The sequence below is a fragment of the Ceratotherium simum genome, chromosome 25 (genome assembly GCF_057802395.1).
Source record: "Ceratotherium simum simum isolate JZ-2026a chromosome 25, ASM5780239v1, whole genome shotgun sequence".
NCBI lineage: Eukaryota > Metazoa > Chordata > Mammalia > Perissodactyla > Rhinocerotidae > Ceratotherium > Ceratotherium simum.
Genome location: NC_141924.1, coordinates 22119748 through 22191836, shown reverse-complemented (window position 1 = coordinate 22191836; position 72089 = coordinate 22119748). Strand labels below are relative to the sequence as shown.

General features: G+C 36.7%; 1 protein-coding gene across 1 annotated transcript; it reads right to left on the bottom strand.

The window, feature by feature from the left end:
* Positions 1-15224: 15224 nt before the first annotated feature.
* SLC5A8 (solute carrier family 5 member 8) lies at positions 15225-71835 on the bottom strand. The gene is made up of 15 exons (XM_004418018.3): positions 71472-71835; positions 65968-66033; positions 63938-63989; positions 49832-49899; positions 48655-48809; positions 45860-46000; positions 42732-42861; positions 40186-40274; positions 39184-39296; positions 36378-36445; positions 27332-27418; positions 24457-24662; positions 20478-20581; positions 16854-16933; positions 15225-16583 (listed from the first exon to the last, which is right to left on the bottom strand). Exons 1-15 carry the CDS (start codon positions 71823-71825, stop codon positions 16458-16460), a joined length of 1839 nt encoding a protein of 612 aa, XP_004418075.1. The 5' UTR covers positions 71826-71835; the 3' UTR covers positions 15225-16457.
* Positions 71836-72089: the final 254 nt, after the last annotated feature.

Genomic DNA, 72089 nt, shown 5'->3' with positions numbered 1-72089 from the left:
ACTAACTTCCTAAAAGGATTTAAGATGGAAGGCCTGTCCCCAAGACAGGCCATCACCATAGATAACTCTGGGTATGGATAGCCTGGGAGGGTCCTTGCTAAACCCATTCTTTTCAAAGTTCTGTTTACCAAACATTTACATTTGTAAGGGAAATCTCCATGTGTAAAGGTATCTCCGTCTCTGTACCAGGAAGAAGAGGGGATGACCTCATCTCTAGAAACTTATAAATGTGGAAGGTGAGGCCTTAAATCTGCATAATAACCTTACTCTTGTTTACTGTGCTTTTCTGGTAATCTCCCATAACTGACTCCTCCCACCTCCAACATCCTCCTTTGTCTTTAGATGAAGATAGTATTTAAGATGAGAACCTCTGCCATTTTGTTAAGTTACCTAGTTTTTCTGGGTCTCTCCCATGTATACATGTTATAAAGCTTTGTTTGATTTTCTCCTGTTATTCTGTGTTATGTCAATTTAATTCATACACCAGCCAGAAAGGACCCAGAGTGGGTAGAGGATAGTCTTCCTCCCCTTCAGTTTGGCAATGAGGATTGTGTAAAAAATTCACTGGTTGGATGCTCTTCATTCCTGGACTACTGCAGCTGAGAGGTCCTGGACCCCTGACAAGAGCTGGCAGGAGATAAGAGTTCTTACCATGTCGGTCTCCCGGATCTCTGCCTACAGGGTCCAGTGGAAGTGAGAGGGGTGAGTTTTTTTTAATTTTATAAATTTGGATTCGCAGGAGAAAATACTGGTGAAGCTAGCTTCTTGGACTCTGAGACTCTAGGATTTGGTTGAGAACTCATTGGTTAAGTAGATCCTTTTCCTCCCAGAGATAGTATTTTTCCTTTTCTCTGTCTTTTTTTGTCATTTGTCATAAGACACAGGCATCTCTACATGCCTGTTATCTGGGGCTTGGCTTTGTGATCTCATTGGTCGCCACCGTCTGGAGGATACATGTACTGCCATGCATCTTGGTGGCTAGTTGAGTAGACTGGGGTTCTGGGAAATGCTTTTTGTCCAGCTGTGTCTACTCTCGGGTGTTTGTCATAAGGGGTCCCATTTGCTCTCACAAGGGGCCTTTGTTGTCTCAACCTTTGTTACTTGTTGTGCTTTCTTATTTGGGGGAGTTAATTCTCTGGATCTCTTTTGGGGATGCCTCTTGCATCCATGATTAGGCTTTGGTATGAGTCACTATTGAGATTAAGATCCTACTTATCAATGTGGCCAAACAATGGATCATTTAAATTGGGAAAACTTCTAAATTGGGGGAAAAACTTATAAGAGCTCTCATCATAATTGTTTTATTGGTACCTATGAAGAGGCCAAATTAAAAAAAAAGAAAAAAATAACTAGCCTTAAGACACTGACGCAGGTTACAATTAAATTGAGAAAATGTAAAAGTGTGAGTGTTGATAAGATTATAAAGGTTGGAATGTTTGAGCTAATTTTATATAAAAAGGTTATATCAACTTTGCCTGAGTATTTTTTAAAATGTCAGGCTGGCAATGCCTCCCCTGTCCAAAATTATAAGACCAAGACCTATTGATAAAGTCCTAATGAAAACTGTAATTAGAGGTATATGAGGTGATGGAATTCAGATGAAATTTTGTAGAAAAACTGATATATTTATGGGCTTTATGTGAAGTGATTGTATCTCTTTTTTGCCTGACTGTATTACAGACTGTATTGTGGGGATAGACAATATGTCTCACTAGGGAACATTTTCCCTGCCTGATTGTAAGACAGCATATAAATCTGCCGTTAAGATAGTGGTAATTAAACTTACAAAAGGGGGAGTCAATAGGGTTGCCTGAGCCCACCTGTATGAGATAAAAACTAGAGGCTAATAACAGGTGCTAATAAAGAAGATAATGGGAGCTTCCCCCCACCAAGTTCTTGGGTTAAATTGTACACTTAGAAAGGTGTAGACTTTTAAAGGTGTGACATATTGTCCTGAAAGTTTTAAAGCATACAAATCTTCGATTCACCTCTTAAGTTAAATTTTTCCCTGATATAAAAATAAAAAACAATTGGAAAAAAAATGTAGCTGGAAGGGTGGGTCAACTTCTTTGTCATTCAAACTGTAATCCAGTTCTTTGGGGACCTGGAAGCAAATGTCTTTGTCTTACAAATCACTGCAAGCCTGGAGTTATGGCTCCAAAAGGCAGTTCAAAGTTCATTGACCAATCCAAAGCATCCCCTCTGAACTCCAGAGACTTGCACAAGTGCTTAACAAAAGCGGAGATTCCTAAGATTGAAAGAAAAAAAAAATGGAAAAAGAAGCTTTTGCAGATGCAAACTGCTAAAATTTTTAACAGAGGCTATAAAATCTTTGTTGCATCTGTCTGTTGTTTATGTGTGTGTCTCTATGTATGTTGCATGTGTGTGATATTTTACCTCTGTATGATATAGCCAAAATTAAGAGCTCTGTTTAGTTGACTTAAAGTAAGTGCTTACATGTCTATCAAGTTAATGTGATATGAAACAATCTTTGGTGAATAAAAGCTGGTTTAAGTTTGTTGGTTTGATTAAAATAGACGTATCCTTAGAGTTATCAGCATTGGATATGATGCAGACTTGCAGCCTGGGTTTACTAGTTAAATAAGCTCACCTTGTCCCCGTTACAAATTTGTCAGCATAACTTAAAATGATGGCTAATTTTATCCAATGTCTTGCTAAGTTTCTTGGGTAATCTAAACATAATTGTGGGCAACAAATGATTTAGATGTGAGTGATTTAGAGTTTATAGATAAACTTTTAGCAATAATTATAGGTTGTCACATGTGTACTTAAAATAATTTCCAAAATCTCTTTGGTAACTTGAAACTTGAAAGTTTGCTAGGTTAATTTAAATGATAAAAATTCATTAAGTATTTAGGTCATTTTCAAATAAGATAAGATATTAGACATTGATTGCTAAATATAGGTTTATCTACTTTTGGCTTCTTATTACAGAAAACCTGAAAGGTATTTTGGGTCTATTGGTAATATGTCTTGTGTTTTATTAAAAGATTGTACCATAAAGTAACGTGTTTCTAGAAATTATGAAAAGTGTTTATAAATTTTCCAAGCCACAGAATGCTAATGTGAAAGAAAGTTTATAACTGTTTACTTAGTTTTTTAAAAATTAAGGTTTCTAAGGGTAAAAATTCTAATATGTGATTAAAACTAGTAAAAATTAAGGAAAATATGTTTGTATTCAAGGAAAGTAAGATATGTTTTCAGTAAAGAAGGTATAAAGAATGAATATATTTTTGTTTGTTTTGCTAAGAAAGATAAATTTGTCCTAAAATACTAGAAAGGAAGAAAGGAAGTCATGGGACGAATTCTGAGTATAAAAAGTAAGTGACAGAAAGTTTGTGAAAGTAAAACCCTGAGGAATTTTATGCATGATCAAGTTGGCTAAGATTAAACTAAATCCAATTAAGTAAATGAGTTTTAATATCAAAAGTAAGCTGGTGCAAAATTAAAATTTGGTCTTCTTTTTCTTAAAAGGATAATTTTCTTGAACTTTTTGTCTGAGAGGTTATAAAAGGTTTTTCTTTACCTTTGAGTAAGTCTACCTAAAAGACAGAAAAACTATGTTAAAATAACTTCCTATGTTCAAAAGGACTGAGGTCTCTCTATCAAGGTTTTTTTTGACCATTTTAACTCTCTGTTTGCTCTTGACTCTTTTTGTTGTCACTTTGATTTAAAGGATAACTGAGCATTGTTTCACAGTGAGCATTGTATCCTACTTGATCAAGAGTTTTAAAACATTTTGATATTTTTGACAAGCTTCCACCCCAACCCCCCCAAAAAATATTCAAATCCTGAATGAAGTCTTTCTTTTGACCTGGAAAAAGAAAAAAAATTTTTTTTTACTTTGAGAATTTTCAGAGGGCCCCTGGGACTTCTCAAAGAAATTTGCTCTCTTCCTTTAAGGAGGAAGATACTAAACTTATTAGGCTTATTTGGTATGTAAAATTACATGGGAAACATTGTCAAATAAGTGATGATAAACCTTCTTAGGTGGTATTATGTGGGTAAATGTTATTGATATAAGTGTTTTAAAAATTATATACCATTCCTAGAATTCTGATCTGTCCTGGTTATCAGTCATAATTCTGATTATTATTTTGAAGTGTTTATGTCACAGAAATAACCAAGTTTTGTTTGTCAATTGTTATTTTTAAATCTTTTTGTGTTTACAGACAGTTATTGTTTTACTCTGATGCTTTCACAAATATTTTCATCTTCAGAGAGATTCATGGAAAGGACTCTGAAATTTACTCTGGAATACAGGTTTCTGACAAACTTTCAGATTATAAAGCTGAACTGGGTAAGAAATTACAGAACTCTAATGGAAAAACTTACTTCATGAAATTGCTAACAAAATTAAGTTCAAGAGTCGATTACACAGGACTGAATGAACTGATGGGGATGATTATAATTTTTATGACTTTTGTTTGAAATATTGCTGATTTTTTCAATGTTTTGTTTGAAACTATGAAACTTCTAGAAGAAAACATAGGCAGTACGCTCTTCAACATCGGTCTTAGCAACATCTTTTCAAACACCACATCTGACCAAGCAAGAGAAACAATAGAAAAAATAAACAAATGGGACTACATCAAACTAAAAAGCTTCTGCACAGCAAAGGAAACCATCAACAAAATGAAAAGACAACCTAACAATTGGGAGAAGATATTTGCAAACCATACTTCTGATAAGGGCTTAATCTCCAAAATATATAAATAACTCATGCATCTCAACAACAAAAAAACTACCAACCCAATTAAAAAATGGGCAAAGGACCTGAACAGACATTTCTCCAACGAAGATATACAGATGGCTGGCAGACACATGAAAAGATGTTCAAAATCACTAACTATCAGGGAAATGCAAATCAAAACTACAATGAGATATCACCTGACGCCCGTCAGAATGGCTATAATTAACAAGACAGGAAACAACATGTGTTGGAGAGGATGTGGAGAGAAGGGAACTCTCATACACTGCTGGTGGGAGTCCAAACTGGTGCAGCCACTATGGAAAACAGTATGGAGATTCCTCAAAAAAGCAAGGATAGAACTACCATATGATCCAGCTATTCCACTGTTGGGTATTTATCCAAAGAACTTGAAAACATCAATTTGCAAAGGTACATGCACCCCTGTGTTCATTGCAGCGTTATTCACAATAGCCAAGACTTGGAAGCAACCTAAGTGCCCATCAAGGGACGAATGGATAAAGAAGCTGTGGTATATATACACAATGGAATACTACTCAGCCATAAGAAATGATGAAATCCAGCCATTTGTGACAACATGGATGGACATTGAGGGTATAATGCAAAGTGAAATAAGTCAGAGGGAGAAGGTCAAATACTGTATGATTTCCTTCATTAAGTAGTAGATAATAACAACAATAAACAAACACATAGGGACAGAGATTGGATTGGTGGTTACCAGAGGGGAAGGGGGGAGGGAGGAGGGGGAAAGGGATAATTCGGTACATGTGTATGGTGATGGTTGTAATTAGTATTTTGGTGGTGAACATGATGTAATCTATGCAGACATAGAAGTACAATGATGTACACCAGAAATTTTTACAATGTTATAAACCAATAAAAAAAATAAATAAATTAAAAAAAAAAAAAAGAAACAGAAAGTAAAACTAATTGCCCAGCAACAAGGGATGTGATTCATTAACTTTGGTACATTCACATAGTAGAATATAGAATACTATGCAGTCATTAAAATGAGACATAAGAATATTTAACTACATGAAAAGATGTTCATATCATTAAATAAAAAAGTACGCTCTAAAAACAAAAACAAAAACAAAACAAAAAAAAAGAGTCGATTACACAGGACTGAATGAACTGATGGGGATGATTATAATTTTTATGACTTTTGTTTGAAATATTGCTGATTTTTTCAATGTTTTGTTTTTTCAGATTTAAGGAAAACTATTTCTCTTTTCTCTTAAGCTAACTATGACTTATAGCAATTTGATGAATTATACTTCTATAAACAGAATTGAAACATTTATCTTTTTCTTTCTACCTAATGCCTCCAGAACTTGAAAATTCTTGGTAAGTGAATATTTTTATTTCATGGCAAAATAGTTCTTCGCATAAGTTCAATAAGAATCTGTTCTCCTTATAACAGGACACAATTGGAAACATTGGTTATATTACCAAGGCTTTGACTGGAATGTTATATTTTCAGAGAAACATACAGACTCAGACATGACAAGGCAGCTTTTGAGGAATAAAGGTTGACTTTCTGGAATAAAGCCACTTGGAAATATTGGCCTGATAGCTTGTTTACAGAAGTTCCAAGCAACCTTACCCGGATGAGTAAGGAATGTCACTTATCTGGCAGGTGCAAAGAACCTTGAAATATTTGCAGAAACCTCAAAAAGAGAGGAATTCACCCAAATCTCTGATGTTGCAGGCAAAATCTGATGACAAATCCTTGACTTGACTTGCCTGGCCTTGAGAGGCCTTTGAAGTTCAATCTGCGGTTCCTCATAAAAAGTTCCAGCAAAGCAGATTTAAAAGAGCCTATATGATCAGTTGCTATTCTTGCTGTACTTATGTAAATAATTGGGCCAAATTTATTGAAACTAGACTTATTTTCCAAACTAGTTCATCTTGATTTGGCTATCTTTGATAAAAAGGAGGGTTATTTTAGAGAGAAAAATTATTTCAGTTGAAACTACAGTACACATTTGTGGGTATTAGATCCTAGTTCTGTTAATTGTCTTTGAGGCTTTTGTTTTATATCTGTTGACTTGACTGGATCCTGAATTCTTCTAGTCTCCTTAAATATCTGGCTACAAATCTCCAAACTAACATTTTCAATTTTCCCATCATTTTCATTTGGAATCATTGACAACTGAACCTGCACTTTTTCCTGAAGCCCTGCAAACTGAAGCAGGACAACTTGATATAAACTTGAGAGAGATCACCACGATGGCATGCTTCTTGCTGTGTAATCCACTCAAGAGAAAGCTACAAGAAATCTTTAGATGCTGACATCTAGAAATCTTCTTAACTGGCTGTCCTCTGAGCTCAGAAACTGGTTTATAATTTGCTCCAACCATTAACCTTGTTTTTCTTTTGTTTCCATAGAAATCCTTCTTATTAAATATCTGATGCTTGCTTCCACAATATAGGCCTAACTTGGGAGCCCACCTGCATCACCGCTTTCTAAAATGAACTTAACTGGACTGATCTATTACCAGGACTAAGAAATGTGTTCAGTGAGATGAAACAATCTACCACTCAGCTTCTGGACTATGAAACTTCTTTAAGTTTCAAAAGGACTGTGAAACTTCTAGGGAAACTTCAGGGAACTAATGGGGTTCAGGGCAGGATGCCCCAAGATGTGCCACTCTGGTATGTGGATTATTTCAAGCTGAAGACAATAAAGGCTCAGAAGACTCTCAAAGAAGGGTTGACCTCCTCCACCCACTACTAACTGCCTAAAAGGATTTAAGATAGAAGGTCTCTCCCCAGGACAGGCCATCACCATAGATAACTCTGAGAATGGATAGACTGGGAGAGTCCTTGCTAAACCCATTCTTATCAAAGTTCTGTTTACCAAACATTTACCTTTGTAAGGGAAATCTCCATTTGTAAAGATATCTCCCTCTCTGTACCAGGAAGAAGTGGGGATGACCTCATCTCTAGAAACTTGTTAATGCAGAAAGCAGGGACTTAAATCTGCATAATAACCTTACTCTTGTTTACTGTGCTTTTCTGGTAATCTCCCGTAACTGACTTCCCCCACCCCCAGCATCCTCCTTTGTCTTTAGCTTAAGATAGTATTTAAGATGAGAACCTCCACCATTTTGTTGAGTTGCCCAGTTTTTCCGGGTCTCTCCCATGTATACGTGTTATAAAGCTTTGTTTGATTTTCTCCTGTTCTTCTGTCTCATGTCATTTTAATGTGTACCCCAGCCAGAAAGGATAGGGTAGCCAGAGTGGGTAGAGGATAGTCTTCCTCCCCTTCAGTAGCAATTTCAAACTGTAGCAGTCATCAGTTAATCATATCATTCAACAAAAAGCACTGTCAGTGCAGGTTTCTAGCTGAGCAGGGCACTGGGTGTTTCTTGAAGGATTGGGTCAGGGCCACACAAAGGTCCTTCACCCTGGCCTGCACTTTGTATCAACCCAGAAGCCTGAGAATAAGTCCTTCTAACTCCAACCTCCACCCTCTCCAATGCAGGAGTGAGCTTACATTAACACGTACAATAGAACAAATTTGTTAAGATTATGGGCTTTGGAGTTAGACAAAACTAAGTTCAGATCCAAGGTGTATAACCTTGGATAAATTATTTAACTTTTCTAAAATGCAGTTATCTCATGAAGTGGACACCTTCATGAGTACACTGCCGAGGTCTTCTTTCAATGAAGGACTGCTTGCCCCAGCCATTGGGAGTGCCATTGGCAGACAGCCTTCATGTCTCAGCCCCTTCTGGATTGCCTCATTGGAGAAAATCACCTGGTCCAAGACCACACCCCTTCCTGTGACCACCCACATCAATGACTAACTGATGCAGGAATATTAAATCCTGGCTTTCTTAGCCCAACTCAGGATAATTTTGACGGGCTCCCCTCACTCCAGAGTCACTGTGGGGCGAATGTCCTTGGATCTGCATCGCAGCTCAACCTCCACCTCTGCCCACACCTGCTTATGTCATCTTCCTTTTACTGGTGTTGATTCTAAAGTCACTTCTTAATAAACATTAAGCACATTAAACTCCATCTCAGACTTTGCTTCCCAAGAAATCAAACCTATTACATTCAAAAACAAACAAGCAAAAAGGTGAATGAAAACTCTAAGTGGCAGGAATTGTATGGATTCATTCATTTAACAAATATTTATTGGGCCAGACTCTGTTCTAGATGCTAAGAATACAGCAATGAATAGAGATGACTAAGTTTAAGAAAAGAGCTCATGAAAAGCATTGAGGTTGAAATCAATTTTTAGCTACAGTATTGATTGACTACTTGCTATAAAAAGAGAATAGTATTTCTTCCTCCCATCACCACTCCCCCATCTGCCTCATTTTTTTTAATTGTCTAAGCTTAGAATATTCATATTATGTTCAGAAACCATAAAATCTTTGATTGTCAGTCTAAGTAGGTCTCAGCCTGTTTGAACCCAATTCCCATACAGGTTTCCTTCCATACCTCCATGCTGCCATTGGGAGCTTAGAAATCATTATACTGTTATTCCACTACACTAGATTGTAGGAAATTGTGAAGCTATTTAAAGTCCTATTCACCTGAACACCTCATGCATCAGTTTCTGCTTCTGTGCCCATGAAACATGGTAAATTCTAACACCCAACGAGTGTACACCTGCCCAGATACACCACACAGCTGTGTATTTACTGCGGTCTTGTGGCTCTAAGCTCTAACCAGGAGATGGGGCACAAGGTTTATTGGTTTTCAAATCCCACAAACCTATGGTGGTTTGCTGCTGCCATCCCAGGGCTCAGCACATAGAGTAGGACATGAATTCATTCATATCCTCAGAGACTCAGGAATATATTAACTCTCCTCACTCCCCTCTAACCCTCCCAGCATAAGGAATCCACTTCTACTCTAGGGGTTCAAGAAACTAGCTCTTACCTTCCAAGATATTTTATTCTTGTCAACCTAAGAGCTAGACTTTTGACACTCAAAAGCCAAGAAGAAATCCCTCTTTTCTCTAGTATTTGCTGAAGCACCCCTTTTCTGAGCTATAAACATGAAAGACCTGAGTATTAGAGTGTGAAGAAAGCTAAGGAGGCAACTGAATGATCCAGGGAGTGGAGGAGATCATTGGTTAAATTTTCTGAATATCTCACCACTATACTTTGCTCTGAACCTCCTCACAGGCCTCTCTTCTCTGCTTGATCACTCTCCCTGTAGACAGCCTCCTTGAGCCAACCCTTTGCCTCTCCAATAGCGTGTAAACCAGGGTATTCCTTGACTCTCTCCTATCATTTTTTTGCAGTCTTGCCTTTGCCTGGTATCCTCTCTTGCACCCAGTGTTATATAATAATGCTGTGCATGGCCTCAGGAGGAAAGTAAATCTATGTATTTATCTGTATCTCCTGTCTCTTCATTTATCTTCTTTTTTTCCTCCACCTACCTCCACAATTAGCCCTACCTCCAAACGCTGGCACTGCATTTGTATGTCTTATTTACTGAAACACCATGTTTCCTACTCTGCCTTAATTGTGTGAATAGGACACTTTATATTTCTCTATTTCAAAATCACATTATATTTTACTTCTATTTAGACTTCAAATGACTTTTCTCTGTAACTCAAATACTTTCAATTAGAAGAAAAATCTCCAACCCAGAATGGAAGAAGATGTTTGCAAAATATATATATACAATATATATACACAATACAATATATATACAATGTATATTCAAGATTTGTATCTTGAATATACAAAGAACTGTTACAAATCAATAATAAAAAGACAAGCCAATTAAAAATGGACAGAGGATCTTAATAGACATGACTCCAAAGAAGATATGCAAATGTCCAATAAACATAAAAAGATACTCAATATCATTAGCTGTCAGGGAAATGCAAATCAAAGCCATAATGAGATACCACATCACACCCACTAGAATGGCTATAATAAAAAACACAGATAATAACAAGTGTTGGCCAGGATGTGGAGAAGTCGGAACCCTTGTACACAGCTGATAGAAGTGTAAAATGGTGCAACCACTTTGGAAAACATTCTGGCATTTCCTCAAAGGATTAAACATAGAGTAACCATATGACCCAGCAATTCCATTGCTAGGTACATACTCAAGAGAAATGAAAACAGTTGTCCACACAGAAACTTGTACACAGTGTTCAGATCAGCATCATTCAAAATAGTTTAAAACTGGAAACAACACAAATGTCCATCAACTAATGAATGGATAAACAAAATGAGGTATAGCCATACAACATAATATTATTAGGTCATAAAAATGAATGCAGTACTTATACATGCTACAACGTGGATTAACCTTGAAAATATTATGCTATGTGAAAGAAGCCAGTCACAAGAGACCACATATTGTGTGATTGATTTATATTAAACTTTCAGAATAGATAAAGCTATAAAGACAGAAAGTAGATTAGTGCTCACCTAGGGCTAAGGTGGTTGGGAGACAAGGGGGGGTGATTGCTAATGGGTATGGGATTTCTTTTGGGGGTGATGAAAATGTTCTAAGATTGTGGTTGTAGAACTCGGTGAATATAAAAAACCATTGCATTGTATACTGTAAATGGATTAATTGTACTGTATGTGACATGTCTCAATATAGCTATTATATAAAAACAAAATTCTCCCATGTACCTCAGCATTCATGTGTTCACTTAATAACATTATCCTATTTTTCACATTGCTTTGTAATTGCCATGTGTGATGAATATCTCCTCATGTCTTCATAGCCTAGGATAAAGCAAATTAAAAGAATAATAACAGAACTTCCAACAACTTGTAGTCCATATGGATACAGATGAGCACCCCTTCTGCTATAAACCCATAGAAATTCTGAATCAAATGTCACAAAATAAAAATTTTAATACATAGTCAAACTTGTAAAAATGAAAAGGGAAACACCAATCCCAACAGTAAAAAGACAATCAAAACCATAGCAATGATACCAGCAGATGTTGGGTAACCTATGGAGGTATAGACCCTGATGAGTTCTTATGTCCTCTTGGGAGTAAAGATGAGGGTTCTTCCCACAGAATGTGGAGGAGTCAGCACTCTACTCCAAATATCACCAAAAGTCTGAAGCCTTGAAGAACTGCCTCATCATTTAAAAGGGAATTTTAAAGGAAGTTTGCCTCTATCCAAGCCTTTGGATGGAAAACAAAGTACTTGAGGCATCAAACCTAAATCCTGTGCCATGCACGGGTAGGTATAGGATGAAAATTGATGCTGTGAACATAAGAGAGAAGCCCAACCTGAGATAATGACGTAAAATTGGTTGAAGGCCATTGAAACAACTAGGGCACAACAAAGGCTACTTAAAACTTCTCTGTAGAGACTCTCACTAACCATAGCCCCAAGAACTCTCACTAGGTAAAATACAATCCCTACTGAGGATAAACTTCCAGTTAAAATGATCAGTTACATAAGGAAAGAAACCACCACGAGGGAGAGTAACCAAATGAACAAGTAGAAGAATTAGCACACCAAGAATTTCAGATAATATAACAATATGAAAGAGTAATAAATATGGTTAAAATCATTAAAAAGATAAAAGAATGATTGGGAATCATACTGAAAGAATCCAATATTAGGAATAAAAGAACAGAAAAATTTGAAAAAGCACATCTACCTCTAGAAATGAAAAAAATAAAGTCACTGAAACGGAAAATTCAATGGATAAGTTAAGCAGTAGATTAGAAACAGCTGAAAAAAAATGAAAGGAAATATCTTTTCACTTATATTTATGTGATGCATCCTGGAAATGCATCCTGAAATTTTTAAATATAAAAAGATGGAAAATATGAACCGGATTAAGAGACATGGAGGATAGGATTAAAAGGTACAACATTCATCTAATAGGAGTTACAGAGTTACAAAATAGAGAAAATGGGAGGGGGGAATATTCAAAGAGATAGTGGCTAAGAAATTTCCAGTGTTAAAAATATTACTTTTTGTTTTCAAATACAGTGTTTATTACCTAAAATATAAAATATTCTTCAGGGACAAAAGCTCTGCATGTTTATTTGCTTACACTTTTAAAATATACATATAGTATATAGGAAGAGTCCTTTATGTGGTAAATAGAGTAAAAATAACTCTTTGTAAAAGCTGATAAACAAATTATATTCAATTTGATATTTATCCCCCCAAAACAGACAACTGCAAAGACACTTGTAGAGAGTTTAATCAGCAAGTTGAAAAATCAGAAATACAACCATGTTTTACATTATAATGTTCAACTCCCTCAGGTTTTTTCACAAACAAGGGGCCCACAACTTAAATGCAAAAGTAAATTTTACAATGACCAAATTGTGTAGTGACTTTTCAGTAACTAAATGGCGATGCACTCAGCTGACTCTATATCAACAGTCGTTATTGGAAAACACTCAGAATTTCCTACAAGAATCAACACAGAGAGTCACTTCCCCGATATCAACCCCATCCCTGCCCCTTGTATCTACATCATGGACAGAGACTCAGTTGTTAACAATAAACTCTACTTCCTGGGGTTTTCATAAATAAAATTATGAAATCTTCATATTCATGTATTTACCATTTCCTTCATCCTAATGTGTGTTAATGTTGGAAATCATGTTGCAAAGCAAAACTTTCTTAAGAGTTGTTTTAAAATTATTCACAATTTTATAACGCTTAATATTTTCATAATGCTATGAAAATATATGGTCATTATTCTGTATCATAACATCCCATATGCTAGTGATACTTTCATCCTCATCTATTGATGAGAACGATCAGATACAAGTGTCAAGGCAATTTCCCTAAAAGAACACAACCACAGTGTGTGACTTCAGGAAAATCAAGATTGCAACTTTAGCCTCTAGGGCAGAATTTCTCAAACTCAATACTGTTGATACCTGGGACAGGATCATTTTTTGCTGTGGAGGAGAGGGGCAGCCCTGTGCATCACAGGATGTTTGGCAGTATCCCTGAATTCTATCCACTAGATGCCAGAAGCTCCTTCTCAGCAGCTGTGACAACCAAAAAATGTATCTAGATATTTCCAAATGTTCCTGAGGTGCAAAATCGCCCCTGAGAAATTGCATTGAGAACCACTGGTCTAGAGAGAAAATGACTGCATAAGCAACTAAATAGATGAATATACATTTATACTGTTTTACATCCTACATATAAAATTTTCATTTCTCTATGTAGTGAATATGATTGGTTTATAGCTTTCTTTAAGTAAAGTTTACATTCTCTCTGTTAGAATAATCCTGCTGATTCCTAAATATAGTTTAATATTTCTATGGCACATAGTTTTTAGAGAAGGAACTATCTCCATATCGTTACATTGCAAACTATTAACAGCTCACCTTTTTTTAAAACTAACAAATGACATTTGTTTCAAATTTTGATTCCTAATCATATTGAAATTTTAAGTAACACTATTTGAGTTAATAAAGTGCTATCTGACCTTTCATACTCACATTATTTCTGTGAGGTAGGTAAGTGTTGGTAGTGTTAAGTTCCATCATTATAGGAGATTAAGGATAAATTCAAGGTCATACAACTTCTCAGCGGCAAAATAAGAAGAGACAACTTGTGTGGCTTTTCCCTCTCACTGGAGTTGTTGTGATTCAAAATAATTAAGAACATCAGATTATTTAATTTACATTATAATATATTAACCTTTTACTTCCATTTGATTTACCCAAAGATCTAGATAAGATATATTAATTTTAATAATTAATAGTAATGTTACTTTGATTTCTTAAGAATTCTGTCTGGCACTCTTATGTATTTATAAAAGTAAAATATTGACAGTTCCTAATGTCACAAAGATATATTTTGTTAAAAGAAAGTGGAAAAGAACGGAAGTATCATATCTCTCATCAAGAATACATTGTATAACCCCTGGGATAGGAGTCAGATAAGAGAAAATAATTATTTAAACAACCTGATTTTGATTTCTAAAATTGAAGCATTCTGCACACGTGTGCATTTAGAAGTATTAAATAAATAACAATAGTTCAAATCACACCCGCATAAAACAAATAAGATTATACCTTTCTACTTATTAAAAAATTGTAGAAAGATTTACAAAGTTTAATGTATGCTTACCAATATATTAATTAAAAAAATAACATCTATATGTATACGAGATATATGATTACCTCATTAATGTAAATATTATATAAATCCCTTTGCTTTAGATAAAGCTATTCCTAATTTTTTTATTTTTTAATGTTTTCAATTGGCAATCTCTAAATGGACAGAGCATTCTTACCTAAATATCAGAAAACAAGCAAAAAATTATTTAATTATAAAACAGTTAAAGTACCTAATATTTCTGACATTATTATTTTAAAACATTGTAAAGCTAAAAACAACTTCTAAACAGTATCTAATGCGGGTTCTGTAGAAAAGAATGTTATTGATGAAAGCCTATAACCAAACTCTTAGCCAGAAATGTAGCAAAATAAACAAAATAAACTTTGAAATTTTGAAATTGAAATTTTACTACATGAAATTTTGCTACTTGAAATTTTAAAACATAGAACAAGGCATATATTCAGTAATTCCAAAAAATTAAAGAAAAATAGTAGTGTTTGCCTATGTAACTTAGCTCTTTAACTGGACGAATATACTAGAATTCAAGATTTCTAAGCATATGTACCTTTAAATTTAATTGATTGCAAATTAGTTGACACTCAAAAATTCAGCTTGATAGCCTTCAATGTCATCATCTAACTTCATGAATCTTAACCATTTTTAATCATGTAAATATTCTTGGATCACCAAATCCATAAGTACCTATGCTGAAAATACTTTAGTCAGTATCAGGCTCATGAGAGTTGATAATTTATAGGCTGGGACTTAGTGAACCAGGATCTGGGGTAGCACGATTCATATTGAGTATCTCAAGACATATGCAAGCCCAAGGCAATACGGTAAACAAGAAATCAGTAAAGTAAAGCAAAGGTAAACTGCACAACAAAACCAAAGTTGATGGGTCAGAAACTAGGAGTTCAGATACCAACCAGAGTTTAAGAAAGGCACTATAAGCAGCCAGTGGCCAGGAAGTCTAGATAATAAACAAAAAGGCACAAAAAAAGACGCCTAGCACCAAGAAGACCTTGATCATTGGGCCCATGTTCTGTCCCAAACAGGATGCTTCTTGATTACCAGTTTCCTGAGACAGAATCTGTTCCAAGGTTAATATGCACCCTGGGCTGACAGGGGTCAATGAGAAGCAAAGATCTAGACAACAGAGACCTGTCACCTCATTGCTCCCTAAGAATAGAGTATGTAGTAGAGAGGAGATAAGCTCTTTTCAATATAAGTTATGATTATGGCAAACCCCAAAACTTATATGCTAGCAGCAAATGCATGGAAAATATTTTTAATAATACCCAAATTTAAGAATCTGCTTTTGATCATCAAGTATGTGTGTATATGTGTGCATTAGCTTTTCAACAGAGATGCAGTCATAACTCTCATAACTTTCACAACTATAGGTTCGTTGAAATAAAAGAGAGATCGAGGGAAATGCTGATGCTGAAACTCCTGATTCCAGAATAGCATCGATTAATGAGGGTAGTAAGTGAACAGAAAGTCAGGACTTTGCTTTAACAAAAGCTTATCCCCCAAAACTTACCCCCAAAGCACTCATGATAGACAACAACAACAAAAAAATCTAAACCTGATCCAATTATCTTAGAAAACATATAAAACTGGGACACTGTTTAAGATCATTTAGTATCCAAGCTCCTTCACAAATGAGTCCCTTTGATCTTGCCACTTTGATCTGTGAAGTTCAATTCAATATGGTTGAAGGCAGGATTATCAGTTCCACCATCTTCCATTGGATGAGATTTATAGCTTAAAACATGCTTCTTCTAAAAGAAAATGTTAACAGGGTGATTAGAAAAAACAAACTGTTCATTCATTCGATTCTAAATAATTGTTACTACTGTTTTTCTTTCTCTAAATCAGCTTCATAGTCTACTGAGGAAGAGATATACAACAGAAATAGATCATCAAAGAATAGGGAAAATACCTTGCTTGTCCATCAGAGTTCAAAAGAGAGTCTAAGGATTAGCTAGTATTCTATCCTGATGATAAAAATCACAGTCTTACTAATTTAAGAAAAAAGAAAGCCAACTTACTTTCTTAAAAACATCAAAATTGGATAAAAAGTCCTCTTTGGTTAGTAGGAATCTGTGGTCTAAGTTTTGTTTTCTTCCTCCTGAAAAACATATACATTATTTACATTGTTAAAAAGATACCTGTAAATACCCAGTGACAGTCCATCATACAGGCATTTAACTTGTGCAGTTAAGTCTATGCATTCATAAAACACAAAGAGAAAGAGAATCTTCTACATAGTGCTGGAGACTTAGCCCACCATTTCCCTTCCCTCAGTCAGTCTCAGATTCTGCAAGTCTCTTACTGTGATAAATATGAGTCTAATGTTTAAAGATACATAAGATGGCTTTTAAATGCAAGCCAACTCCCTCATCCGGGGCTCAACCAGAGAAAGAGTCATCTGGCCCAGTAATGATAGGAAAACTTGTTTAAAAGCATCCTTCATGATCTACCAATAAAATATTAAATCATCTACCTTTGCTTCAGACAGTGGAGTTGCCTTTCTCCAATTTGGGTGGCTGTGAATAAAGATGTGTGTGAAGAAATGCAGGAAAACACAAATGGTTGAACATGTTATTTAAATGAAAAACAATATGTGACTGGTGTTTGATCCAATTTCTCTTCTCTAAGGTTTTGCTTTATACAAAATCATTCTCTGGTTTGGCATTTATTTGCCGATCAAATAGGATGCTTTTAAAACGATGTGTCTCAAAGAGTGGTTCTCAAACTACCTCTATCCAAATCACCTAGGAGAGACATACTTAAAATGCAGATTCCTGGACTCCAATCTGGACTGATCCAATTAGAACCTCTGGGGTGGGGCCACTGAATCCAGACTCTTACCAAATTTCTGAAGCACTCTAATGTTTGAGAACCACCACTTTAGTAAAATACTAGATGGGAACCTCTGCTGTTCTGGAGATGGAATCAACTTGAAATTAATTAATTCAACACTGCTGAGTGCCTACCATGTGCTGGAGACTCTACAAGGTGCTAGAGAGATAGAGATGAATAAACCAATCACTGCACTCGTAGCTTATGGTCTACTCAGGCAATCATTTACCCCACTCTACTGATGAAGAGACATGAAGCACAGTACATAGTCAGGTGACGCTGAGACACCAACCAAGTCTGTTTGGCCGGAATTCTTCCAGAGTCCTGGTATCCTACAGTAGATTTTTACATATATTTGCCAAGGAGCATCAGGATTTTATGTCTCTAAATTTTTTTTCAAGGTGCTCACTGCTGCTGTCAAATGGGAATAAGTCATTTATGAAATTAATGAAGTTGAAGTGTTTTTTATCACTGGATGCTGGCTCATTTGGGTAGAGCATTACTTTTTAAAACAAAAGATTTAGTTGTTTATGGTTATTAGAATCAAAACATTTAAGGAAAAAAAAAGGAGTACTGAAAGGAAGTACTCTGATACCTCATTTTCTTAAAGAAAAAAAAAATGGGTTGAACAAGGACTAAAGGTCAAATAGTATAAGGAGATTAGTTAGGTGTATTCCAGATCTGAACAATTGGGTTACTGGTGCAAAAAGCTTAAAATCTGTCTTAAAATATATCAAAACAGATAAGAGAATAGACCTACTGTGCTGGTAATTTTTTTTATGAGAAGGAAACACTGTCCTCTTTGAAAAGAAAGAGAATAATTAAAAACAACTGTTTGAGAGGTAACAAATACCTATAAACTTTATTATAAATGTATAATAATTATACATTGTACTATATAATAATTATATTATAATTAATATCATTACTTATATAATTATATTATCACCACTAACTACTAATATAATTTATTAATTCTAAATACAAGTGTCACAGAAGTTGGAAAGATAGTGCTATCCAGGTGCCAAAAGACAATGATTGGTAGTAGGAGTCCTTAAAGTGGCACAGTGCTGGTAGCTTTGTAGCATAAAGCAAACAAAGACATCAGACATACTTGGACAAAGTGTAGGATTTCTGACTAGTTATTACACATTTGACAAAGAGGGCAATGGAGCTGCCTTCCCCTAGTGTGGTTGCTGTGGATGCATATGGGTGAGGGAACATAGGAAATTAGGGGGCCAGGCACTTTTTTTTTTTTTTTTTTTGGTGAGGGAGATTGGCCCTGAGCTAACATCTGTGCCAATCTTTCCTCTATTTTGTATGTGGGTCGCTGCCACAGCATGGCTTGATGAGTGGTATAGGTTGCACCCAGGATCCGAACTCGCAAACCTGGGCCGCCAAAGTGGAGCATACTGAGCTTAACCACTATGCCACCAGGCCAAGAGGGCCAGGCATCTTTCACCAGCTCCACAATATTGCCCTGGTCTGAGCCACCGTGATCGCTCACCCAGATTACTGCAATAGCCTACTACCTGCCCTCTTCCCTTACAGACTATTCTCAAAACTGGATCAGAGTGCTCCTCTGAGAATTATTGGAAAAGTAGTTGAAAAAATATCCCATGTAGTAGATCTAAAAGACACAGAAATGGACAATAGGAAAAAAAAGATAAGAAAATTAGAACTGTCCAAGACTCAAACACTTGACTGACAGAAGTTTCCAGAAAAAGAAAATAGAAAATGGCCAGAAATTACAAAAGCAATAATATAGGAAAATGCCCTAGAACTGAAGGACATGGCTCTTCAGATTGAAAGGACCCTACTGAGGGCCTAGGGCAAGGCAGTCCTTGTGAAATGGGTCACATGCAAAGGGTTAGCAGGCAGCATGGCACTGGCATTCTCAACAGCAACATAGTAAGGTAGAAGAAAATTAAGACATCCTCTCAGGAACAAGAAAATTATTTTCAACCTAGGATTCTCTACTCAAACAAATTATCAGTCAAATAGAACAAGGAATTAAAGACATTTTTTTCAGACATGCAATGTTTCCAAAAATCTCTTCTCTTGTCCACTCTTTCTCAAGAACATGCTATAGGATGTGTTCCATTCAATAAAGGGAGTAAACAAGAATTAGGATTAACGGGATGCAGGCAGTAGGGAATCCAACACAGGAGGGAGGCCAAGGGAATTCACAGAACAAGGACAAAATGAAGTCCTGGGATAACGATTCTATAGCAATCCCAGAGAGCAGTGTGTACTATGTGTAATACCAGTTTGATTTTTTTAAACTATTTTTTTTTTAAGTTTATGAACATCTGAAAAAAAGCCTTCCCACTATGTTTAGATATAAGGATTATAATTATTATTCCTTATATGTGTATGTTTCTTTACAGTTTACAAACAGTCAACATAGGACAATGAAAAGATCATGATGCAGGGGTGTAAAATCCCTGGCAGTGTAGTAGCCATGGACAATTTTTTCAAGTATTTTATTTTTATCTTACAGCAACGTGTGAGCTAGGCAGGTCAATTATTATTATCCTCATGTTACACATAAGATAGCTAAGGCTCAGAGTAGCTACATAGACTTCCCCAGGGTCATGCAGCTAGTGAACGGCAGAACAAAGATTCAAATAGAGATGAGTCGTCTTCTTTCAAGTCCAGGCTCTCAAATTTCCCATGAGTGAAATGGAACAAATAATTAAACTAGCTGTTAACACGACTATAGTAAAATAACATACATAGCTATAAAACAGATATAGTAAAGCCCGACAGGGAGGTAATTACATCAATAATAATGTTTAGAGAGTTACCTGTTGGTAAACTGATAAGCATTCCCACAAAAAACGTCACCAAAGTTCCAAGAGTGCTGAAGTATAGATATGATAAGGAATACCAGTTATCCATCAGTGGAGTCCTAAGGGAAAACAAAAGTGTAACTATAAGATTTCATGTCATGCTACCAGCAACTAAGAGTATGTGTCAATAATCCTCATGGCAAAGTCAAAATATAATATTTAATAATGTTGTTAATGTCATAATCTGCTGCCCCAATTTTATCTTATTGGATCAGGATTTAAAATATGACTTAACCTTGACCATATACTATAATACTAAACGTTCATATATATTCATTCAACTCTGCTTTATGTCCCAGGCACTGTTCTTGTCATTGGCAAGTCCACCATAAAACAGGTAGCTAAGGTTCCTCTCTTCACAAAGTTCACATTCTAATGGGGAAATAAATACAATAAACAAGTAAACTAATTAATAAATATAATAATTTCCACTGGTGGAAAATACTGTAAGGAAAATAAAACAAGGCAATGTGACATTAGCTCGGTGGAGAGAAGGAACTACACTGTCATGTGGGGTCAGAGAAAGCCTTTGTGAAGAAGTGACATTTGAACTGAGATCTGAATAACAAAAAGTTCTTGAGGAAAACATCCTGGAGAGAGGTGAACACCAGCTGACTGAAGCACAGTGAGCAAGACAGAGCGGTACCAGATGGGAGGTCTTTTTGTGGGACTTGAATGAGTTTGGATTTTATTCTCCGGGATACGGCACTCGTGGCAGGATTTTAAGTAGAGGAGCAACATGATCTGATCTCTTTCTAAAGCGATTGCTCTAGGATCCCACTTTCAGCGTTGATAGAGTAGCTTGATTTAAACCAACCATCTTGCCAAGAACAATATATAAAAACTGGGGGATGTGGGAAAGCAGGTTTTGGGGTTTTTTTTTTATTGGTGAGGAAGATTGGCAACAGATGTTAGCTGAGGAAGATTGGCCCTGAGCTAACATCCGTGCCCATCTTCCTCTATTTTGTACGTGGGACGCCTGCCACAGCATGGTTTGATGGGCGGTATGTAGGTCCACGCCTGGGATCTGACCCTGCAAACTGCAGGCCACCGAAGCTGAGTGGGCGAACTTAACCAATATGCTACCAGGCTGGCCCCGGAAGGCAGGTTTCTTTAAGACACCAGAGAGATCATGACAATTGGAACTTGAGGGGCCAAGGTCCCAGAAAGAAGGGAAATGCACTGAGGTGAGCTATTGAAATTAAGATAATGTGGTATTATTGGGCCAAAGACAGACAGAATAGAACAGAATAGAGAATCGAGAAACAGATCCACAGGAAAACAGTCATTTGGTTTATGTCCAAGTTGCCACTGCATTGCAATAGGGCAAAAGGAGGGTCTTTTTCAATAAATGGTGTTTGGTTAGCTGAGTATCCATATGGGAAAAAATGAAGCTTGATCACAGCACCTACAGAAATCAATTCCAAAATGGATTACATTTCCTAAATGGAAATGATTAACAATAAAGCTTTTCAATGAAAAATTAGAGGAATATCTTTATGACCTCAGGGTATGCAAAGGTTTCTTAACCAGACACACAAAAGACTAACCGTATAGGAAAAGACTGACAAGTTGAACTTAATTAAAATTAAGAAATTCCGACCACCAAAAAGTATCATTAACAGAGTAGAAAGACAGAGTGGGAGAAAAATGTTTTCAAGACATATCTTATATCTAGAGCATATCAATAACTCTTAAATGAATAAGAAAAAGACAGAGAATCCATTTAAAAATGGACTAGAGATTTCAATAAAGACAAAAAAGTAAATATCCAAATGGCCAATAAACATATAAAAAGGTATTGAACTTAATCATAAGAGAAATGCAAATGAAAACCACAATGAGCTACCAATATATACCTGTCAAGTATTGGGAACTTAAAAAGTAAAAACTGAATCTGGGTAATTGAAACTCAGTTTCCAGGCAACCAAAGGGTATCTTATTTCATCTTCAGCTGTGACATTCACTCTTCTTGTACTCTAGCAATACCGAACTATGTATGATTCCTAAGATGATACCATGTGGCTTCAGGCCTTCATGCCTTTACATATGCTGTTTCTCCATCCTGCAATACACACTCCTCTTCCTTTTGTCCCGTCTGCCCAATCTTGTTCACCTGATCAACTCTAGCTCATGCAATACTCCTCCAAGAAGCTCCCCTTGACCCCACCCAGGAAGAGTTAGGCTCTTCCTCCTCCCAGCTCCCACGATAGCCTGTGAATACCATTTATCTCAACTTATTGTTTGTTTCTTTTCTTGTCCAATTTCCCTTCTGGTCATTTTCTGAAGCAAGAATGACTTTCCAGACCTTTCCCCTCTAGCCAATCTCTGCATTCTTCAAGAAGTACAACATCTCTGAAGTCTTCATGCTAATTTCCACTTCAACTTTGTTTATATTCATTCTTTTAACAAATATTTATCAAGTATTTATTAGCTATTTACCATGTGCTCGCTATTAGACTTACTGTGCTTACTGAGTTAACGTGTATATTAGCACATTCTCTCCAGCTAGATTATAATTTCCTGGAAGGCAGGAACCACAGTGAAGTGGAAACGATTTTCTATGGATATTACATAAATGGCCAGCCCAGGGCTGAGTACATAGTTCACGCTCAAAAATTCTTGTATTGGCCGAGTTATTTTATAAATAAGCTAACATATAAAAGTGATTTTAAAAAGTAATTATTATGGTACCAGGTACCAAGTACATGGTAAATCTCAGATAATTTCTTTGTTTCAGGAATCCAAATAACTATTTTGCCTTACACTCAAATTAAGACAGATAATTACATAATCATAAAAAAATGCTAAGCAAAATTGTGAAACAAGAAGCACATCCTGAAAATCCTCCCATGTGCCCTTCCATTCATCTTTTCTCACTTTCTGACTCTAACGACTTCTGACCCCTCCGTTAGTTCTTTCATGCTTGTCCAGACTGCTCCTTGCATTTCCTTGCTCCTCTCCCCACAGCACCATACCTAGTCAAACCTCCCCAGATAGGCCTCAGGCTCTGGAACTATCTTTTCTTTCTACCCATCCAGAGTTTACCAGCCTTGAACTCCCACTGGCAAGCACTCTCATAGCTGAATTCCGTCCAGGATGTGAACTGCTAATAATAACAGTCACGTTCTTTCTCGAAGGAGTGTGTCCATTTTAAGAGGCAGATACCATGTCTTGACCCAAAGGGAATGATCCTCTAATGGTTCCATTCCAGGTAAGCTGGAACGCAAGTCATACTTTGGAGGCAATGGCTTCATCTTTGCGTTCCTTGAACACATCCATGAGGTTTGTGCTTTAAGACAACGTTTATATATCCACTAAAGAAAGTCTTGCCCTCACACTCACTATACAATCAAGCACTTATCTACCGACAGGTCTGCATCATTTCATTAAATCAGATGACGTCAGTATCCAGAAGCTCAAAAGTGTACTGCATACTGAAAACTCTAGCAAGGAGATCACGGCTGCAACTCATGGCTAGCACTCTCAACATTTAGAATCTTTAAAACTGAACAAACAGCAATTATCCAACATACGCAGATAATTACGGCTATACTTCAAATACTATATAAGCAGTGTTGCTTTTATAATCGTGCTTTTCATTTTAAAAGTTGTTCAGTTGACAAAGACAATTTTTCATTTAACTAGATCTGGTATTTGGTAGCATTTACCCATAACAGAATTTTTTGTTGTTGTTACTATTCAAGTCTTCTCCAGATCTGTAGGTGAGGCAGAAGTTTCTACCAAAATTAAGGAAATATGGCATTTTTTCCATTTCTGAACAAAATATTATAGCCAGAAAGCCACACGGGCTCTACCCATTTCAGAATTAGGCAAAATTGCATCACTGCAGGCAAGACAAAAAGCAATAGGGGTTCTCTACCTGTCACATACGTTTTTTAAAAATATGACATTATAAAACTTAATTCAACACCTTTCAACATTGTGTACTTGAAAAGCACTAGTAGACAATGGCATTTCTGTGGTTGTCATCCAATTTGTTCCATTGTATGTGCTGTTACAGCCATGAGTTTCAAGGCTTAGTGGCATAGTTCTCTCAGGAAGTGGAGGGTAAAGCTGAGATCCAATTCCGACCCACAAAGAAACAGCAAATCCAGTCAGCAGACCAGCAAGTGCTCCCTGCAAAACAAGAGTGCTTTTAAAAGAAAAATAATACAGTTTGCTTTGAGATGGAAATTAACATTAGAAGGGTCAGCTCGATATAACCCAAGTCAAACTTACCTGCTTCCCTCCTAAAACTATTCCCCCTTACAAGATCCCTGCCTCCCGTCAAAGGCCACATGAGCCCCTAGTCCTTCAGCCCAGAGCCCTGGGGACTCTGTAATCCCATTCCCTTTTTCACATTCCTATCTAGTCAATCACCAATTCTTATCCATTTTTCTTTTCATGTGTCTCATAATTCCATTCCTTCCACCCTGTGTCCACGGCCAGCAGTCTGTTCTGGCCCCCTTGTCTCTTCATACCTAAATAACTACAACAGTCATGTAGTTAATTCCAGGCCAATTGTTCCCTCTCTTTTCATTTAATCTGTGAACAAATGGCATGCCATATGAGCAACAGACTATGAAGAAGAAAGCATACACAGAGTTTATTCCTATACTTAGCAACATGCATGATTGTAATTGTGCTTTATGGTAATTAGGGGCAAAACAGCAAGCAGTTTTCACAAATGACTGCATGATGCAGACAACCAAACCAAGTATTTCCAGAGATAAGTGGAGATGTCCTCTTTGAAGACATTTGGCTTCCCAATCTTTGGAAGACTTGGGTCCCCCACTCCTGCTTTTCACATGTAATCCAGGCGTTCTCCCGGCCCTTGAATGATTTAAGCCCTAGTTTCAAATGATAGACACAAAAGCAAACCCTGAGCTGGGAAGCTCTTGTTGTGAAATTTCCCCCCTTCCTTCAAGAATAATGATCAGACAGGGCAGCCTGTGCCTCAGGTTCCACATAGAGAGGACAGGTGAGAATATGTGAAGTAAGGGGAAAAACATAAGCAAAATCATAGGGCAGAAAAAAAGAATGGTATGTTGATGGGAGAATGAGAAGGCTGCTGACCAGATCAGAGGATTTATGTTGGGGACAAGGACTGTGAGCTCTTTCGCTAAGCCATGAACCCTTCAGAGCAGAATTAGGTTTCTTTATTTTTGAAGCCCCAGTACTCACCACAGTGCTAGAGATATAGCAGTCATGCAATAAATGTTTTTGAATAATATGAGGTTGAAATAGTAGGTCTGGCCAGCTATTGACAGGCCAGACTTGCCTACTCTCCACAATGTACATGGATTGATCAAGGATCCACAAAATTATAAAACCCACGAGGGCAGAAATATTCAGTGCTCCCTACTCCCAGGATAGTGCTCAGCCCATAAATATTCAATGAATGAATGAATGAGAGGAAGGGAGGAAGAGAAGTAAAGGAAGGGAAGAAGGGAAGGAAAGAGGGAGGAAGGGAGGGAGTGAGGGAGAGATGGAGAGAGGAAGTCCACTCCAAGGTAAGGATAGACATTCTGCTGGTGAAAAACATGAATATAGTAAAAAGAGGTACTTCTTATGATAGGCACAACAGTATCCCACTTCCCCTGAAAAAGGACGTGTTGGACCTAGTCAGCCACAGGTTTTCTGGAGGCAACTCACAGTGGCAATAAATGTCAAAAACCAAAAGTCAGTCTTTTTTTTAACGTTTCAGACACTCAACAAACCACCATGCATTTCATAATGCCGAGTCTAATTAAAGCTTCAACATTCTGAGGTGGACACAAACTACTCTCTTTCATTGTCAATTTCTACCCAACTAGCTTTTCATGTGACACTTCATTGTGAATTATTATTAATAACAATAACAACAATAACAGCCCTTATTAGTATCTACCTTACCAATTCCTATTGCCTTATGAGGCAAATGGAATTTGAATGTAAAGAATGGCATTTTAATCTAAATGTAAAGTCATAGTTCTGTAGTTATTCTATATCTGTCTGAAACAACTGTACATACATTATCAGTTTTTCTTGAACTTCAACTCACAGAAGGACTGAACCACTGGGGTTTCAGAGAAATAATTTTGATTTCATTTATTCCAAACAAAATTTAGTACTTTGAAGCACAAATATGTCTATGCAGAAGAACAGAGATATTACCTGTTTCTGGATATTATTCCCCATTATGATCACCCATCTGGGGCTAGAATCTGTTAGTGGAGCTACAGCTTTAAATACCAGGAGCAAAAAGTTTCTGGCCCAGATGGTAAAGATCTTATCTTATCACTTCTCTTTACTGTACTCTGGCTATTCACAGGTATCCTCAGCTCTACTGCCCTTAAATCTTTCATATCTAAGCCTGTTGATCTCCTTCTTTAAATCCTAGTGGTTAATTTTCAAGAATGGCAGAAAGATAAATGCACAAAAAGTGTTGTTCGTTCAGTTATATAATACCCATAATATATATCACATATCATAATATATATTATTTCACAATATATATCCTTTAGTTATGTTCTATAATACTCTATTTTCAATATAGAATATAATTATATATAATATATAATTGTATATAATATAATATATATCATTCTGGCAGTTTCCATTTAGCTTCACACATGCAGAGTCTTAGTGCACAATACTTCATTGTACACCCCAGCAAAGTCAATATGAGTAATTAAAGTCATTGAGACAAGTCACTAATGACAGATATCAAAGGTACCTCATCTTTACAATTGAGAAAAAATTGTATTTAGGAAAGAAAGCCTTACACATATTCATTCTTTATACTTACAGTTGAGTGTACTTACAATTGAGTTGGCAAAAGGAACCAAAATGCCCAAAGCAAACAGGCCCAGAAGTGGTCCACTGACCATGCCAAATATGCTGAGTGATGCCTATGAAAATAATAAAAAGTCAGCAATTAGCAGTCTCAAACCCAAGGTAAAAATGTTTCAAAGTAATTTCATCAGGAAGAGGATCTAAAGTACTCAGCCTCCTCCTGAAAATCATGGCAGCCTTGTCATTGGCAAAGGGGTAATCAGAAGTTGGAAGCTTCTGCTTCTCAGTCTCAAGTATCCATCTGTTCATCCAGGTACCCTCAATAAAGGAAGCAAAATGTAAAGAAGGTAGAGAATCATGGACAATGGGAGCATCTATATGAATGCATAAGACAAGAAGGACATCACTCCTCCTGGCCTTGGTCTTGCACACGTTAGTAATCAATCACGTCAGTCCTTTGACAGTCTCAAAATCCTCTGCAAATCAAGATTGTGGATAAGTACTGCTAAGCGATCAGAGATAGTAATGTAACCTGATGCTTTCCTTGGTTCCCTAAGGATGGAACTAGAATGAAATACATGATTTAAAAAAAAAGATTGGTTGAATCATGTAGAGATTCAAAACCTAATTGGCTAATCGCAACCTTTGCTTTGATGTATAGATGCCAAAATCACAATAGTGAAAAAAATTTACAATGTAAAGAACAGAGAAATGCAAATAGCTGAAACTTCCAAGAGATATCTGTTCTCAATAATTAAATGGCTAATTTTTGAGAGTGAGCAGAACCATAAAAGAAGGATCAGGGACACACTGGTTTGTCCACAGAGCAAAGGGGCCTGATAGAACAGAATGAATGAATCAAAGAAAAAATATTAATTCAGGAAAAACTTTAGAGGGTATAGACTGTAGTCGTTGGTGGAGGTGCGTGGGGAAGCCTACCTTGTGAACTAGGGAAAGGAGTGTGGGTACCAACAATAGAGGAGAACTAGTGTTTGAGGAGGATATGGACTTGGGATATGATCCTAAGGAGTCATTTCACAACTTCTCTTGAACCAGAGTCCAGTAGGAAGGGAGATGAAGTCTCTCAGTGTAAAATGTGAAAGAAGTCACATGGCCCATGAAGCAGACTGTTATATTGTGACCTATGATCCAGTTTTGGAAATATAAGGAATATACCCTAAAAAAGACCTGTCTCAGGAAGTAAGACCTGGGTTAGAGATGAAGCAAGGAAGAACCGGCTTGGAGCTATGATGACTCTCCTAGAACATCTCACTGTATATCCTCAGGCCAGAGTCAACATAAGAAAAAAAGGGGAATCAACCACAATAAGAGCTATAAGGAATTATTCAGATTATGGAGGAAAGCACATTCAGAGGAGTTTTACTGGTTATGGCTTAGGTGTGCTAGATAAGCTTGGAGCTTCTGAACCTAATTCATTCATTTTTATAATCAGGATGAGATAAAACTATGTTAACTGGTATGCCCAAAGCAACAACCACCCAGAATGGACCCAAGCCTTAGGTCTGAAGCATGAACCTGGAGAATTTGCTTTGCCCAGCATTATCCTTCAAGTTTCTGGATCATGAGGAACTCCAGGAGTCCCAGAGGAGGAGTCCAGGTGGCCAAGGAAGTTTCAGGGAGCACTTGGAGTGATCAGATAAGTCAATATTCAAGAACCAACCATAAATAGGTACATTCAACCTGAATTTGTAAAATGCCTACTTTGTCCTGAGCACTGCAGTAGGCACCAGATATTTGGTACAGTGATGAACAACAATGTCATAACCCTCACCTTTATGGAATTACAAACCATTTAGTAATGCAGACATTAAATTAATAACTGTATGATAATGGGGATGATAAGAGCAATACAAGGTGCTCTGGGAATATTTGGCAAAGATGAACTCAAACTTATCCAGGGAACAGAAAGTCTTTTTGAATAATAATATTTAAGTTGAAACTTAAATAATAAATAAGACTTAGATAGTTGAAGGGTTCTCCAGACAGGGAGAAAAGTCTATTCTGAAGCCTGAATGCTAAAAACAGTGAGGAAAAAACCCCACCAAACCCAGGTATTTCCACTTCTGGGAAAATGGAGTAGATGTACTTTTCCCTATTCCTCCTGCCAATAAAACTAAAAATCCTGGGAGGCCGGCCCCGTAGCATAGCGGTTAAGTGCGTGCACTCTGCTGCTGGCGGCCTGAGTTTGGATCCAGGGTCCGCACCAATGCACTGTGTGTCAGGCCATGCTGTGGCGGCGTCCCACATAAAGTGGAGGAAGATGGGCATGGATGTTAGCTCAGGGCCAGTCTTCCCAAGCAAAAAAACAGGAGGCTTGGTATGGATGTTAGCTCAGGGCTGATCTTCCTCACACACACACACAAAAAAACAACAAAAATCTAAAAATCCTGGACATTACATAGAAAACAAACATAAGAAAAAATATGAATATGGAGAGAAGAAGGCAGATGGGCAGAGTGGCTAGGGATTTGGGGACCTTAAGAATGACACAGTGATGAGTTCTCTGAGTTTCTTTTTGTCCCACATATCCCAGTCTTAGAGTTGAAGAAGCTGGCAACCTAGAATTGACAACAGGTGCAGGCAAAAAAAGCCCCAACAAAAGCCTGTTCTCTCTAGGACCAGAAAAGGAACAACTGAGCAAGACAGAAAACTTTTAGAAGATAACTGCTCAATTCCAGCCATGGAATAAACTGTCCCCTCAAACCATATGCCAATGAATGCCAAGTAGGGAGCCTAGATTCTATCCCTGCCAGCCTATAACAAGGCACCTCTTTCCCTCCCTGCAGGATTGGGATGTCATAGGACATCTAGTGGAGAATCAGGATTCTTACCACTGCCCAGCAGTAACAAGACTGCCTCCACCACGGTCACCAGCAAAACAAGAAGCTGCTACCTTGGGTGTCGATAAGGGCCAAGCGCAGAACCTGGACGTCTACTTCCACCTTGCAGTAAGGAGGCAGCACCCTCCCTTACCCTGTTGAAGTGGTATCAGAGAAAGCAAACTAAAACAGAGGTGTAAGTAAGAGCTAGAGTTTCATCACATAAAATGAAAATGTCTATGTTTCAACTGAATTCACTTTTCATAGCAGGGACTAGAAAGATCTGAAACTGAACGTAAAAAGACAAGCAATAGATGCTAATACAGATGTGATAAAGATGTTAGAATTATTTCACAAAATTTTAAAGCAACCACAATAAAACCTCTTCAACAATTAGAACACATTTGAAACAAATGAAGAAATAGAAGGCCTTAGCAAAAAAAAAAGTCTCAGCAAAAACACAGAAGATATAAAGAAGAACCAAATGGAAATTATAGAACTGAAAACTATAATAACTGAAGTAAAAAATCACAATGGATAGATTTAACAGCAGAATGGAAGGGACAGAGGAAAGAACCAGTGGACTGGAAGATACACCAACTGAAATTACACAATCTGAACAACAGAGAGAAACAGACTAAAAAAAAAAATGAAACAAATCTCCAGGATCTGTGGGACTATGACAAAAAAAAACCAGCATTCATGTCATCAGAGTCCTACCAGAGAAGAGAAAGAGAATGGAGCTGAAAAGTACTGAAGGAAGTAATGTCTGAAGTTCACAAATTTGGTGAGATACATAAACCTACAGATTCAAGAAGCTGGCAAACTCTAAACAGGATAAACCCAAAGAAATACATGCCAAGACACATCATAATTAAAATGAAAACTAAAGACAAAAAAAAAAAATCCTGAAAGCAGCCAGAGAAAAATGACATCTCATAGGTAGGGGGAAACAATTAGAATGGCAGCAGATTTCTCACCAGAAATAATGGAGGCCAGAAGACAGTGGCACAACATTTTTCAAGTGATGGAAAAAAAGAACTGTCAACCCAGAATCCTACACCCAGCAAAAATGTCGTTTGGGAAAAAGGCGAAATCAATGCATTCTCAGAGGAAGGGAAACTAACAGAATTTGTTGCCAGCAGACTTGTCCTAAAATAATGGCTAAATGAAGTTTTCTAACCAGAAATGAAATGATAAAAAGAAAGAACCTTGGGACATCAGGAAGGAAGAACACAATAAGCAAAAATATAGGTAAATATAATAGTCTTTCCTTCTCCTCTTGAGTTTTCTAAATTATGTTTGATTGTTGGCACAAATAACATTGTCTGATGTAATTATAAATGTATATAGAGTAAATATTAACACAACTATATTATAAACAAGATAGTGTAAAGGGACATAAAGGGAGGTATGGCTTTTATGCTTGAATTGGTAAAATTACAAAACAAATAGACTGTGATAAGTTATATATATACAATGTAATACCTAAAGCAACCGCAAAAAAAAGTTATACAACAAGACAAACTCAAAACAACATAGATAAATCAAAATGGAATTATAAACAACGTTCAAGTAACCCACAGGGAGGTAGGGGGAGAAAAGAAAACAGAAAAAATGAACAGAAAGCAAAAAACAGCAGACCTAAGCCCTAAAAAAACCAATAATTACATCCAATATAAATGGTCTAACTACACCAATAAAATGACAGAGATTGGCAGAATGGATTTTAAAACATGACCCAACTATGTGCTGTCTACAAAAAACTTATTCCAAATATAATGATATAGGCAAGTTCAAAGTAAAATGATGAAAAAATATATATTATGCAACAATTAACCAAAGAAAGGCAGGAGTAACTATTTTAATATCAGACAAATTAGACTTCAGAGCAAAGAAAATTATCAGAGGGACACCATATAATGATAAAGGAGTTAATTCAAGACATAGAAATCCTAAATGTATGTGCACCAAAACAAGAGTTGCAAAATACATGCAGTGAAAACTGATAGAACTAAAAGGAAAATAGACAAATACACAATTATAGTTGAGAATTCACCACCCCTTTCTCAACAATTGATAAAACAACTAAACAGAAAATCAGCAAGGATATAGAAGATCTCAATGACACCATCAACAAGAAGGATCTAACTGATACTTATAGAACACTCCACCTAACAACAGCAGAGTATACATTCTTTTCAAGTGTCCATGGAACATATACCACAATATCATATCCTGGGCCATAAAACAGACTTCAACAAATTTAAAAGAATTAAAATCATACAGAATGTGTTCTCTGACCACACTGAAACAAAACTAGAAATCAATAGCAGAAAGAAAACCGAAAAATCTCCAAACAATTGGAAACTAAGTAACATACTTTTAAATAATCCATGGGTCAAAATGACATCTCAAAGGAAATTTAAAAATACAAGTGAAAAAGAAAATACAAAACATCGTGGGACACAGCAAAACCAGCGCTAATAGAGAAATTTTTAGCAATAAGTGCACACATTATAAATGAGTACAAGTTTCAAATCAGTAATCTAAGGTTCTAGTTTAAGAAGAGCAAAATAAACCCAAGGCAAGCAGAAGGAAGAAAATAATAAAGATAAGAGCAAAAATCAATGATTGAAAACAGAAAAACAATACAGAAAATCAATGAAACAAGGAGCTAGTTATTTGAAAATATCAATGAAATTGACAAACCTCTGGCAAGAATGAAAAAAAGAGAGAAAAGACAAAATTATCAACATTAGGAATGAAACAGGGTTATCACTACAGACCCTGCAGACATAAAAAGAATAACAATGGAATGAACAACTCCACACACATAAATTTGACAACTTAGATGAAATGGACCAATTCTTTGAAAACACAGACTACTACAATTCACCCAATATGAAAAAGATAATTGAAATAGCCCTATAACTATTAAGGAAATTGAATTCATAATTTTAAAACTCCCAAAAAAGAAATGTCCAGGCCTAGATGCTTTCACTACAGAATTCTACTAAACATTTAAAGAATAATTAACACCAATTTTATACAATCTCTTCCAGAAAATAGGAGAGAATTCTTCCTAATTTATTTTATGAAGCTAGTATGACCCTGATGCCAAAAAAAAAACTACTTTCATGAATATAGATGCTGAAATCCCTAACAAAATATTAGCAAATAGAATTCAGCAACATATAAAAATTACACCATGACCAAATGAAGTTTATTCCAGGTATGCAAGTCTAGTTCAACATTTGAAAATCAATCAATATAATCCACCATGTCAACAGGTTAAAGAAGAATATCACATTGGAAAGAGATTTTCACATATTGAGGTATATAAGGTAACCATTCAGGTTTAAAACTGAACCTGAATGGCTTGAACTAAAGAAGCCTGACTTAACGGCCTATCAAACATACATTGTACATCTGCTTTAAGCATTAAAATAAGGAATGCATTCTCTTAAGATAAGAATACATACTTCCCCTCCTATGCCCTATTGGTAACACCCTTTGCCAACATCAGGATCATGCTGACCTGTTAATTTGCAACTGCATACCTCTTCGAAATTTTGACAAACATGTGTCCTGGGCATGTTTAATGTATGTTCTTCGTCTAAAAAGGCATAAGACTGTTCTGAAAACCATGCTTTTCTGGAATGCTTTCTTCCTTTCTGGAAAAGGCCTTCCTGGGTTATAATCCTCACTCTGGCTCAAGTAAAACTCACCTACCTCTCTTATCTATAGAATGGTTATTGGTTATTTTGCATTGACATATAGTTATATCAATCAATGCAGAAAAATTATTTGACAAAATTTAACACTCATTCATAATAAAAACTCTCAGAAAAATAGGAATAGAAGGAAATTTTCTCAACTTGGTAAAAGGCATCTACAAAAAAATTACAGCTAACATTATACTTAAGGGTGAAAGACTGAATGCTTTCCCTACTCAGATTGGGGAAAAAGACAAGGATGTCCACTCTCACCACTCTTATTCAACATGATATGGAAGTTGAAGCCAGTGCAATAAGAAAATAAAAGGTATACATACAGATTGGAAAGGAAGAAATAAAGCTGTTCCTATTTGACGGAGACATGCTATTCTTTGTAGAAAATCCCAACCAATAAGTGAATTCAGCAAAGTCACAGGATATAAGATAAATATACAAAAATATTTTGTATGTCTATATATTAACAAACACATGGGCATGGGCATCAACATTAAAAATATAATACCATTTACAAATGCTCAAAAAAATGAAATACATGTAATCTAACAAAATATATAGAATATTTGTATAATGAAAATTATAATGGTGATAAAAAATCAGAGAAGATCTAAATAAATGGAGAGACATCCTATGTTCATGGATTAAAAGATTCAATATAGTAAAGATATCAATTCTCTCCAAATTGATACACAGGTTTAATGTAATCCTATCAAAATCTAAGAAAGATTATTTTTAGATATAGAGAAGATTATTCTAAACTTTATATGGAAAGGAAAAGGAACTAGAATGTCTAAAACAATTTTGAAAAATAAAAATAAAGTGGAAGGACTCAGTCTACCTGATTTCAAGACTTATTATAAATCTACAGTAATCAAGACTGTGGTATTGGCAGAGGGATGGATGCATAGATCAATGGAAAAGAATATAGAAACCAGAAACAGACTCACACAAATATGCCCAACTGACTTTTGACAAAGCTGCAAAGGCAATTCAATGGAAGAAAGATAGCCTTTTCAACAAATGGTGCTGGGGCAAAAAATGGGAAGAAGGGAAAAAAATGTCAACTTAAGTCTCTACTTTACACAAATATTAACTCTAAATGGATTATGGACATAAATACAAAAAGTAAAACTCTGAAACTTTTAGAAAAGAAACATAGGAGAAAATCTTCAAGATCTAGGGCTAGGCGAAGAGTTCTTAGACTTCATATCAAAAGCACAATCCATAGAAAAACAACTTAACAAATTGGACTTCATCAAAATTAAGAACTTTTGCTTTGTAAAAGACTTAAGAGGGTGAAAAAACAAGCTACAGAGTGAGAAAATATTTGCAAACCATATGTCTGGCAAAGGGCTATTATCTAGAATATATAAAGAACTCTCAAAACTCAACAGTAAAAAGGCAAACAATTCATTTAGAACATGGGCAAAAGACATGAAGCAACATTTTACAGAAAAAGATATACAGATGGTAAATACCAAAAAAAATGTTGATCATTAGCCATTAGGGAAATGTAAATTAAAACCACAATGAGATCCAGTATACACCTATCAAAATGGCTAAAAAAAAAAATAGTGACATTACTAGATACTGGAAAGGATGTGAAAAAACTGGACCATTCATACACGCTAGTAGTGTAAATATGGTGCAATCACTCTGAAAAATTGTTTGTCAGCTTCTTTAAAAAGTAAATATGCAACTACCACTCAGTGATCGCACTCTTGGGCATTTGTTCCAGAAAAATAAACACTTATGTTCCCACAAAACCTGTATACAAATGTTTGTAGCAGATTTATTCCTAATAGCACCAAATTGGAAACAACCCAGATGTACTTTCAACAGACGAGTGGTTAAACAAACTGTAGTACATCCACACCAGGGAATACTATACAGCAATAAAAAGGAACCAACTACTGACACACGCAACAACCTGGATGAATTCCAGAGAATTATGCTGAGTGAGAAAAGCCAATCTCAAAAGGATACATACTATATAATTCCATTTATATAACATTTTTGACATGACAAAATTATCGAAATGGAGAACAAATTAGTGGTTGTCAGGGGTTAAGGAGGGAGTAGGGGCAGGAGGGAAGTGGGAATGGCTATAAAAAGGCAATATGAGGGATCCTTGTGAGGGAAATGTTCCACATCTTGACTGTATAAATGTCAATATCCTGGTTGTGATATTGTACTATTGTTTTGCAAGATGTTACTATTGAAGGGTAAAGGGTATATGATATCTCTATTATTTCTTACAATTGCACGTAAATCTACAACTATCTCAAAATAGAAAGTTTAATTTAAAAAAATTTTTTAAAGAATTTAGTCATCTCTGTTCCTTGATATATCTATGTGTGTATATATATATATATATATATATATATATATATATATATATATATATAAAGAAGTCTGGAAGGATGATCTCATAAACTTTAAAAAGAAAAAGAAAAATGTAGTGATTATGACTCAAACCTTCGAGGGTCAGCTCTTACCTGCAACAAAGTTCCCATTAGTGATGCCACTCCAGCCATTCCAATACACAGGGCTCCAAACAGCAAGCCTAGATAGACAATGTAAAAGCCAGAGGAAAATCCAGACCCAGAGGATTAGAATTCTCAATAGAACAAGCTACCACACCTTTGATTCAAAATGAGTAATATGACTGTGGTGAAGAATGGCCACATACATCAGAGCCAGCAAAAAAAAGGAAATGGGTATTTTCCTACAGGATCAGCAGTGTGCAAAGAGAAAAGAAAACCCTGATATTGTGTCCCAGGATTAATGACACAATGATTAATGACCTAACATTAGGTTATATAAGTAAAGAATCCCTAGAATTAACTGCAGGGATTTTAAAGCTAAGAACTATTGTGCTATTAATCTAACCCATCATAAACATTTGTTTATAAAGGAAGGCTCAAGTCTCTGTTTTCAGTTTGCCAAAAATAGGACACAATTCAGCTCCGCTCAGCACAGCATGATGGGGGAGGGGAGTAATAAATATCAGAAATTAGAGTCTTCTGACTTTAAGTGTTCATTTCTCCTGGGAAGTGGCAATCCACACCAAGGGCTGGTTTAGGACATTTAACCCTCTCATAATCTCCATCAACACCCTCAAGCCTTTTCTGTTAAACTAGCAAAGAAAGGTAGCTCCAAGACAAGTGTTATATTTCCCCTTCTACTAAATTGTTTTCCCAAAACATCTTTATAGAAATCCTCAAGCCACCAGTGGTGGTCAGATGACAGGATTTTTCTTTTCTCTTTTGGCTTTCAGTGTTTTCCAGATTTTCTCCAAGTACATGTTTTACTTTTTAAATTATAGAAAAACTACCCCCCCAAAAAAATTTATTTTCAAAGACTTCTATTCAGCAAAAATCACCTGAAATCAGTCAATATAATTTCCCACACATAAAACTCAAAGAATAGAAAAAACGAATGAGAAATTTTCTCATCATAAAATTAGTGTATTTCTTATATTTTCTTACTCCTATACACTCACACCTTTGTTAAGTATATTGGGTAAATAATCTTATTGCACCTGAATGGAAAACCTTACATTCACTTTTTGAAAAGAGCTCTTGATGATTTTTTGTGCCTCTGAATCCTAATATCCACAGTATTTCCAACATATTTATTTATTTATTTTATAATTTTATTTATTTATTTTTCCCCCCAAAGCCCCAGTAGATAGTTGCATGTCATAGCTGCACATCCTTCTAGTTGCTGTATGTGGGACGCAGCCTCAGCATGGCCGGAGAAGCGGTACGTTGGTGCGCGCCCAGGATCCAAACCTGGGCCGCCAGCAGCAGAGCGCGCGACTTAACCGCTAAGCCACGGGGCCGGCCCTTTCCAACATATTTAGCTTGATTCTTCTGCATTTGATAGCTCCTGAATGGTCACCACTGTGGTTTTTGCTATTCAAAGTTATAGGAAACACATTCAAATCATCTGCCATGTTCTTTTCTCTGAAGTCCTTACTGTACATATCTCAAGATAATGATTTTATATAACCCTTCAAAACGAATGAAAACCTCATCTACACTAGCAGAGCTGATTTATTAATCATGAGTAGCATCATTCCTTGAGCACCAGCTAGTGCCTCTTGTTTAAGTTACATTATCTCTAAACTTCATAGTACCCTTGAAAGGTGAATATTTTTTGTTCCCATTTTCCATATAGAGAAACAGAGGCTCAAATGAGTTATTGGGTTTTCTCAAATACAACAGCTAGTAAACTGATGAAGCAAGATTGGGCTTATCTGGCTTCAAAAGCTTCTATTCATTCTACTAAACCACCCAGCTTCATTAATCCCATAATGAGCCAGTCTAAATATTCTTTAGGAAGCATTGTATCATTCTGAAATTATGCTCCAGGATTAAAACCAGGTAAAATAATGCAATGCTATTTAAATTTAGGGGACAATGAAGAATATAAATTAAGTACTTATTCCAGGCAATAGTCCCGGCAATTATATATAGAATTATGGCTCAAAACAGAGTATTATTTACTATTTCTTTGACAGTCTATTAGTGTTATTGCGTTGAAGTTAAAGATTCTTTTTTAAAAAAAAATTTTCTATTCATTCTAAAACACATATATCCAAGATGCCAAAATGAAGAATGAAGTATACCAGCCAGAATTTTTTGAGTCAGATATTACATTTGGGACATCTGGGAACTAGAGGCCTTTAAACCTTCCCATTCAAGCTGATATTTAACCCCAAATAAGGTTCTATAATCTAAGAATAGAAGTTGAGCATTCCTTGCACAATTTTATAGACCACCCCCGGGACAGTCTACGTGTGCAGACAGAACTGACAATCAAGCTGGGTCAAATATCATAACGCTGTTCTTTTATCTTCAATTCATACACACAGACTATGCACCTTAAACTGACAGCACTTTCTTAGGTCATATTGAAAAAGTGTGGTTCTTGGTTCCAAACTAAGGATATTTCTTAAAACTGTGGCCTAAAGTTGAAAAGGAAAAGAGTTGAATTTTTTTCTGTGGCTAAGGATTTTAACATAGATTTGGGATAGGAAGAAGGTAGGAAAGAAGGGCAGCCAAATAGGACCCCTGGAAACTGTTCTTTGTGGTCCCTGACAACCAATTGTTTGACGTGTCTCTCAAATCTTGATTGCAAATCTGGCCATGAGTGCATTAAGCCATAGGCATGCATATATGTATATACATTCAAACTGAGAGGTTCTTACTCTATATCTTCTATGGAAAAGAATTTCTGGTATCTCTAAAAATCATTTCCCAGAGCTAAAATGGAATTGCAAAAATGGAAACTTACTCAGTCCTTGGGAAATCCAAGAGAGAGATCTTTCTGAGAGCGATCTGAAACGACGTTTGACTAGATCTTCCACAGTTACTGCTGCTAAGGCATTAATACTGGAGGACACTGTGCTGTAAGGGAAAATAAAATATTTGATTTATAATATTTTAACTTTAATAATACTTTAAGCAGGAATGAGAAAGGGGAAAACAAATTGTTACTTCTTAAATATAACCAGATTTCTATTATATTATTTTTAATGATCACAGCATCCTCTTTCTGGAAGCAGTTATCATCCAAGAATAATTCAGGCAACATTCATAAACTTAGTAGTCAGACAGGATAATTTATCGTTGCTTCCATTTTGCAATTAATCCTCAGTATCTATGGAAAGAATCTACATAGATTATGCAGTATTATTATATAACAACTTTAAAACATATTTTTCTTTGTACATAGAAAGGACTGTCATAAGTCCTCACTAACATATGCCATAAATGTCAATAATATTAATTTCATGGATCCTCACTAACATATGATGTACATATTAATAATAAGAATTCCCTGGAGCAAACACAGGAAGTGCAATGAATAAGTTGAAACACAAAACAAGATTCTTTGGACACTGTATATTATTCAGCATCTAAATAGGAGATTTTAGTTCTAATTTTCCATTTGACCATGCTTTAGCCACATGTACATTTTAAACCAAGACTGTAGGTACCCATTTTTGAGAAACAGTGAAAGCTACCATCAACTGATCATCAATATTGTGACCCTACAGGGTATGTGATAGTGTATTAGATAGTAGGGACCAAGTTAAAAGTGAAGACTGATGATAACAGACTGCTAGCCCATAGAGATAAGAGTCAGACCGACAGAGACGATACATGGAGTAGATTGTTTACATTGGGCCATTTGTGCCCATGTCCAGAATTCATCTTTATTCCCCAAAATATCCCATAACAAAAGAAAGATCCCAATAGGAAAACCATGTATTATTAGAGTCAGAGTTCATACCTTAATGTTCCACTGTAAACACAGGCCACAAAAAGTCCAGGAAGTCCCGGATAATCTTGCAGAATGTCTAGTACCAAATAAGGCATGAGCTGGAAAATTCCAAAATTTACTCCTGAGTATTATGTGCTATTGAATAAAATTAATTAATGCCTCATTTATCTTGTGTTCTTCAAGAACTAAAGGAAGCTATTCCACATAAATGAAATTTCCAAATACCTCAAATTAAACTCTTTAACTGCTAACATTTAAAGAAAAGAATAGCACAGTAGTTAAAGGTGAAGACTCTGGATTCCGACAGATGTGGCTCTTGTTACTTAATTTCTCTGAGCCTCAATTTCCCCATCTGTAAAACAGGGGTAATAATACTAACCTCGTAGAATTGCTATAAAAGTTAAATTAGATAATCTATGTAAAGCTCTTATATAGTCTATAGAATAGAGTACATGCTCGATAAAAAGGTAGCTGTTTTCATTCTTTGGAATAAAAAATCAATTTAAAGGAAATATTTTCAGACCTCTATGCTTAAGCAAGCAGCATTCACGTAACTTAATTTAACTTCACTTCGTGACTCAAGGCTATCTTTGTGAACTTCCGTTGCCGCCTGGGACTAAAAATGTAATAGCTGCGTATGGTATGAGGCATAGTGACCAGTGGAGAGTAACCTCAGTAAATTCCCGAAACTTGCTTCTTTTAAAAAAAGTTCCTGATACCAACTTCCTCTTTGATAAGTTACTTTTTTAAAGATAAATATTAAATAAGGATGGGAAGGCGTATGACTTCAGCACTGTGCTACATGGCAGTCTTTAGACAAAACTGATTTTTAAATCAAAAGAGTCCTAAGTGGATAATTTTCTAGAAAAATGTCCTCTCGTTTGCATTGAAACATTATTGATTCCTTCTCCCATAGTCCAGAGTAGATGGCATGCCCTATCTTATCATTTCACAATGGTTTGTTGATGGGATACAGAAGAACATCCTCCACTATTGCAGGGGTCCATGTTGAATTGTTTTAGGAATACTTTCTCCATCTTTTCCAAAGCTTACTAATTCTTTATTCACAGAAAAAGAGAGTAACACTTCTCTCTATATGAGATTAAGACCCAATTTTCCCAAGATTTCTTAAAAGTTTAACTTCAAGTAGTATTCCATACATAAACAAAAGTAATTTCCATTGTTAGTGTTATAACGAGATCTAAAACCCTCTAAGTGATAGGTTCATGTATGCAAAATACCCCTGAATGTATTCTATGACAAGGAGTCTCAAGGTTAGGAAGTTGTAGGGATTTTTCTTTTCGCCCAGGATAAGGGAAAGGTTTATTAGAAACATTTTTTAAATCCCTATTGTCTTCATGGTACAAACTACGGACAATAAAGATTGACAAAAATCACAAAGTATTCTTGATTAGAGAAAATTAAAGGAAGAGAGCCTCCATCTTCAGAGTAAACATGATTCTTGGATTCTCTGACCTAATAGGAAGGATCAGTTTATCAACAGGAGGGCATGGGTTAAGATAAGGTTGAGATACACAGCTCAAGGATGCTCTCATTTTCTAATCCCGCAAAGCTGTATTTTTCTGGGAATATGTGATACGTATGCACCAACATAAAATTCACCCTATCTTCATTCTAATGAGTCCCCATTTGATTTACAAGTGAGTCCTAGAAAACAATTTTGGCAAGAACTCTGAGAACAAGAACTCAGGCTTTGGCGTCAGGCAGTCCTGCGTTTGAATTCTAGCTCCACTTTCTGAAAGGTGGTATATGGTAGAGAGGTTCAAAGTTAGGACGCTGGTGGCAGCCTGCCCGGGTTTGAATCCTGGCTCCAGGTTTACTAGCTTTACTAACTTCTTTGTGCTTCAGTTTCCTCATCTCTGAAAGGGAGATAATCATAGCACCCACCTCAGAGTGTAGCTGTGAGGATTAAAAGTTGAAATTTATATGAAACACTATGATAGTGCCTGGCCCATGGTAAGTATGTGATGAGTGCTCACAGCTATTCTTATTTATTAGCTATGTGACCTCTCTGAGATTCATTCATTTCCTTATCTATAAAATTAGAATTGCAGGGTTGTGAGAATGAAAAGAGATAAGACACAAAGCTCTTGGCACAGAATCTCATCACGTAGTTGGTACTCAATAAATGTTCACATATTGGATCCGTTTCTCTATCAGTTAAAAAACAGAAGGTAACTATTGATAAATGAGCAATCTAACAATACCCACAAAATGTTCTACAGTACCATGGTTTGTGTATAGTTTTTTTTTTAAACTGTGTTTACCCTTCTACTCCCAGCCTTGAGCTATTTCTATTTAACACTTGGCTTAAAGTTTTCCAGGTATTTCAATGTTTTAATCTTGGATGCAGCATTCTTCATTCTTGCTGGATCTGCTAAAATAAATTTTTGCCAAATGCTTTATAGAAATTAAAGATGATTATATTGTACCCATTTGCTGTTTCTCACCAAGAACATGAACACTCTTTCCTCCCAATTAATGAGCCTTCTGAATGTCATTAATGCATGTGTAGGAAAGACATGATACTGAACCTGGTCTGGTGCGGACACTTTCTCTGTTGTCCAAGGATCACAATCACGGTACCTAGAATATAGGGTGAGTCCACAAAACACTGAGCAGATGAGGATTGCCCAGAGTCCCAAAAGATTGATGTAGAGGGACCTAAAGAAATGAAAACAAACCAGCAAATGACAATTGTAATTTCCATCCCAAAGACTAGGAACCTTGTTACAGAAACAGAAGAGACCATCACAATTATACTCAATAAATACACATTATCTTTTGGTTATCAAAAATGCTACTTATTTTATTCTGGCCTAACTTTCTGTTTATGATGTCAATCAACAATGTATTTGGAAATACCTGGAATAGATGGAGTTTTCCCACTGAACAAATATATCCTCCTGATCAGAGTTCCATGAGCATTATTAGCCTTATCATGTGATCTAATTATACTACTTCCAGGCTTCTGGTCATGAAATAAATATTTTAATAGTCAACAGAGCAGTAACTATTACTCATTTTCCTTTTAAAAGTAATGCAATTATAAACTGCTAAACATTGTTAGCATCTACATAGCAACTCATCAAACTTGTTTAAATATGGTTTGCAATACCACCCATTAGGTATGAAAGGCAAACCTGTATTCCTTGAACAGGTATCTTCCCAAACATTGTTCAGCATTATAACACACGATGTGTGCTCCAATAGGGTGTAAAGTTTCATGTGACGGCACTGGAGTCTGACCTGAGCATAAATCCCGGCTCTACCTACCATATGTGAGCCTGGGCAAGTAATTTAGCCTCTCCCATCCTCAGTTTCTTCATTTACACCTACAGATAACAATGCCTACCTCACAGAGTTTTAAGACTAAATGAAATAATATATACCATATAGCACAGTGCTTGGCATGTAATAAACACTTGTTAAATGGTAGTTATTGATGTTATTAGTGTTAATGTCATTGAATACTACATCTTAATAATCAGCTGAATAGTAAACATTTCCCTCACTAAAGTGGCCCCATTTTTTCCCCAGTGGTGCTGTAGTAGACAGTGATGAGCCGTCCTAGGCTGAAGAGCGGTACCACCCCCAGAGTCATGCCTCCTTCCCCGGGGCAGCCTGCATCTAACGACTTCTGGAATCAAAGATTTAAAGGCCCAGTCCCTCATCCTAACTTGGGACAAGCCTGAAGAGTCATCCCAGCTGAGGCCTCTGTTGAGAATGCATTACTGTCTAATTTCTCCCTCTGCCCAATCCTGCTTCTTTCCTTTCCTTCTCTTCTATAGCTGGTGATTCGGTAATAGACTCTAGCATGCTAACCTCCATCTCAGAGTCGGCTTCCAGAGGACCCGCCCTGCAAAAGCTGCCAAACAACAGATTGCTAGCCTTTCCCTTGAGTTGACTAAATTTACTGTACGTTGTGTTACTGTCTAAAAATAGTGTAAGTAACTGTATCTCATCTCCAAATCATCAGAAAATATGCCCACACACTTTCCTGCTCAGACACCCCCCTTGCTTATATATGAGTTTAATACTTTAACATATTGTTTTATTTGACTTGAACACTATTCAAATACATCACTTATCAACATCTGACATTGTCCCTGGCCAGTTAATGTAAGTAGGTCTTCACTTTGTGGCTGGGATGCATTCTTCTCACAGAGGCAGTGTTAGAAAGCAGGAGAAAATGGTTCCCCTGACCTCAGGGAGTCTGCCTTGTTAAGGAGACCCATTGGGCTATTCAGAAGGAAATTTCTTCCTATTAAGAAAGCTCTAATGCTGTTATTTTAGTTATAAAATTGGGTTTTTTGAGTTTCACATTCCCAAAGAAGCAGAAGAGCATGTGCACAATTACTTTGGGAGAGGCATCAGCTCTAGAATAGATTCAAAGTCCAGTGGATTACTGGATATACAAATTACATTCCTTCAAGTTCCTTAAAATACCAGAATTCTCAAGATCACTTTTGGGGGATTCCATATCCAGTTATTGTACTCATATTCATATAGATCTTTCATTGTGGAATTTTACAAAGACAAATAATGTCTAAAACCGGTTTACTCTCAATATGTTGAGCTCTGACATGTGATATCACAAAATTTTCATGTTCTCCTTTGAATAGAAATAGAATTGCCACTCCTTCTCCTACTCCAAACACCCTGTTACTCTTAACCTATTTAGAGTTTTTAAGCCCCTAAATGCATGTGGGCCAAGTCAGCCTTATTTATCAGCACAAGGAGTGGTGGTCACCAAGCTGATCTGAGGCCTCTTGAGAAAGAACCCGCCACTGTTCATACTCTTTACTCAAGCCAAGACAGGCTTGAGAGTTCCCTGAACATGTCGTCCTTCCAACCTCTATGCTTTGTCCAAATCACTCTGCTTACCTAGAATGCCCTCCCACTCTTTTCCACCTGCCCACATATGACCATTCTTCTGAATTTTCCTGGTGGACAAGAATCTCTCACTCATCCTCTGCCTTCACATCCCATGATTTGAGGTTGAAAAAGGAATTCATATTTATTGGACCCCTATTACGTGTGTTCCAAACACAAACACATTTTGTAATACCTCCCATGAGATATATATTTCTTAAGCTCATTTTCCAAGTTTAGAAACTAAAGCTCAGAGAGACTAAGTAACTCATGGAGGATTGCTCAAGTAGCAAGTATTAAGAGCAGGGTTATAAACCCGTGACTGTGTCTGAAAATAAAATACACCAGTGCATCTGGCAATATAATGCTCTGGAACACTTCCTCTCTTGTTATATTGTTTCATGGAATTGTTATACCTCCCTAGTGTTATTTCACCTGCATATATTTTCCTAATTTGTTGTTAAGTTTCTTCATAATAAGTGCCTTATATTTATAATTTTTTATTCCCCATAGTTCCTTATACAAACAGAAGCATAATAAATGCCTATTAATTTGATAATATTTATTTTACTTAATAATTCATATAAATATTTTCAATATCTGATTTGAAACGTACAGTGCTACTTGATCCTTGTAAGTAAGTAATACTTGTAAGTAAGTATACCATTTATCTCTTGGAATTTCATGATACAAAAGACTTAAACCTGAGCAAAACTTGATTTATGAAAGAGTCTCCATAAAGATAACTGATGGTTATTAAAGATCCATATACCATAGTTTGGCTTACATTTTTGCGTGGAATCTGCTTTTACAGGAAATATATCTCTGCACTTGGCATTGGTTGACACCATAGATGCCGGTCCACGTGAAGGTCCCTCCTATTATGATGGTCCAGAATGTGTGTCTTTGCAAAGGGTTAGGATTAAAACTAAATGAAAAGAAACAGAAAACAAATCTGAATTATCAGCAAAAGAACTACAGAAAATCCTCCAAGAATATTTTTGGAGGCAAGCAATGTATACGTATATAAACATGTATACATACATAAATATGTACAAACATACTAAGTAATATAAAAGGTAGAAACATTCCTAACTTAAGTTCAATGAAACAAAATTTGATACTTTCAGAGATTTGGAAATTCTGGATGGGATTGGGGGAAAATAAATGTTCTAATCATTCCAAGTGTTTATATAAATTGTTGTCCTATGGCCATCGGAAATTATTTAAACAAATCCACCATGCTGTAATCAGAGAAGAGCATGAAACTGAAAAAAGAGAGAGAAATAGGTTCCTAAGTGCACCACAGCAAGAGATAGTGTACTGAAATGAACACAAAATTGGCACGTTTTGTGTGTATAATTTCTTTCCTAGCACATGTATAGTCACAGTTCTAATTTATATTCAAGCTCAAAAAGTCAGTCAATTAATGCAGTCTAAAGGTTTTCACGTTCTAAAACTACCATGTCATTAAAATTGTGATTTCTTAAAATGCTGTGTGCACAAGCTAAATATTAATAGTTAAAAGTCACTTTATAACATGTACCTCAGACCAAAACATTGTTACAAAGAAAGCTCAACTCCCATGTTTGATACATCTTTGAACTCTTCTTACTGTATCACCTTGGAAGGAATGATTTTGTTTATCTCTGATACACAATACAAGCTGGATAAATTTCTGCAAAATTAGCTTTCATGGAAACTTTCTGAAAATTATGAATTTCTGCAAATTCACTTCAAATCTTATATTTAAGATCAGTTGAATAAAGCTTTCAGATTTTATGCGTATTCTGGCATTCCTATGGAAAGATAAGAGCCTCTATTCCACTCTCTAACACGATGTCAAAGTCTAAGAGTTTCAAGGGTGTTGACCTCTTCTGCCATAGAGAAGGTAGCCACTATATTACCGAATTGAAGTCAAGAGCCAAAAGATTCAGAGAGCTACTTGAGGGAAGTAAGACAAGATTTAAAAGAGCAGATTCAGTGGTTTTAGGCCAAACAGAATACATACACCAACTATAGACTGTACAGAAAATACCGACACAAAATCCTTCTCTTCATTTATCTCCACCAGAACAGATATTTTGCCCATCGTACTCTCAAAACTTATTAGAATAACAAGGGATATACAATAAGGCTTTTCATTATTACTTAATGGTTGTCAGCCTTCAAAGTAAAGATCATAAAAATGTCTAATCTTTTACTTTTTAGAATCTTTTATTGATGTATATGTTACCACTTCAATGCAGCAGTATGCGTACTCTTTGTATAAAGTAACAGTTATCTTGCAGAAAAATGATTGGTTCCACACCCTCTCCCTTCAACCTAGCCTACTAGGAAGAGATTTAGGAATGATCAAGATGTCCCTAGTAGCCACTGGTTGTGTCTGCTTCTTGGTATCCATTCTTCCCTCTTCTGGTAACAGCAACCCAAGTTTACATTGGGGAAGCTACCATTTCTCCATTAAATAGTCTAAACGGCTGTCAGTCAAAACATCCTGCTCTGCCCTAGCTAAGGGATGGAACAATGCCCAAACTTAGCCAATTGGAGGCTCTCTTCCTTGGAATCTGAATCTTGAGGTAAAAGGAAAACAAATTACTGAAAACAGTTGAAGTTGATTTGCTGTAATTCATTCTTGCAAATGAACACATTGACCCCGTCCAATTTCTGAAAAAACTCTTCTCAAATGTTAGCCTCTATTTTCAGAAAACCAGAAGAGAGCCATCAAAATGCAAACGTTTTTTATTTCTTCTTGCCAGTGATTTCAGTCTGCCTGCCTCAAAGTAGGAGTGCTTAAACAGAAAATAAGCCGGTCCATGTCAAAATGGGCCCCTTTCCACACTGAACATGATGTACAAGGATGACACTATTGGTCCAAAAGGGAAGGTGTTTTAAATATTCTTTTAAATTGTGTGATATATTTGGGGTCAAACATCTAGTTTTTCCATTAGTCTCTCTTTAGGAAAACTGAACGGTTGTTTAAGACATGTTATATCATGTCCTATACTGACACTTGAGGCATCAGCCATAACTTTTCTAGTGAACTCTTTTGAAATAATATATAATATTATATAATGTATAATATATAATACTTACACATAAATATAATTATAATATATAATAATATAGTATACATCACCAGACCAATAACAAAAGAGAAATTTTCTAGGCTGCTTGAAACAAAGAACTGTCAAAATGGAATCATTGTCTTTTAGTGTTTTTCTCTTAAGAGGTTTCCTTATTTCTCCACTATCTCTTCCCTTATTACCCTAACCTACCCTTCAACCTATTCCAGACTTTAATATCTGGAATAAAATAAAATACTCTTGCTATAAATCCCTTCTCAGGGGGATGCACCATCCTAAGTATAGTGTAACTAAGCACCATCTGACTGTTTTAACCCCTTAAAAACCTGGTGGAAACCCCTTACACACTTATTAGCCAGCTTCATTTTTCTGTACCACATCCTTAGTGGTTTATGTGTTTGTTTTCTAATGTAAACTTACTATTTCAATAAAGAGAGTATTTTTACAAAAAAAAAAAAGGAGTGTTCTATTAACCAAGAGGTAAATAGCTACTTACTCCCAGAAGTTTAATCTTCCACCATCATAGGCATCCTTTAGAATAGTGCTGATTCCACCATCAATCACCACAGCCTGTATAATCACACACGAAAATCCAGCCAGTATGATCCCAACCTGAAGAACATCTGTCCAGATAACTGCTTTAAGACCACCCTTTGAGGGGAAAGCGTATTAGCATTAATGCTTCTATCAGACATCATTAAACATCTACATGCTTATACAATATGCTGGACAAAAACAATGAAAACATGGATCTTGGCCAAGAAGTGCACCCAAGGGAAATGGTTAGGTTAGGAGAATCTTGAAGAGAAGGTGATATTTAAGCCAAATGTAAGCTTCAAACATAAACAGAGGCAAAGATGGAATTCCCTCCCAGCAGTGAAAACAGCATGGCAAAAGTATAGAGAGATCAAAGTACATGGTACGTTGAGTGTGGCCAGATATATATTTTGGAGTGAAGTGGAGTGGTATGGGGAGATTGTTGGGAAGAAAATTCAGAGTCAGATTGCAAAAGGCAATATCTGCCTATAGGCAAGGCTGATATTCAACAGTATATACATAGAAAGTCATACCAATTGTTGGAATACTGAAATTGCTTTGTACTAGACACTGCTACAAACTTTCCAAGTTTCCCCCTCCAGTCCATATGACCTTGGCTGAACCAGCTCCTCCTTGAGAACCCCATCTTATAAAATATCCAGCAACTAAAGGGTTAAGACCTAGACTATTAGGGAAACCATAAAACTTGCACCACTTGCATAGATACTAAGGACCAGCTTTTATGATAATATGAGAGCCCATGGCATACTGGTCATTACATATTTTGACTGTCACTCCTGCCTAAAGACAATGGGAAGTTATCTTAGATTTCTAAGCTGAAGAATAATATGAGCACAGCCATAATAACTTGACAACAGTAAGGATGAATTAGGAGACGAGATTAGGGACCATTGCATGGTTCAGACGAAAGAAAAAATTCTCAGTTATGATCAATGTTCTAAAAAGGATCAAATTTTACACCAGACTGAATATTCCTCACAAAAAAGTTATACTGTAGGAGGCAGGAGTAGGAGAGTAGGTACGAATGACCCAGACTGCAGCACACAACTATTCAAGTTTTCAATTTTGCAAAGCAAGTTGGTAGTGTGACAGAAGAAAAAATGTTCTTTACATACCAGCGTGCAGTAGAATGTGCAGACCACCCCTGTTGCCACTACTGCTCCCCACAGATGAAATCCTGTGACTGTAGAAGGAAAGAAAATGCAGGTATATCTGTGAAACAAACATAATAAAAGTAGTTCTCAAAAAATAAACAGGGGGGAGCTATATCTTTTATCAGGCACCTACCTCTATACCCATTTGCCTAAAGCTAGGTCCAAATCTCCTAAAATGTCCCAAAACAAATGGAGTTTAAATTTTTATTTGATAAATTAAATAGACCTGGTTTCTACCCTCAGACAACATACATAGATCCAACATTGGTTAAATTAAGTACACGAAAAAAAACATTTATATTGTAATTAAGCTAAAAAACTATTTGATACTATGACTCAATGGGGTCAACAGGTATTTTTCATCATGGTTCAAATAAACACATTACTCTACCAGTCCTTGAAAAGACAAGTTGTACATATTACTAAGATGGGATCAAGATGGAGAAAAGATTATATAATTTGCTACCATCTATCTAAGAAGTGGAGGGGCATATTATATTTTTTTAAATGGAAGGATAACAACTCTATGCCTACAAATTTGATAATCAAGACGAAATTGAGCAATTCTTGGAAAGACATGATCTGCCAAAACTCACACAGGAAGAAATAGATGATCTGAATAGAGCTATATCTATTAAAGAAATCGAATCAATAGTTAATAACCTTCCAAAACATAAAGCTACAGGCCCAGATGGGTTCACTGGTAAATTCTACCAAACATTTAAGGAAGAAATTATGCAAATTCTCTACAATATCTTTCAGAGGAGAGAAGTAGAAAGAAGACTTCCTAACTCATTCTATGAGGCCAGCATTACCCTAATGCCAAAACCAGACAAAGACATTACAAGAAAAGAAAACTACAGACTACTGTCTCTCATGAAATTGGATGCAAAAATGCTCAAGAAAATAATAGCAAATCAAATCCAAAAAAGAATAAAAAGTATTATGCACCACAAGTAAGTGGGATTTATCCCAGGTATGCAAAGCTGGTTTAACATTCAAAAATCAATTAATGGAATCTATCACTTCAACAGACTGAAAAAGAAAAATTATATGATCATATCAATAGATGCAGAAAGCATTTGACAAAATCCAACCCCCATTCATGATAAAAACTCTCAGTAAACTAGGATTAGAGGAGAACTTTCTCAACTTGATAAAGACTATCTACAAAAACTTACAACTAGCATCATACTTAATGGTGAGAAACGTGAAGCTTTCCCACTAAGATCAGGTATGAAGCAAGGATATCCCTTCTCACCATTCGTTTTCAACATTGTACTAGAAGTCCTTGCTAATGAAATAGGGCAAGAAAAGGAAATAAAAGGTATACAGATGGTGGGTAGGCCCCATGGCTTAGTGGTTAAGTGTGCGTGCTCCGCTACTGGCAGCCTGGTTTCGGATCCCAGGTGTGCACCGACACACTGCTTCTCCGGCCATGCTGAGGCCGCGTCCCACATACAGCAACTAGAAGGATGTGCAACTATGACATACAACTATCTACTGGGGCTTTGGGGGGGGGGAAGGAGGAGGATTGGCAATAGATGTTAGCTCAGAGCCAGTCTTCCTTAGCAAAAAGAGGAGGATTAGCAAGGATGTTAGCTCAGGGCTGATCTTCCTCACAAAAAAAAAAAAATTAAAAGGTATACAGACGGAAAGGAAGAAATAAAACTGTATTTGTTCACAGATGACATGATCATCTATGTAGAAAACCTGAATGAACTGACAAAAAACTCCTGGAACTAATAAGTGATTACAGCAAGGTTGCAGCGTACAAGGTTAATATACAAACTGCAATTGCTTTCCTATATACCAACAATGAACAAGTAGAATTGAAAGTTAAAAACAATACTATTTACATTAGCACCCCCCAAAATGAAATACTTAGGTATAAATCTAGCAAAATGTATACAAGATCTGTATGAGAAAAACAACAAAACTCTGATGAACAAAATCAAAGAAGAACTAAATAAATGGAGAGATATTCCATGTTCATGGATAGGAAGACTGAATGTTATCAAGATGTCAGTTCTTCATAATTTGATCCATAGATTCAATGCAATTTCAATCAAAATCCCAGAAAGTTATTTTGTGAAACTGATTCTAAGGTTTATATGGAGAGACAAAAGCCTCTGAATAGTCAATATGACATTGAAGGAGAAGAACAAAGCTGGAGGACTGACTCTACCTGACTTCAAGCCTTATTATAAAGCTACGATAATCAAGACAGTGTGATATTGGTGAAAGAATAGACAAATAGATCAATGGAACAGAATTGAGAGCCCATAAATAGACACACATAAAAATACTCAACTGATTTTTGACAAAGGAACACAGGCAATACAATGGGGCCAAGATTGCTTCTTCAACAAATGGTGCTGGAACAACTAGACATCCACAAGCAAAAAAATGGATCTAGATACAGACTTTACACCCTTCACCAAAATTAACTCAAAATGGATCATAGGCCTAAATGTAAAATGCAAACTGTAAAACTCCTAGAAGATAACATAGGAGAAAACCATGATGACGTTGGGTATGGTGATGCCTTTTTAGATACAACACCAAGGACACGATTTATTAAAGAAATAATTGATCAGTGGGACTTTATAAAATTAAAAACTTCTGCTCTGCAAAAGACAATATTGAGAGAATCAGAAGACAAGCCATGGACTAGGAGAAAATATTTGCAAAAGACACACCTGAAAAAGGACTATTATACAAAGAACTCTTAAAATTCAACAATAAGAGTGACATCAGCATCATGGTGGAGTAAGTTGCTCCCTTTGTCTCTCCCCTCTAAGTTACAACCAGTCAGATACCTAGTGGCCAACAAAGGACTCCCTGTACAGCACACCAGAATACCTGATTGATCCATGTATCTATACATCTGAAGTGGCACTAGTCTCTCTAGCAATGGGGACAGCAACCAAAACATGATTCACTAGCAAGAGCAGGGTGCCCTAACCTAAGGACTTAAAAAGCACACTGACAGGCACCAGTGACCAGAGACTGCAGGGCCAGCAACAACACTTGTGGCTTATCCCCTACTCCTCCCCTAGCAGTGGCAGGTGGCACCTGCAACCTGAGGCTTCAGGAACCACAGCAGAACCTGAGACCCAGCCCCAAGTGGCAGCACCCCTGACATTGGCTCTATTAGCAGCAGAAGCTGCATACAAGAACCCGGGCCCCTGACAGCAACAGCAACACCTGTGAACCCAACACCCCTGGCAGTGGTGCTGCCAGCACCCTGAGATAACCCAAGAGCAGCAGTGCAGGTGGTGAATAGGGCAGCAGCACCCTAGCCCATGGAGAGCCTGTGGAGAGCAAGTAGGGGAACATGAGACCCAGGTGACCCCAGAAGCAGCAAAAGATCTCACAGTCTGGTGACCTTGGTGCCAACATCGAGACAGCAATGATAGCAACGACATCAAAAGTAGCAAGCACCAGCAACCGCAGAGGCACAAGTGGCACAAGGGAGGCATTGAAGACACCTCTAGCAGAGAGAGTGGAGGGTAGAAAGTGAAGGTTCTCAAATAGAACCAGAAGCAGCTCACAACCAAAGTAACCAAAGCTGTACCCAAAAAAGAAATGTGGTTACTGCCACAAATGTGCAGCAGAGGATCAATTCATCAAACACCATGAAGAACTACAGCAACACAGCAGGACAGAAGGAGAACGACAGCTCTCCAGAAACCAAACTTGAAGTCACAGAAGATTACAATGTGACTGAGAGAGAATTCAAAATAGCTGTCATAAAGAAATTCAACAAGTTACAAGATAACTCAGAAAGACAGGTCAATGAGCTCAGGAATAAAGTTAATGAACAGAAGGAATACTTGACCAAAGAGATTGAAGCTCTAAAAAAAAAAAAAAACACAGAAATTCTCAATATGAACACAATTAATGATATAAAAAGTAATGTAGAAAGTTTAAAAAATAAAGCAGACCTTATGGAGGAGAGAATCACTGAGCTCAAAGATAGAAATCTAGAAATTATTCAGGTGGAGGAGGAGAAAGAAGTAAGATTTTTAAAACTTGAAGAAATTCTTTGAGAAATATCCAACTTAATTAGGAAAAGTAACATAAGGATTATAGTTATCTCAGAGGGAGAAGAGTTGGAGAAAGAAGCAGAGAGCTTATTCAAAGAGATGATAGTTGAGAACTTCCCAAACTGGGAGAAGGAACTGGACATGCAAGTACATGAGGCTAGTAGAACTCCTAATTACATCAATGCAAAAAGATGTTCCCCAAGACATGTAATATTAAAATTGTCAAAAGTCATTGACAAAGAAAAAATATTAGGCACAGCAAGAGAGAAGAAAATAACCTACAAGGAAACCTTCATCAGGCTTTCAGGGGATTTCTCAGCAAAAACCTTACAGGCTAGGAGAGAGTGGAATGATATATTCAAAATACTGAAAGACAAAAACTATCAGCCAAAAATACTCTATCAAGCAAAATTATCCTTCAGAACTGATGGAGAAATAAAAGCTTTCCCAGACAAACAAAAGCTGAGGGAGTTCTTAGACACTAGACTTGCCTTATAAGAAATGATGAAGGAACCCTCCTACCAGAAACAAAAAGGCAAAGGTTTACAAAGCTTGGAGTAAGGAGATAAACAGACAAAATCAGAAAATTGCAGTTATCTATAAGAATAGGTTAGCAAACACTTAATTATAAAATAGAGGATAAATGGAAAGAAAGTATCAAAAATAACTATAAACACTTCAATTTGGTCACAAACTTACAACATAAAAGAGAATAATTTGTGACAACAAAAACATAGAAGGAGAAGAGGAAAGAGATGGAACCTGCATAAGCTAATGGAGATAAGAGGCTACCTGAAAATGGACTATCTCATCTATGAGATCTTTTATACAAACCTCATGGTAACCACAAAGCAAAAAATCAGAGCAGAATCACAAATCATAAATAAAGATAAAACTCAGAAAACCATCACAGGAAACCACCAAACTGAAATGGCAGACAGAAATACAAGGGAAAAGAAACAATGGAAATATAGAACAACTGGAAAACAAAAGATAAAATGGCAGTATTAAGGCCTCATATATCAATAATCATTCTAAATGTAAATGGATTGAATTCACCAATCAAAAGACACAAAGTGGCTGAAAGGATTAAAAAACAAGACCCAATAATATGCTGCCTCCAGGAAACACATCTCAGCTCTAAAGACAAACACAGGCTCAGAGTCAAGGGATGGAAGATGATACTCCAGGCAATGGCAACCAAAAGAAACTGAGTGTAGCTGTACTTATAGCAGACAAAGCAGACTTCAAGATGAAAAAGATAATGAGAGACAAAGATGGCCGTTATATGACAATGAAAGGGACATTCCACCAAGAAGACATAACACTTATTAATACATACACATCTAACACAGGAGCACAAAAGTATATACAGCAACTGTTAACAGACCTAAAAGGAGAAATTGACAGCAACAGAATAATAGTAGGGGACCTCAACACCCCCACTTACATCAAGGGATAGATCATCCAGGCAGAAAGTCAACATGGAAACAGTGGCCTTAAATGAAACACTAGACCAGATGGACTTAATAGATATATATAGTACATTCCATCCCAAAACTGCAGAATACACATCCTTCTCGAGTGCACATGGAACATCCTCAAAGATAGGCCATATGTTGGGGAACAAAGCAAGCCTCAATAAATTTAAGAAGATTTAAATCATATCAAGCATCTTTTCTAATCACAATGCTAGGAAAGCAGAAATCAGCTACAAGAAAAAAGCTGGGAAAGTCAAAAATATGTGAAAACTAAGCAACACGCTACTGAACAACCATTGGATCAATGAAGAAATCAAAGGAGACATCAAAAATCACCTAAAGATAAATGAATATGAAAACACAGCATACCAAAACTTATAGGATGAAGCAAAAGTGGTATTAAGAGAGAAATTTATAGAAATACAGACCTACCTCGAAAAGCAAGAAAAATGTCAAAAAACCCAGCTTATTCTATACCTAAAAGAACTAGAAAAAGATCAAACAAAGCTCAAAGTCAGTAGAAGGAAGGAAATAATAAAAATCAGAGCAGAAATGAATGAAATAGAGAATAAAAAATACGATAGTAAGGATCGATGACACTAAGAGCTGATTCTTTGAGAAGATAAACAAAATTGACAAACCCTTAGGAAGACTCACTAAGAAAAAGACAGAAGACTCAAATAAACAAAATCAGAAATGAAAGAAGAGAAATTACAACAGACACCACAGAAATACAAAGGCTTATAAGAGAATACTATGAAAAGCTATACGTCTGGCTATAACTGGATAACTTAGAAGAAATGGATAAATTCTTAGACTCATACAACCTCCCAAAACTGAATCAAGAAGAAATAGAGAATCTGAATAGATCAATCAAAAGCAAAAAGATTGAAACAGTAATCAAAAACCTCCCAAAAAACAAAAGTCCAGGATTAGAGGGTTTCTCTGGTGAACTCTCCCAAACATTCAAAGAAGATTTAATTCCTATCCTTCTCAAACTATACTGAAAAATTGAAGAGGATGGAATGCTTTCTAATTCATTTTACAAGGCCAACCTTACCCTGATGCCAAAACCAGACAAAGACAACACAAAGAAGGAAAATTACAGGCTAATATTGCTGACGAATGTAAATACAAAAATCCTCAGTAAAATATTAGCAAATCGAATACAATAATACAACAAAAGGATCATACACCACGATCAAGTGGGATTTATTTCAAGGATGCAGGAATGGTTCAATATCTGCAAAGAAATCAATGTGTTACAATACATTAACAAAATGAAGAATAAAAACATGATCATCTCAATAGACATAGAGAAAGCATTTTACAAGATCCAACATCCATTTATGATAAAAACTCTGAATAAAATGGGTATAGAAGGAAATTACCTCGACATAATAAAGGCCATATATGACAAACCCACAGCCAATATCACACTCAACAGAGAAAAACTGAAAGCCATTCCTCTGAGAAAAGGAACAAGACAAGGATGTCCACTCTTATTAAACATAGTACTGGAAATTCTAGCCAGAGAAATTAGGTAAGAAAAATAAATAAAAGGGATCCAAATCAAAAAAGAAGTGAAACTCTCACTATTTGAGGATGACATGATTCTATATATAGGAAACCTAAAGAATCCACCAAAAACTATTAGAAATAATCAACAAATACAGTAAAGTGACAGGATAAAAAATCAACATACAAAAATCAGTTGCATTTCTATACACTAACAACGAACTAGCAGAAAGAGAAGTCAAGAATACAATCCCACTTACAATTGCAACAAAAAGAATAAAACACCTAGGAATAAATTTAACCAAGGAGGTGAAAGATCTATACACTGAAAACTATCTGACATTATTGAAAGAAATCAAAGATGACATAAAGAAATGGAATGATATTCCATGCTCATGGATAGGAAAAATAAGCATACTTAAAATGTCCATATTACCTAAAGCAATCTACAGATTCAATGCAACCCCAATCAGAATCCCAATGACATTCTTCATGGAAATAGAACCAAGAATTCTAAAATTTATATGGAACAACAAAAGACCCCAAATAGCCAAAACAATCTTGAGGAAAAAGAACAAAGTTGGAGGTATCACAATCTCTGAATTCAAATTATACTACAAAGCTATCATAATCAAAACAGCACAGTATTGGCTGAAAAAAAGACAGAAAGATCAATGGAACAGAACCGAGAGCCCAGAAACAAAATCACGCATCTATGGACAGCTAATCCTTGACAAAGGAGCCAAGAACATACAATGGAGAAAGGAAAGTCTCTTCAATAAATGGTGCTGGGAAAACTGGATAGCCACATGCAAAAGAATGAAAGTAGACCATTATCTTACAGCATACACAAAAATTAACTCAAAATGGATTAAAGACTTGAATGTAAAACCTGAAACCATGAAACACTTAGAAGAAAATATAGGCAGTACACTCTTTGACATCGGTCTTAGCAGTATCTTTTTGATGTCTACTCAGGCAAAGGAAACAAAAGAACAAATAAACAGGTGGGACTACATAAGATTAAAAAGCTTCTGTAAAGTAAAGGAAACCATCAATAAAATGAAAAGACAACCCACCAACTGGGAGAAAATGTTTGGAAATCACATATCCACTAAGGGGTTAATTTCCAAAGTATATGAAGAACTCATACAACTCAACAACAAAAAAATGAACAACCCAATCAAAAAGTGGGCAGAAGATATGAACAGACATTTTTCCAAGGAAGATATACAGACAGCCAACAGGCATCTGTTGAAAAGATGTTCAACATCACTAATAATTAGGGAAATGCAAATCAAAACTACAATGAGATATCACCTCACATCCACCAGAATGGCTATAATTAACAAGACAAGCAATGACAAGTGTTGGAGAGGATGTGGAGAAAAGGGAACCCTCAACCAATGCTGGCGGGAGGCCAACTGGTACAGTCACTATAAAAAACAGTATGGAGATTTCTCAAAAAACTAAAAATAGAAATACCATATGATCCAGCTATTCCACTACTAGGTATTTATCCAAAGAATATGAAATCAACAATTCAAAGAGATTTATGCACCCCTATGTTCATAGCAGCATTATTCACAATAGCCAAGACATGGAAGCAACCCAAGTGCCAACCAACAGATGAATGGATAAAGAAGATATAGTATATATGTACAATGGAATATTACTCAGTCATAAAAAAGACAAAATTGTGCCATTTGCAACAACATGGATGGACCCTGAGGGTATTATGTTAAGTGAAATAAGTCAGACAGAGAAGGACAAATACTGTATGATTTCGCTCATATGCAGAAGATAAACAAATAAATACATAGATAAGGAGAACAAATTAGTGGTTACCAGAGGAAAAGCGGGTAGGGGGGAGGGCAAAAGGAGTAAAGGGCACATATGTCTGGTGATGGATAAAAACTAGAATATTGGTGGTGAACATGATACAATGTATACAGAAACTGAAATATAATAATGTATACCTGAAGTTTACACAATATTAACAGCCAATAAGACCTCAATAGAATTTAAAAAATGTTCAAGGTATCAAAATAAAATTTACTTATTTTATAAAAAGAAAAGAATATCCCATTTTATAAGCCCTAATGAAATAATAGACCTAGAATGATCATCAATGACTGCCAATAAATTTTTTTTAAAAGACTGACATTCTATGCCTTCTGAAGGAAACAAATGACACTGCCTATGAAATATTCTTTCTAAAAAGTTGAACTAGAGTCTGAGGAGAGCTTCTAGATCTAACTACTAGTTTACAAGAAATACAGATGGCTGGGGAACATTAAATGACCCCATGGTGATGCACTCAGTAAAACCAAGAACCTGGAAAATTTGACAGAACAAACGACCGTTTGTTCAACAAATAAATTGCAATTTAAAAAAAAGGAGGGATATTATAAACTAAAAGAGACTTTAAAAGAGCTTCAAAATACATCTAGCAAAAATTGACAGAAGAGGAGAAAGGAAAAATCAGCAGTTATATTTGAAGAGTTTAATATCCCTCTTCAGTAATTGATACAAGAAAAAAAAATCAGTAAAGATATAGAAGATTTGAACAACACTATTAACCAACAGAACCTTTGACATTTATAGAACATTACACCCAAAAACTACCCAATACACATTCTTTATAAGAGTACATGGAATGTGCAGCAGATAGACCATATCCTGAGCCATAAAAACACATTTCTAAGGATTAAAATCATAATAGTTCTCTGACCAAAGCAGTATTAATTTAGAAATCAATAACAAAAAGATATAGTAGAAAATCACCAAATATTTGAAAATTACATAATACATTTCTAAATGTATTGGGTAAAAGAAATCACAAGAGAAATTAGAAATATTTTGAACTGAATGATAATAAAAACACAATGTATCAAAATCTGTGGGATGCAGATTAAGCAGCACTCAAAGAAAAATTTATAACGTTACACTAGAAAATAAGAAAGATTTAAAATCAATGGTCTTTCTACCTTAAGAAGCTAGAAAAGTTAAACCCAAAGTAAGCAGAGGAAAAGAAACAATAAACATAATAGCACAAATTAATAAAATAGAAAGCAATCACATAAAATCAACACAGCCAAAAATTGGTTCTTAGAAAAAATTGAAAACGTCAGTAAATGACTAGTAAGATACGTCAAGAAAAAAAGATAGAAAAGGTGTCTTACCAATATTAGGAATAATTAAAGGGACATCACTATAGGTACTACAAACATTAAAACTGAGGATATTATAAACAACTTTATAGTAATGAATTTGACAAGTTAGATAAAAATGAATTAATTCCCTGAAAAACATAGTTCACCAAAGCTGACTCAATAAGAATTAGAAAATATGAATAAGTCCATATTTATTAAAGAAATTGAATCCATAAATCAAAACCTTTCTATAAAAACAAACATCATGCCCAGAAGCCTTCACTGTGAATTCTACAAGCATTTAAGAAAGAAATACACAATTTTACACAAACTCTTTCAGAAAATAGAAGAGGGAACACTTCTCAACTCGTTTATGAAGCCAGCATAACTGATACAAAAATCCTGACAAAGACATTAAAGGAAAAGTAACTTCAGATCAATAGTCCTCATAGACTGCAAAAGTCTTTAACAAAATATCAACAAATCAAATCCAGCAATATATAAAAAGGTTAATATATTATGATCAAGTGAGGTTTATTCCAAGAATGCAAAACTGGTTTAACATTCGAAAATCAACATAATTTCCCATGTTAACAGCACAGTAAGATGAGGAAGAGAAATAAAAGACACACAAATTAGAAAAGAAAAAGTAAAACTGTCTCTATTCATAAATAACATGAAAATCCTAAGGGATTTGCCAAAAACCTACTTGAATTAGCAAGCAAATTTAGCAAATTCTCAGGATAGAAGATCAACATATAAAAGTCAACTGTATTTTTATATATTTGCAATGAATAATTAGAAAAAGATATTATAAAACAATACAATTTGCAAAAGCATCAAAAACATCAATTACCTAGGAGTAAATCTAAGAAATGTGCACAAGACTTCAACATCAAAAACTATAAAACAGGGCCGGCTCCGTGGCTTGGCGGTTAAGTGCGCGCGCTCTGATGCTGGCGGCCTGGGTTCTGATCCCGGGAGCGCCCCGAGGCACCACTTCTCCGTCCAACGTGAGGCCGAGTCCCACATACAGCAACTAAAAGGATGTGAACCTATGACATACAACTGTCTGCTGGGGCTTTGGGGGGAAAAAAAACTGAATAAATAAAATCTAAAAAAAAAAAAAAAAAAAAAAAAAAAAACTATAAAACATTACTGACAGAAGTTTTAAAAGGCCTAGGTAAATGGATAGATACCATGTAATTGATTAAAAGAATATATGCTTTTGTAAAGTGTCCTTTCCAGTCTTCTGTCCACTTTTTACTGGGTTATTTGTCTTTTTGTATTCATTTTTTTATTCCATGAGCCAGTAAGCTCAACATCAAAACTCATCAGGAAAATGCAAAGTAAAATAGTAATAAGATAATAGATCATACAACCAGAACAGCTAAAATTGAAAAGACAAATATGAAATGTTGGCAAGGGTGTGAAGTAACTGGAACTTTCATATATTGTGGGGTAAGCATGTAAGATGGTACAACCATTTAAAAAAGATATTTAGCAGTTTCTCTTACATTTCGTACGTGCATCAACCCTGTGCTGGGTCGTAAGAGATGTATGTTTAACTTTACACAGCTTCCAGGTATTTACCCAACACAAATAAAAACGTGTCAAAAAGCAAAGAAAGACAAAACAAAACCTGTACAAAAATTTTCTTAGCAGCCTTAATTCATAATAGCCTAAGGCTGGAAACAACCCAATGTCCATCAACAAGAGGATGGATAAACAGATTTTGGTAGACACATACGACGAAATACTAGTAATAAAAAGGAATAAACTACTGATACATGTAGGAACATGAATGCACCTCAAAAACATTTTGTTGAGCAAAAGAAATGAGATGCAAGAAAGCACTCTATGATTCCATTTACATAAAATCTGAGAAGAAGGAAAACTAATTTATGGTGATAAAAATCAGAAAGTGGCAGCTTGTGATGGCTGGGCAGATTTATTACAAAGAAGCACAAGAAAATTTTCTGGGATTGGATGATGGAAATACTCTATATCTTGAGTTGGGTGGTGGTCACACAAGTGTACACAATTGTTAAAATTCATCCAACTGTATACTTATTTTCTGTGCATTCTATTGTTTAAAAGCTGTATCTCAATTCTAATGATTAGAAATGATAATTTTTCAATTTTAAAATTTCAATTTTAAAAAGGAAGAAAGAGAAACTTGAGAGACATATCAACTAATTGCAATTACATAAACTTGGATCCTGATTCTAACAAACACAAAAAAATCAGGAAAATCTGAACACTGACTTGATATTGATGATATTAAGGAATTAATGTTAATGTTTTAGACATGATGATGGTATAATCGTGTTTAAAAAACAGGTTTTTATTTTTAAAAGACATACTGAATTCAGGTGAAATGATATAATATCTCATATTTACAGCAAAATAATCAAGTGAGGGAAACGAGGAGTGAATTAAACTAAGAGTTGATAATTAGTATAGAGTGATGGGTACACTAGGATTCACTACACTTGTCCTCTCTATTTTAGTATATATTTGAAGATTTCCATAATAAAAAAAAAAAGATTGGACCCAGAGAATGTTAAGTTCTAACTCAGTTAAACAAGTTTCTGTTGAACATCTGTTGCACACCAAGTACGATATCTATGTTTGTGCCTACTGCCTTGGTCACAGTAAAATACACAATTGATATTCAAGTAGTCAAAATGAAATCTCTTGGTTCCTAATTTATTCCTAGGGAGTGGTTCAATAAACTGATAAGAACAGAGTTCTTGATTTCTTCACAGTTTGAAGGTAGTACTTTCTTATTCCTAGAACTGCACTTTAAAACCCTAAAGCCAACATCTTTAATTATACTTAAAGCCAATAGGTAACTTATGAAATTTATAGCTCTGTTCTTTACATATAAAGTGATCCATTCATGATGTTGGTAATATTGACACGGAACATGCCTGACATTCAGAATTCAAGAGCACATTATATAATGGAGTTCTTCTCTGTAATGATACTGTTGTACCTTATAAACTTAGGTGATAACTACTATCTATCTATCAAGAAATCAAGAAACTAGAGTGTGGATTTAGCATGGTTTTTCCATTTTATATTAACTCCAGGAACTGCACCACATTCTTCCCATCACAGGGTCCACCTGTCAATTTTACAAGGAAGTTTTAGAGAGAAACTCACTTCTGATTGATAAGAATTCAAAGGAAATAGAGTTTCCCCAAAGCCTTTTGAGGATCTGACTAATAGGCGCCTTTGCCTCAATAAACTGTCCCAGTTTCACTGCTTTTATCTGCCCAAACCTAGAGAGTATAGCAACTTGTTGATCAGTACAATCTTCATACATTTGCTTATAAGGACACTATAGCCATTTGTCCTTTTGTCACTAGGAGCAGTCTGATATTTCAAATCACACAGATCTCATTCTCCTGCATTTTGGACCACAGTAGAAGTGGGGACAAGAAAAGCTTCTCTCCCTGCCAGATTTTTCCTGATGCAACTGAGCCTAGTAACACAGAAGCCTCTTGGAGATAGGCTCCAGGTTACAGCCACAAAGGGAGGGAGAGTCGTTATTCATGATTTAGACTATAGGAGGCGTTCATTCTGAAGGAATGGGGAATGGCTGGTTGGCACATCCCAGAGAATCACTGCCCAGTGAGGTCTGCCCCTCCACTAATCTACAGACCTTTGGAAGCTATCAATCCAGGAACCCAAAGAAGCTGTTAGTGTAGACACTGAACTCACCAGGGCCCCTCCGCCCCAAGCTGACACAGAAGCATTCATCCATCTCCCCACTTCTCCAAAGAGAGAATAAAATCTATTAAAAAGGAATGACAAAATGTGAGTGACATAGCTGGTAACTTTAAAATGTACCTTGATTCAAAGCCAGAGCAGGGGCATAAATAGCAATTCCAGTATACAGAATCTAGAGGAAAAAAGAAAACCAAATAAATGGTCTGAATTATAAAATAAAATATTGATATTTTTCCATAAGTTTGATTATGAATTAAAACAGCACTTTCAGACTTAATAAAATTGTACGTAACTTGAAAAATGTTATTTAAGAGAAGTTGATTCTCCTTTTCTGTTTGTGGTGTGGTCATAGGTTACAAAAATCTTTTTTGACCAATTTTGTGAAAAAATATGGACTTTTCATGTGGTGGTAGTGCAGATAGTCACTGATCCATCAATTCAAGCTTGAAATCAATTTTCCTAGATCTAAAACAATTACAAAGAAAGAAAGAACACAAATTTAAAAGGGGATGGTCCCTCATTCATACACCTTCAAACTATTGTTAAACACTGCATAATTAATTGAGAAAACAGAGAAAATTTTGGAAACCAGTTTTTAAAAGTTTGCATGCCCATTGATTAAACAGAAGTGTACATTTACACTAAAAAATCCTGAAAGCCAACAAAAACTGCATTCCATCTTTTTTATATTATTTATTATTTTTCATTCATACATTTAACAAATATTTATTAATCTGGGGTACAATAGTGAATAAGATATATATGGTCTTTTTTCTCAAAATATCATTTTCATTGCACATGATTTTTCAAATACATCACACAGAAGCTAATTCAGTGATTACCCTATAAAAACATGAAAAAAATCATATTATGTAGTATTTGAATGTTTGTTCATATAACATGAGTAGATCTACAGAAGTCCTTCAAATGGAAGATGCTAAAGCTCCTTTCTTATGGGAAGAATGTACTGGCTTTCCATATTCATTGTTCTGTCCAAGTTGAAGATTTGAAAACGTGACCACAGGCCATATTCCTAACAGTTGTCCCCACTTTTCATTTCTGTTGGCATTTCTAACAATGACCCAAAGAGGGTTTGAACAGTTGGCCACTGCAAGCTACCAGCCTCAGCTCTGTGTCAGAATCTCTACCAGACCCCAAAGGGCTCCTTGCTTTAAGGACTGACATAATTTAAGTTATGTAATTTACAGAGATGAAAAATGAGCCCAGTTAAATACTTTACAAAGGCATTCTGTCACGCTGTAGCAAATGCTTAGGTAGCTTTTTATTGGAGAAAAGGAATTGTAAACAGGGATGAGAATGAAAACTTCCTAGATTTCTATTATCAAACCCATCCCTAAAGCACTTAGCTGCCAAGAGGAAGATAGATATAAATGACGTAACAATGATCATGACAAGACTCCAGCAATCTGGATGAAGGGTGGTAGGCATTCTCTGTCACTGACCGCTAGGCAAATCTCTGCTTTCCATTTGCGTCAATCAGTAAATCTACGCTTATATAATTCTTGAACTACTGGATTGTGTCCTTGGCTTTAAAAACTCCTCCAGAGTGCATGGTTCTGTTGTTTTACACTCAGTGACTGCTTCAATTGGATTTTATGTTTTAATTTTTAAAAGAGAGCACAGGTTCATTTTTTTAAGTATGCTTTCAAACAAAGAAAATTATTTCCTAATGTCTTCCTATGTCAGTTAACTTTTTCATATCTATTACTCAATATGTTGCAAAAATACTACAAAAAATACAATTTGTTTTCCCTTTTTTACTACTCCTACTATCAGCTGCTACTACAGCTCCTTCAAATATCTTTGTCATCTCAGTAATGCCCTTACTGTCACTTTGATGGGGATGGTAGGAGATGGGATAAGCAACATAACTGTTGTTTGATCAATATAATATTTAATGTTCACTTAAATCATTCTGTTTTTCCTGGAAATAAGGCATTTGCTGAAACACTGTTTCATGACCTTAAGGGTTAATGCTGTGTAGTGACGAGTGTTTTTCCTTTTTTGTTTCCTCCTATTTTCAACATCTCTTTTTTATGGTTAATATATTCACCAAATAAGTTTGGCCAAGATGCCTTGGTTAAAAACATTTTAGATGACAAACGATAAATTAATGGAGAGATACTTACTGTTTGAACAACGAAGATGATTGTTCCACACACACGAACATATTTGCTAAATCGAAGTTCCAAATACTGTTTCCAAAAAAGGAAAAACGGTTAATATGTGAAACCTCTGGACACTTTTTAAAAATCAGCTGCTTAAGAAGTAAAGGAGTTAAAGGTTTAAAGTAATGTCATAACTAATTTGTATTCTGTATTTTTATTTTACTCTTATTTTTATTTACATATAGCAAAATTGACTCTCGTTTTAGAGTACAGTTCAACGGGTTTTAATACATACAGAACAGTTCCATCACCCCCAGAAAACTCCCTCATGTTGCTCCTTTGTACTCAAAACCTTCCCCCACCCCTAAACCTTGGCAATCACTGATCTGTTCTCCATCCCTAGTTTTGCCCTGTCCAGAATGTCATATAAATGGAATTATATTCTGCATTTTTAGAATGAGCCAAGTGTTGTTTCCCCTTTCTCTTGGTATCTACTCCATACATTTCCCTGATTCACTTGGGGAACCACCCTTTCCCACTACACGCAATTGTGATGAAACTGTCAATCAAGGTGCCCTGCCTCTTCTGACCAAGGGGTGGTCACATGATCCACGCTCAGCCAATCAGCTTCTCTTCCCAATGGGTATTTGAAGCTTAGAGGCAAGATATAAAGACAGAAAATGACTGGAGCAGAAGCAGAGTGGTCCTGTCAGGGTGTCGGAAGAGGCTGCCCCGGCTCTTGTCTTTTTCACAGTCTATTTGTTCAACTTTTTCTCTGTTCTATGAGCTACCCCCATACCCTTCCAATAAACGTTTCTTTCTTTAACTTAAAACAGCCCAAGTCAGTTTCTGTTCAGATCCAACACCCTGCCAATTCTTCCTACTCTCCTTGACATCTGCTATATCTTATAATATAGTCTGCTTATCTCTTATGTTATATATTATAATGTATTATAGAGTTAGAATCCTAGAATTTCAAAGCTAGAAGGAAGCTGGGGTCCAAGACATTATTTAACTTGAATATTATTACTACATGGAGAGAGAATTTTAAAGCTGACAATAGTCTTTTCATATAGCAAAAAAAAAATGAGGAAGAAAAAACTGACATTAGGTAACAATCAGAGGAAAAGACATCAGATATTTTTGCTCTATAATCACAGCTAACATTTATAGAGTATTTGCCATATAGACTGTCATCCCAGCAACTGCATGAGGCAGGTACTATGTATAAGCACACGTTAGAATCGAGGACACTGGGGCTCAGAGAGAACACCAAGGTTGCAACTAATGATTGTCAGAGCCACAATGCAAATCTAGGACCATTTCATGCCAAAATCTGTGCACATAACCACTACATTATTTGAAATAAACAAGTAAACTGACCAGATGTCTAGGACTCATACAGAGTGAGTAGGTGGCACTGACACATAGTAGGACCTCCAAACTAATGGGTAAAAAATGTACAATGCAGTGTAGCACATTGGGAGGAGAATTCCAGCCCTTGTCCCAGCCCCAACCCTGACTCCATGAGTATGAGGGAGTCACTCGAAATCTCAGGTTCCTCCCCTTGAAGATGAGGATCATAGGAATACTTCTCTCCCCTCTTACTTTGCAGGGTTTGGGAGACTATTGAATTATATACATGGATGGGGAAATGTTGTAAACTGTTCCTTCAAAAGTAACATATAAAAAAGCTGGTATCCAGGGGCCGGCCAGATGACATACTGGTTGAGTTCACACACTCTGCTTCGGCGGCCTGGGGTTTGCAGGTTTGGATCCCAGGCACAGACCTACACACCATTCATCAAGCCATGCTGTGGAGGCGTCCTCACATACAAAATAGAGGAAGATTGGCACAGATGTTAGTTCAGCGGCAGTCTTCCTCAAGCAAAAAGAGGAAGGTTGGCAACAGATGTTAGCTCAGGGCCAATCTTCCTCACAAAAAAAAAAAAAAGCTGGTATCCAAATCCATAGGCCATGAGAATTTGAATTTCAGTGAAATTCAAATGAAATTTGAATGCATGAAAATCATCTGAGGATACTTTGGAAGACGTTTTAGAACACTCAAGAAGTGCCCTGAAGCCTGGAAACAGGGCACTGTTATTTCTTCAGAGTTGTTTCTTCAGAGTAAAACTCTATTAAAAACGAAAGTACAGGGGCCGGCCCCGTGGTTTAGCGGTTGGGTGTGCGCGCTCCGCTGCTGGCGGCCCGGGTTCGGATCCCAGGCGCGCACTGAGGCACCGCTTCTCCGGCCATGCTGAGGCCGCGTCCCACGTACAGCAACTAGAAGGATGTGAAACTATGATGTACAACTATCTACTGGGGCTTTGGGGGAAAAATGAATGAATTAATTAATTAATTAAAAAAATGAAAGTACATGAATAGATAGAGAAGGCTTTGCATTTTCTAGGTAAATGTATCCAGATTTTTGGAGACAAAAGAAAACTAAAGAGAAAAATGTGATGGAGGTAAGAATGTAGCAAGTTGAACACAATATATATACATATTTTCCCAACGATCAGCTGGATCCAGGCAAACCTATGGATTTAACCTCACACAAGACCAGCTTAAGATAGAAACAAAAAGTCTATCACTATCTCAGCTATCAGTAGTTACTGGGCTGCTAAAGAAATATCTGGAGACCTCCCTGAAGCCCAAGTCACTGAGCAGTAGGCTCAGAAAATAGCTCTAGGATTTCCAGACAAAACTACAGAGTAACAGTAGGTGCCTATAGTCAACCAAGATCTCTCATAGTCCCTAGAACTTTCAATAACTTAGGGATCCTAAGATCTCTGTTGAATCAAAAAAGAGAGAGAGAGAGAGAGGAGTCGGGCAACTCAGTCCAAACACACAGATTTCGCTAGATCCAGAAAGTTCCTGAAGAAGTGGTGAATGAAATTGGACTCTTGCATTATACTTTTTATCTGTGGGTCTGGAAGTGGCTAAACACCTGTCAGGACCTCACTTAGGGCAGCGATAGAAATAAAAAATGCTTCCGAACAGCCAGTCTTAGCTAACGAACTACAAGTAGGGAAAGATTTCATACTTGAGCAAGAATCCAGAGGATCACTCCATACTGGACTTGTTATTCTATATGGGTGGCTCCACCTCTCACCATAAAACAGAATATTCCTCAAGGAAGTGTTTGCCATGACCAATCATCAGGGACATAACATGTTATCTAACTTCTCTGTCCCCAACTGCCTGGCACCCACTAGTTGTGGACACCCCCAGCGTGCCCACACCTCCATGTAGCCTATACTACTTACTTCCCTTGTTCTCTCTGCACTGTCATAAGCTCTGCTCAGGGTTATAACAGACTCACCAGAGCCTTCAGAAGCAGCCATTATGCACCACTGCACAGCCTCTAGGCATGTGTCTACTTTCCTTCATGCTCTCTTATGTAGCTTAACTTACTCTGAGTCTCTTTGTCTGCAAAATGGTGCTCTCATAATACCTCCCTTATAAGGATTGCTTTGAGTATTAAGTCAGATAATGTGTGTAAAACATGCAGCCCAGTGCCCAGCATGTATGAAACATTCAGTAAATGTTAGCTTTTGCCATTTTCAGCGGGAACTCTGCTAATTTAGCCTCCACCACTTGAAACGTGTGAGAAATCTGTTTCTGGTTGAGTTAATGTCGCTGCCCCGGAGAAGCATGGGTCGGTGATTATGAGAGCGCATTCATCTGTGGGGACTGAAGTCCTCTTGCCAAATTCTTCAAACCCTTTCTGAGTTTTGGAGTTGGTTAACTACGGATCAGAGCTCACAGACTCAAAGTCCTACAAATCCCACCAGGCAGCACCTGAGTGGCATCGGCCAGGTGTTCATATATTAACATGTTGGAATATTCCTCACATCCACTAAGGAACAAACATCTCCCTCCAAACAAGAACTCCCTTCACCCCTGTCCATTTTCCCTTTTGTATTTTTGATAAAGACATAAATGCAGATAAAGATTTTTCTATCATGAGACAGTAACCATGCAAATACAGTGATTAGGCCTCAATACAGAAATTAAGAAGAAGTGATAGCAATGGCTGTAAACTGGACTTCCTGGGGCCACAGACTGTGGGCCCAGTGTCATCAGTCCTCTAAGTTTGCAAAAGAAGCCAGAATCTGGAATTTTATTTGACTTCTCATCATCATTAAATGATAAATTAATTTTATTTTTCAAAACACCACAAGGGTCAGAAAAAACATGACTGAAGACTCAGTTTGGCCTGGGGCAGCCAATTTGTCACCTTTAAGCAAAACAGAGAAATTCTATCCTTCTCACTTCTGGGGTGATGACTGAACTCTCCCAAACACAATGACCAGAGTGAGTGGAAGCCAATGCTGCCCCAGGGGTGTCTCGCCCTAAATGATGTCACTAAAGCCCATGCAGTTTGTCACCTACACTTATTGTGCTATTGGGGCCCCGTCCCCAGCACCTGTTGAACCAGCCTCACTTGGAAACAACCTTCCAGTGGCTCTGAGTTTGAGCAAACACTACATAAACTCAAAGACAGAGGTGGCTGCTGAGAATGAGGCTCAGAGTCCTCTGGGTATTGGCCTATTAGAGGGGAAACTTCTGCAGGTTGGTCCATGGAGCATGAGTGAAGGAGACCACAGAGGGCATGAAACAGGGCCCCACTGCTTGCCTGAGCTTTTATCCTCCCCCTACACTCCCACTCAAGCTCCTTAAACTAAAGCAAACATTCACTATCTTTGCAAAGCCCTTTCCTGCAGACAACTTGAGAAAACCTATACCCAGCAGACCTGTGCAATAGGAAAGATGGTTTTCCTTAATCATCTTTCCACAGACAGAGAAGGCAGAGCTATTTAAGAACCTTGCAACCAAATTTTCCTAGTAATCCCAAGACAACCACCTCTAACACCACCACCATCCTTCCAACAACTGGATGAGGGAGGTGGTATTATAATTTTCATTTTGAAATGAAGAAATAGACACAAAAGGTTAAGGAAGTCACCCAAGGTTACCCAGCTAGTAAGTGGTAGAATCTGGCCTCAAAGCAGGTACTGGGACAAGAATTACAGCATCTTAACCATTTGGGCGTCTGCCTCTCTAAGGCAGGGGTGTGTGAAGGGGGGAGGAGGGGAGAGTGAAAATTCTTCCCCAGCTATCCTGGAAAAGTGAAGAAAAGACCTAAAACAAAGGGATTCATTTCAAGGAGGAGGAGCTGAGACTTGAACGATTTCCCTACCCCCAAGATAAAAAGTGTTAAAATCTTTCCCCTTGACTCGGAATCCTAGATGTTAAAGCAGAAAGGGCCATAGCGAGCACTAGTCCAAATCATTCCGCTTACTTTGGAAGCCTCTTTTTCTCTGAGCTCATGAGAGTAAGTCCCAGGATTCTGTCGCCTTCATCGGTCACCTCTCGCCAAAAGGGCAGGGCGGGAGAGGTGACGGACCTGGACAGGGAGATATTTCTACCCGGTGATGAGTCTGTCGGAGGGAAAAATCCCTCCAGAGGCCTTAAAAGTGCCCCCCCCCGCCCCTCCCCAGCCCACCTTCACCCTTTACCTCGTAGGTGCTGGTAATTCCCAGTTTGTAGAACACCGGAAGGAAGATCTCTGCGCTGAAGAGCACCACAAAGAAGTAGGCGATGGCAAACATGCTGTACACGGCCCCAAAACGGTAGACCTCGGAGGGGGCGCCCAGGATGGTGACCGCCGACATGAAGCTGGCGGTGAGAGACAGCGCCACCGGCACGGCGGTCATTCTGCGGCCGCCCATCAGGAACTCCTTGGAGGTCTGCTGGCCGCCCCCCGCGAAGGCGTAGTAGATGCCGATGGCGGCCGAGATGACCAGCATCCCGGCGAACACCACGTAGTCCCACACCACGAAGGTGCCGATGCCCCGGGGTGGCGCGTCCATGGCCGCGCTGTGGCCCAGGCGCCGAGCAGAAGTGGCAGCCCCGCGGTGAGCAGCCGGAGCTGGACCTTTCTACCCGGGCGGTCGGGCGCTCACTCCTTATTTCCCGGCGCCGCCGGGAGCGCGGAGGGCGTGGCGCCCCGCGGGAATTGGAGGCGTCCTCCAGGTGTCTGTCCCCGCCGGGCCCCCGAGCACCCCGCGAAGATGCGGAGGTGGGAACGCGCTGGTAAGTAGCCTCCGGGCCCACCGCAGCCAGCTGAGCCCCTC

Coding starts and splice junctions, on each gene's coding strand:
- SLC5A8 (XM_004418018.3), bottom strand. CDS start 71,825: ATGGACGCGCCACCCCGGGGCATCGGCACCTTCGTGGTGTGGGACTAC. Junction 27,419..36,377: donor TAATGGGAACTTTGTTGCAG/GTAAGAGCTGAC, acceptor TTATTTTCATAG/GCATCACTCAGCATATTTGG. Junction 20,582..24,456: donor CAAGTACACAATGTTGAAAG/GTGTTGAATTAA, acceptor GTTTTCCCTTAG/GACTCCACTGATGGATAACT.